This window comes from Phoenix dactylifera, chromosome 4, assembly GCF_009389715.1.
Source record: "Phoenix dactylifera cultivar Barhee BC4 chromosome 4, palm_55x_up_171113_PBpolish2nd_filt_p, whole genome shotgun sequence".
Classification (NCBI taxonomy): domain Eukaryota; kingdom Viridiplantae; phylum Streptophyta; class Magnoliopsida; order Arecales; family Arecaceae; genus Phoenix; species Phoenix dactylifera.
Window position 1 is genome coordinate 573,314 of NC_052395.1, and position 72,089 is coordinate 645,402.

A 72,089-nucleotide genomic window follows, 5' to 3' on the forward strand; every position below is an offset into this window, starting at 1 on the left:
TTGGGTTGTTCTTCAGTCATCTTGATAGGTGAAGCAGATCCTAGGGTTTTATAAGTGCGGATTTTAGCTCGAAGGGTCCTAATAGAACGCTCTATTTCAGAATCAAAAGGTACTAATTCAGGAGATCTGGAACGACACCCTAGCATACACTAATGCTTTTCTAATCAGTCAAGTGCGGTCAAGCATGCATTAAAAGAAAAAGACTTCAAATCCTTATGTTTGCCCTAATATCACTAGACAGCTCCTAACTGGTTTGAAGAGGGCACCTAAGCCTCCAATCCGGTCTAATGAACTGAGTTGACCAGGTAAGCTCCCAGGTAAGTGGGGGGGTCACAATGCGTTGCAAAAGTCCCACTTAAAAACCACTTGCCTCGAACAGATGAACTGTCTCCCTTGGGACAAAGCTTGCCTAGACATCAACTGAGCCACAGAGCGAAATTGGTGCAACTTTCGGTGATCTTCATCCTATTGAGCTCGAATGTCCCTAGGGCCAATGTTTAATTGATTTTAATTAATGTGATAGCTATGTGAGAATTGATTCACCTAATTTGGGCAAGAATCTGGTGATGAAATCCAGTTATTATCTTGTTGGGGTGATTGCCCTTACTATGTGCGGATTAATTGGTGTATGTGTATCAAGCATGCATTCACACTTTTGCTGAATTTAAAATCAAACAATCACCACACAAGGAAATTTAAATAAGAAAGGTTTAGATGTTACCAAAGGGAATTTCCCCAGCAATTTTTTTTTATTTTAAAGCAAACCTCTACAGCCTCCCTTTTCCAGCAGTTCTCTTTTTGATTGTCCCAGATACTTTCTTTGATTCCTGATCAAATCATACAAAAAGAAAAACCCAAAAATTAGTAAGAGAGAGAAAAGGGATAAGTACAGTAACAAAAATAGAAAATATTTTTATTATTATTTTTTTTGATATATATATTATTATTATTATTTTATTTTTATATATATATTTTTTTAAAAAAAATTTTATGAAAAGAAAAACAATTATGCTAGCAATCCCCGGCAACGGCGCCAAAAATTGATAGTCAACTTTAAATACCACGCAATAGCACGTATCTGGTAGAATAGTGATTACGGGTATCGATCCACAGGGATTGGGACATAGTTGTTTTTCTTTTTTTAAAAAAATAAAATATTTAAAAAGAAAGAGTTGGTGAAGAAAATTAAACTAAGGAATTTTAATAAAGCAAAATGCAATTAAAAGGATATCAGTTTGGGAAAAACCTAGGGCAAGGAATTCACCACTAACATCGAGACAAGGGTTATTTATATTTTAATTTATTCTTGGATAAACATGCTAGTTGGCTACAAGCCTCATAAGCATTTAAATAGAAATTCACAAAAGTAATTTAGGCATAATCCATCTTTAGCTAGCATGAAATGTCTACCCTAATCTAAAGTGGCAGCACATCGCATCTTCCTTAAGCATGGACTATCTTATATTTACTTAGTGATCATGAAGAACAATTGTATAAACATCATATTTAAAATTACAGAATTCAAATATGGAATTAAAGAAATATTCATTAAGATCAAAGAAGTTTATACAATTCCAAGAACATAAATCAAAAATACAAAACCCTTGGCCCTTTGTTAGGGCTGCATCCGGCCCTAGAGAGAAGATCAGCCTTCCATGGAGTCGTGGGCGACAGCAGCAGCGATGTAGAAGGCCTTCATCACGACTGGGTTCTTCCTCTTTTCTCCTGCCGGCTTCCTCTCCCACCTGAGCTTCATTATTTTCTTCTTTGGGAAATCATTCCCAAAATACCCAAAACTACTCTCTCACCCTTCCCTTTCTCTTATTTTTTTAATTCTTCCGTGGGACTTGCCTCCAAGAGATGGGAATGCCTTCTCTGTTTCACGGTTGACCCTTTTATAGGCTGCGCCCTTCCTTCTCCTCTTCTTCGTTTCCCGTCGAGATAAGAACCGAAGCTGGATGAAGTTGAGATTTGTTGGCTGTGGAGGACTCCGGACGTTGGGATAAGGGTGCAAGGAGGTTCGAATGGATCTTGAGTTCGGTAGGATATCTTGCGGAAGATGGATGGAGTTCATCCGGAATGACGCAGGAAACAGGGGATTCGGAAGAAGATTGATGTTGTTGAAGCTTGGAATGGCTGAGAAGAAATCCGGATTGGGATGAAGGTGACGTGGAAGATGAACTCGGAATGGATGTGCATGACTGGGAAGAGATCTTCGGGTGATGAGAGGATGAACTCTGTTTGGATCCCGTGAATGCAGGGGAGTTCGGAAGGAGTTGGATTTGGTTGAGGACATGATACGACGGGATGAGAACTGGCTTGGTTCTGTTCGTGGGAGGTAGGGAGTTAATCCGAATGCTGAGATTTGTTGATGAATGCTGAACGGAATGAAGGGTTCTGTTTTGAGGCAGGGAGAAATGCTTGTAATCCGAGATGCAGGGAAGTTTGGTTTGTTTGATTGGTTTTGTTCATGGGACACGTGGGTGGCTGAAGTTATCGTGAACGCTGGAGAATGGGAAGACGTTGGAACTGCTGGGATACGAATGAATCTGTGAAGAAGAACGGTTGGGATGCTGGGTTTATTCGTGGGAGAATGGGATGAACTCGATTGAAACCGGAGGAAGAGGATGAAGATGCTGTTCACGGTTGGGAACGGCTGTGAAGTGATTTGGATGAAGACGTGCGAAACAGAGGAGCTGTTTGGGTGCCGTGATGCTCGGGAGAATAGCTGAGACGTTGTTAAGAGCTGATCCGAAAGATGCTGGGATGAGGATGCACGCGGAGATGGTTGAGAAGATCCCGGCTGTTCCGGAGCAATGGAAGACCGTGGACGTTGGGAGGATCTCATGCGAACGATGGCTGGGAGCTTATCCATCGAGAAAAATCGGAAGGAGTTTGATCTTATCGCGGAAGAAGAAGAGATTCGCGGAATGGCTTGCTTGAGGTTGTTCTAGAGGTAGATTCTGGTTTTCATCCGCACGAAACAGGGGATTTGATATGGATGTTTGGATATCAGCTGATAATAGGGAAGATGAAACCAAACAGCGGAGAAGAGGTGCGAAGTAGTTGCTTCAACGAGGTGGAGATGAAGATGTTGAGGAGATCTGGGCGTGGGAGAATCAACGTGGAGGGGATCTAGCGGGAGAAGATGTGCTTGGTTTTGTTGTGGAAACAGGGGAGTTGGGATGTCGGGTTGTGACAGTTGCGGCTCTAATCCGGAATAAGGCAAACTGAAAATGAATTCAGGCATGAGGGAGGATGTGTGAATTGGAGGAGATAGGTTGAGCTTTGGGATCCGTGCGATGATAGATGGTACGCTTTGAGATCTATGAGACAAATGATCGAATGGATCATATTATTTTTAATGTTAAACAGGAGAATTGGAATGGAAAAAATTTAGGTGAATGTGTGAAGAGTCAGGAATTAATGGGAAGCACTGGGCTTTGGAAAAGAGTTCTTGGAGCCGATTCTGGAGGTTGAGGTAGTGTCCATTTAGGCTTTACCTAATTGAGCTCGACTCGACCTGCATGCATTAAGCTTAATCAATAATCAACTCAAACTTGAATTACCTTGGATAATTTATTAAAATGCAATCATGAAGGTAATACAATTTTCAGTTAAATTTACAAAATATGTGAATTAAAATAATGGTAAGTGCTATAAATAAGATATTAATTTATGAATTATTTAGCACTTATCAGTAGGGCACCCTCTCCCGAGGACCCGACGAGCCCGGAAGACTGGGCTCTGCTGGCCTTGGCGGAGGCGGCCCCGTGGCTCCTTGGCTATTCCCCGGCTCGGGACTGGGGAACTGGGGTCGGACAGGCGGCCAGTCTGATTGCCGCAAAATTGGAGCGGGGCGCGCAAGTGCCAAATCCGCCGTAGAACCTATTCCTCCCTGGTTGGTGCTCGGGGCTTCTTGCAGACCAGGAACTTGTGAAATTGGCGCCGGGCACGGGAGCGCCACCGTAGCTCCACCAGAGCTCGCGCCCCTAGAACCTGGGCCCTCCCCCCGACCAGCCTCTGAGTGCTCGGTACTAGGAGCTGTTAGATGTATGCCCTAGAAGCCAATTTGGCTGACACATTGTTGATTCTAGAGACATAATTTTGTACTTGACTGTTTATTATTGAATAAATAAAAGGCATCTTTTCATTCATATTATTTATGTGTCTATGAATCGTCCAAGGAATTAATAAGATGATGATACATATTCTCAAGAGTTGAGAATTTGAGCCATGTATCATTGGTGATTAATTTCTAAATGATCCTGATCAATGGATCATCACGAGGACGGTGATCGATCCGATCAGTGCACAGATCACTTTCCTTCTGGATGGACGAGACTTGAGTCCACAGTGTAGGGACACTGAAGTGATAGTGCAGGTGCTTGTTAGAGAACAAGGGTACTGAGCGTGACCAAGACAAGAAGTCACTTGGATGTCTATCCACTCGTCAGTGACTTGCTTGATGTTGCAGTAGTGTGACTGGTCCTTTGACCTGCGGTGCTTCGGCTACTCACAGTGAGGTTATTGTAGTTTGACTGCACACATACATGGTCTCTAGCCATATGGATCCATGCAGTGTAGATTGGCTGCAGTAAGTTCACTGTAGGAGTAGGGTATGCACCTATAAGGAATCTATCGACCTTGATAGAAGAGGAGTGATCCTATGTGATTTGTTAGACTGAGTTCTAAGACCTTGGCCAGGGCAGTAATATAAAGTGGAAAAAGAGTTTTCCACTATCGAACTCAAGTCGAATAAATCTTGACATATGACAGACGATGGGGTTTGACGAGTTGTCCATGACCTCCGTCCTGTAGGGATCCACGATAGTAGGACTGTATCACATGATAACTGCACCTAGAGGTTCATCATTCCATTCTGCTGGGTAGCCACTACATGCTGCTAGGTGTCACTGGTGGATGGTGAGACTCACAGGGATTATCTCGATGATCGATAAACCCTAATGAGTTGAGTTGGAATCGTTCCAACCCATTGAAAGGAGTTTTCAATGATATTGTGATAGAGATCGCAATATATCTCACTACCAGTCAGAGTAGAACCTATGGGGTCACACACACTAGAAGTATTGACCGATCCGATGGTTGAAAAGTGATTATGAATCACAAGTAATCAATTCGATTGATAAGAAGCTGAAGAAGGAACAAAGGGAATTAATTAATTGGACTTAAACACAAATCCTACTTCGGGTAGGATTCCTAGAGTCCTAATTGGATTAGGACTGGGAATCCTAGTTGGAGTAGGACTGGGATTTCTACTTGGAATAGGATTCCTACAATCCTAATGAGATTAGAAATTTTGAATTAAAATCGGATTCCTACTTGGAGTAGAATTTCTAGAGTCCTAATCGGATTAGGACTTCAGATTCAAATAGAGTCCTAATTGGATTAGGACTAAAATTAAATATGTTCTAATTTGGATTAGGATTCCTTAAGTCCCAATTAATTATTAATCTAATGAATCAACATGACTCCTAATTGGATTAGGATTGAAGAGTTCAATTGAGTCATGGTTCATTCAAGTCCTAATTGGATTAGGACTAGTATAGATTAAACCCGATTGATTCATGATTTGGTTAATCCTAATTAGATTAGGACTAAACCATGAGAAGGGCACCTAATCCTCTTTGGAAGAGGATTGGGTTAACCAAGTAAGAGGGGCATAAGCCCCTCTCATCCTTGATTAGGTGCGGCATGAAGAGAGGGGGCCGGCGCCCCCTCTTGGAAAGTATTCAAGGGCTCCTAACTTGTAGGAGCCCTTCATCCTTATTAAAGGAGGACTAGGGCCGGCGCCCTAGTTGAAGCTTTTCTCCTCCTCCAAGCCGTGGCCATCCATCTCCTCCCTTGGTTCAGCCGCAAGCAAGGGAAGAAGCTCTCCAAGTGTTGGCGGCCTCCTCCCCTTCCCTTCCTTCATCCAACGCAAGGAAGAAAAGAAGGCTGCGTGGGGATTCTTCTTCTTCCTCTTCTTCATCCTTCTTCTTCCTCCTCTCAAGCACAATCAAGGGTTGATTGAAAGAGAGGAGATCAGCCATCAAAAAAAGTCTTTGCAAGGGAGCTAGCACCCCGGGAAGACAGGAAAGCTTTGATCGGTCCTCTGCTTCGTGTGGATACCGTAGAGGCCGGACGTTTGAACGGCTTCAAATGAACCTTCATCCTAAAACCACGATCATCAGTTTGCGGTGATCATCTACCCGCGCAAGGTGAAGATCTGATCTTCGTAATGGTTTTAAAAGTTTTAATTCTTACCTAATTACGAAAGGTCTCGAAACAACGTTCATGCGATGAACGTTGATCCCGCACATGCCCCCTTTCCGCTGCCATCTGATTTTTGTTTTTGAAATATCAGCGGCATGGGCGGGTTCCCAACAGGAGCGCCCTTCTCGGCGACCACGGCAGCCGAGACCTTCGCCTTCTTCTTTGGCTCAGGTGGTTCTCCCGCAAGCTCGACCGCCCTCTTCTGGAAACGGGCGTACAGGACCTCACTCTTGGTCACCATCTTCGCGATATCTGCAAGGACGAGCAGGATTAGAACACAGAATGATCAACAGAAAAGAGAAGGGGACTTTCTATCATTATCCTTACCCTGAGGACGCGCCGAGCTCAGGCCAACATTCACTAAAGCGTCCTCGCTTATGAGGCCCCTTAGCAGAATACCGTCCCCCGAGGCTGCGAACGGCGTCAAGGATCCCCTGCTCGCGCGTAGAAAGCTTGGGGACTTTGTTGGCGGTCCTGAGTCGGCTCGGCCTCTACCTAGGGTCAAACCCCCATGTCCGCTCGGAGCCCAGAAAGAAGAATTTCTTCTTCCAGTCATGAATGGACGATGGGGCGCCCTGGAAGAGTGGCCGACCCGTCCGAAGGGCGACGTAGAGCCACTCTCCGTCTTCCGGGTTCGACTTCAACATAAAAAGTCGCCGGAAAACATTCACAGAAGTCGGAATCCCGTACGCCAAACACAGCGACAGAAAACTGACGATCGTCCTCCAGGCATTCGGAGCAAGCTGCGCCGGGACCAACTGGTACTCCGTAAGCAACTCGTTCACGAACCCGTGAAAGGGAAACCGTAGGCCGGCCCAGAGTGCCTCCAGGTACACTCCGATCCGGCCTACCGGGGGATTCGTTACTCGATCCCCCAATCTGGCGGGCTCCAAACGGAACCCTCGTCGAGGAAAAAACCACTCCTCGACCATCTCGACCTCCAACTCACTCATGGTGGACTCGACGTCTCTCGGACCGGGACCCATTAAAAAAAAAGAGAGAAGGATCCGGGTGGATAAAGAAAAGAGAGACCTGTGAAGTTCGCCGGAGATCGGTAACTTCGAACTGAAAAGAAACTGAAGGTAAAAGACAATAAGAAGGTAGCTGGAGGCCGGGTGGGGGTTTATATAGATCCCTCCAATGGCCCAGATCAGCGGGGCAAAATGCTGTTCCCCGTTCAGATCACGACACGTTGGCTCGAGAGTCGGAGCGCCGCATTTAATTCAGGCTGACGCTTCGAACACAGAAGCGCCTCGTCGGATCGTGCGGCCCTATCATGAGCCCACGACGCGAGGACGCTTCGAGAAAGTCACCCTAATAATGAAACGTTTCGGAAAAGAAGAGACGCCGCCCATTAAAAGCGCCTCGAAGCGCGCGATAATTCAAAATTTCCCTAACCCCTGGTAGCACAACTAAAACTACTTCCCGCGCTCGAGCTGGTGGTCAGCTTGAGCTAGGAAGTCGGGGGGTAGTGTTGGAGGAAAACTCAAGTCCCGCCAGCCCGGAGGCGCTCGACCAGAAAGGAGCGCCGACCAGGAAGGCGCCCGACCAGGAACGCGCCGACCTCACAATGCTCGAATTGGAGGCACCCCACTGGGCAACTGGCTTAGCTCGGCACCCGACCAGGTGCCGAGCCCTAAAAGTGCCTTGTCCAAATATTCGACCCCAGCCTAATCCCTTAGAGAGAATCTGACAACTGGATACCCAACTCCACCATACTCTGCTACCGTCGTCAATCCATTAAGGCACGTGACCTCCGCCGGCCTTTGGCACGCCCTATCATTAATGCGTGCGACCCCTGCGGGCCTCCAATGCACTCAACTATTAATGAACACGGCTCAAGATGATCTCCGGATCACTAGACCATCAAAGCGTATGGCTCGCCCTGATCACCGGTTCACTCAATAATTAATGCACTTGTTGTCTACGAACCCCAGGCCCGCCACGGCCGGCGGTTCAACCACTCCAACAGGTCCGATCAACCATGACAATTCGCTGACTCTGGTTTGATCCGGTCTTATTCTCCACAACGTCATTAATGAGCATGATCATGCCCAATTATCACGAAAAAGACAATTTGCCCTGTCACCTCTCAGGTAACATAATATCCTTCTATAAAAGGGAACCTGGGGGAAAAAAGAAAGGGGACAGACACACAAAAACAAACATTCTCCTCTTTTACTCTACTCATATACTAGCCCCCCCTCTGACTTAAGCTTCGGAGGGCCGGCGCCGGAGATCTCGGCCACCGGCTTCTTGCAGGACTCTCCAGGAGGACGCCACCAATTGACGCGCCGCCACCTACCTTTCCAGCAGCGGAGCTCCTCCCCTCTCAGCCGACGGTCGCCCCCGGGTCCAATTTCCAGCAACACACCAGAATAGAGATATAGTACTCTCAGTTCTTTTCTTTCCCCAAACTGCTCACCATTTGAACAATCTCTGTTAGATTTTTGAAAAGAAGACAAAACGTTTGATTTTGAATACTACTGATTGTTAGAAAGTAAAGAAACCAGCCACTTGGCCACCATTTTTTTTTTTATATAGCTTTGACTTACTTTTAGATCTCCATCTGGTTCGTCAGGTGATCAAAATGGGTGGGTAAATTGTTCATTTAAGGAGACAGAAATCAGAATTCTAACCTTGTGGAGCGACATGGCCCCTCACCAAGCCCCTAATATGGTCCCCTTGTTATGTCCAACATCAAATGTGTAATTGGTGATGGTACATCCACTACCGTTCCATATGATCCTCGGCTTTCAACAACTGCTATTAGACAGTCTCTGCATGTAAGTTTTCGAGAATTGGAAGACTCATGGATTTAGAAGCTAAATATAATGGCTGGCTTCAGGCTGCACCCCTCAGTAGCATGGCTATATTATGTTCCAGATTGAGGCGTGATATCTAATAACCATACTGAACATAGCGTGCACTCATAGGTAAGCAAAGTTAATGAAGATGCATCCAAGAATATCCTGGTTTTGGTGGAAAGAAGCTGGGTTCTGTTGGAATTTCAATGAATTTTGAAAAGTTTTAAAGAGGTGTAAATTAAAAGATTTGTAACCCCCAAATTTGTAAAAGAGTTGTTGCAACCTTTAAGTATTTCAATTCCATTTGGAAGTTTCAAAACTTCCCATTATCTCTCATTATGGCCTTAATGAGGCCATAAGTATTCAACCGTTATGGTTGAATTGCAAAAGGCCTATAAAGGAGCCATTCCTTGCATCTAACAACATATATACAATACAAAACCCTTCTTCTTCCTCTCATTGTTTCTCTCTACCACCATTCTCTCTTTTACAATTTTCTATATTATTGGGCAACCGATATAGACTTGGTAATCTGCCTACTACAGACGTGCACTGTAGATTAGGCCCGCTGTGAGCCGTTTGGGTTGTATCTTGGAGCCGTCGCTGACCGCCAATACCTGCACGTGGGGAGGCAACAACGGTTTTAGGACAGTGCGTCTTTTGGCGTGCCTCTCACACCTCACAGGCCAGATATTTTCTTACCACTATTTTATTATAATTGTTAGATTTTCTTTTTATGTGATTTAAATATTTTACAAAGCATCTTGATAGATCAATATTCTAAAACCGTTGTTATATTGTTCCATCTATATGTTTATATATTCTGCAAGATGCATTGTTGAATACTGTTTTTGTTTATCTTTGATAGAAATCATTGTTGGATACACTTTAAATAATAATATATATATAGTTTAGCTTTAGATTCTCAATTTTAATATTAAACTGTTTAATTAAAAAAATAGTTTACTGTTTAATTTAAATATATATATATAATTTACTGGTTTAATCAAGAAAACAGTTTACTGTTTTAATTAAAAAACAGTTTACTGTTTAATTAAAAAAAAAAGTTTACTGTTTGACTATTTTAATAAAAAAAAGTTTACTGTTTTGATCAAGAAAACGGATTACTGTTTTAATAAAAAAAAACAGTTTACGGTTTAATAAAAAAAACAGTTTACTGCTTAATTAAAGAGAACAGTTTACTGTTTAATTAAAAAAAACAGCTTACTATTTTAATCAAATAAAAAAACAGTTTACTGTTTTAACACAAAACAGTTTACTGTTTAATCAAAAAAAAAAAACAGTTTACTGTTTAATTAAAAAAACAGTTTACTGTTTTAATTAAAAAAACAGTTTACTGTTTACTGTTTTAACAAAAAAACAGTTTACTGTTTTAACAAAAAACAGTTTACTGTTTAATCAAAAAAAAAAATTTACTGTTTTAATAAAAAAACAGTTTACTGTTTAATAAAAAAAAACAGTTTACTATTTAATCAAAGAAAACAATTTACTGTTAAAAAAAAACAGTTTACTATTTAATATAAAAAAAAGTTTACTGTTCTATTTTTTTTTAAAAAAAATAGTTTTGGTATATATAAGTATTAAATCTAATTGGTGACATTGGAGTTGTTTTTCTTTACAATTATTAGTAAAGTTATTGTTACATAGTATATTATTAAGAGATACTCTTAGGAACATCTTGTTTAAATTTATTCATTAGTGATGTTATTGTTATTATTTTTCCTCACAGTTGAATACTCTACTGCCCTTTTAAACTTTAAAAAACTTAGAGTTTAAAATTTAGAATGGCAAATATGGAAGAAGCTAATAGTATTAAGCCTGAAAAATTTAGTGGACAAAATTTTCGTAGGTGGCAAAGACAACTTAAATATTGGTTGACTGTGTTAGAACTTGTATCTGCAATAGAGGAACCACAGTCTAATCAAGAGTTACCTTCTCAAATGACTAATGAGCAAGTAGAGTATCACTGCTATAATAGAATACTTAGTGCTTTGTCTGACCACCTTTATGATGTGTATCATGCCACTACCTCAAGTGCAAAAGAACTTTGGGATGCTTTAGAGGCTGAATATGGGATGATAGATGCTGGCATTGATCGGTTTACTGTCTCAAATTTTAATAGTTATAAAATGGTAGACAATAAACTAGTGGGAGATCAAGTTCATGAGTATCAAGAACTTCTGAGAGGAGTTGAGAAAAAGGGAACCAAATTTAGTGAAGATTTTAAAGTCTCCTGTCTTATAGATAAGCTACCATCATCTTGGAATGATTTTGCTAGGACCCTTAGGCATAAACAAGGAGAGTTAACCTTAACCCAAGTCATAAACTCTCTTAGAGTTGAGGAAAAACATAGAGCCAATACTAAGAAAGAGGATGAAAAGACTCCTAAGGTGAACCTAGTTGAAAATAATACTAAGAATTTTTACAAAAGAAATAATTTCCAACATAGGGGTAAGAACTTCAAGAAAAATAATAGGTTCCACAATCGTTCTAACCAAAACCAAAACTTCCAATACCATAATAATAATAATAATAATAATAAAACATTCAAGGGCAAAGGAAGTGAAAAAAGGCTATGCTTTGTTTGTGGGAGAACTAATCACATGGCGAAAGATTGCTTCCTCAAGAAGACTGAGGAGTATAAGCCCAAGCCCAAGTCAAATCACTATCAAAGAGATCCAAAGGCCCAAGTCTATATGTTGATGGATCAAGAGAATTCAGCCGAGCCATCCTTTAGGTATAACTTTAGTTCTTCTTCTATTAATTTTACTTATGGAAATAAAGATTGGTGGTTAGATTCTGGAGCTAATGTATATATTTGTTTTGATCATGGTTATTTTAAAACTTAACAGAAATCAAGTGGAGGAAGTGTAACATTAGGTAATGACTCTGTTGCACGTGTGTTTGGAGTTGGAGACATAGATTTGAAGATGACATCTGGAAAGATCTTAACTTTGAAAGGAGTGCGACATGTTCCAGAAATCAGAAGAAATTTAGTTAGTGGGTCATCCTTAGTCCAACAAGGATACAAGGTTGTTATGGAATCCAATAAAGTTGTAATTTCAAAAAATAATGTATTTGTTGGAAAGGATTTATTAGTGAGGGGTTGTTTAAATTAAATATACTTTCAGAAGTTAAAGTTATCTCTTCAAGTGTTTTCAATGTTGAATCTTCTAATGTATGGCATGAACGATTGGGACATGTACACTTAAAGAAAATTAAAAGAATGATGGATCTAGACTTAGTCCCTAAGTCCAATCTAAACTTCAAACATAAATGTGAAGTGTGTGTACAAGCCAAACAACCTAAAAGGCCTTACAAGTCTGTAGAAAGAAACACTCAACTCTTAGAGCTTATACATAGTGATGTATGTGATTCGAACAGACCACCTACTAGAGCAGGAAATAAGTATTTTGTGACTTTTATAGACGATTGTTCGAAATTCTGCTATGTGTACTTAATAAAAACTAAAGATGAGGTGTTTAATAAATTCAAGATTTATAAGACCGAAGTAGAGAATCAATTAGAAAGAAAGATTAAGAAACTCAGATCCGACAGAGGAGGTGAGTATACCCTTACTAATTTTAGCATCTTCTGTGAGGAATATGGAATAGTACATGAAATAACTCCGCCATACTCTCCTCAATCTAATGGAGTTGCTGAAAGAAAGAATAGAACTTTAATGGATATGGTTAATGCGATGTTGATAAGTTCTGGACTACCTGAGAATTTGTGGGGAGAAGCAATTCTTACTGCATGTTTCATATTGAATAGAGTAACTGTGAAAGATAATGATAAGACCCCTTACGAAATTTGGAAGAAAAGAACACCTAATCTTAAAATCTTGAAAGTGTGGGGGTGTTTAGCAAAGTAGCAATCCCTGAGCCTAAGCGAAAGAAGATAGGGCCTAAAACTATAGATGCTGTCTTTATAGGGTATGCTCAAAATAGTAGTGCCAATAGATTCTTAGTTATAAACTCTGAGATTAGTGAAATTTCAAATAACACAGTTATAGAATCTAGAGATGCTACCTATTTTGAAGATATATTTCCTTATAAAAATAAAATTTCACACCAAGTAATAGATAAATCATCTACTAATGATAAACCTTCCACTAGTACAAGTGCATCTAAGGAACCAGAAACACAATTAGAGTTAAGAAGGAGTAAAAGGTCTAGAATAGAGAAAAATTTTGGAGACGAATTTTATACCTTTTTAACAGAAGGAGATCCTACTACCTATAAGGAAGCTATGTCTTCTTTAGATGCTCCATTTTGGAAGGAAGCTATACAAAGTGAGATAGAGTCTATTATTCAAAATAACACTTGGGAGTTAACTAATTTACCTCCTGGAAATAAAGCTATTGGGTGTAAATGGGTGTTCAAAAAGAAGATAAAACCTGATGGAACCATAGACAAGTACAAAGCTAGACTAGTAGCTAAAGGTTTTACACAAAAGGAAGGAATAGATTACTTTGATACATATTCACCTGTATCTAGGATAACTACGATTAGAATTTTAGTTGCTTTAGCATCAGTGCATAATCTAGTGATTTATCAAATGGATATTAAGACTGCCTTTCTAAATGGAGACATAAATGAAGAGATATATATGGAGCAACCTGAAGGTATTGTAGTTAAAGGTCAAGAACATAAGGTCTGTAAGTTAGTTAAATCCTTGTATGGTTTAAAACAAGCTCCTAAGCAATGGCATGAGAAGTTCGATAAAGTGATCTTAGAATATGACTTTAAGATTAATGAATATGATAAGTGTGTGTATTACAAAGAGAGTAATGGAGAACATGTGATCTTATGTCTTTATGTTGATGATATATTAATATTTGGGACAAATTTGGAGATAGTAAATGATGTTAAGTCTTATCTTTCTAGAAAGTTTGACATGAAGGATTTAGGAGAAGTCTATGTAATTTTAGGAATGAAGTTAGAAAGAACACCTAATGGAATTACTCTTAATCAAACCAGTACAATAGAAAGGATGTTAAAAAAGTTTAATTATTTTGATTGTAAATCTATATCAATACCATATGATCTAAATGTGCATTTGAAGAAAAATAATGGTGAACCAGTATCTCAACTGAAGTACTCACAAATGATTGGATCATTGTTATACATAGCAAATAAAACTAGGCCTGATATAGCATATGCTGTTGGGAGACTTAGTAGATATACTCATAATCCTAGCAAGGATCATTGGGTTGCTTTAGAGAGAGTCTTTAAATATCTTAGAGGAACCTTGGAATACTCATTGTGTTATAAGGGATTTCCGAATGTAGTTGAAGGGTATAGTGATGCGAATTGGATAACAGACAATATGGATGTAAAGTCCACTTCAGGGTACGTATTTCTTTTGGGTGGAGCAGCAATATCTTGGGGATCTAAGAAACAAACTATTATCTCTCGCAGTACTATGGAGTCAGAACTTATAGCTTTAGATACAACTTGCTCTGAGGCTGAGTGGATTAAGAACTTGATGCTTGACATGCCTTTAGTTAATAAACCCATACCTGCCATTTCCATACATTGTGATAGTAAGGCAGTAATAGAGTTAGTAAGGCAAGCACATACCAATAAAAAAATGAATAGGCATTTGCAAGTGAGGTATAAATCAGTTAAAAGCCTATTGAATAAGAATATTGTGTCTTTGGAATTTGTAAAGTCTGAGAAAAATATAGCTGATCAGCTGACCAAAGCTCTTTCTAAGAGAGCTGTCATTGACTTGTCGAGGGGGATGGGCTTAAGCCCATAAGGGAGTCACCTAGGGAGGTAACCCAACCTTTGTGATTGGAGATCCCATGAAGAAGGTTCAATGGGTAGAAACAATCCATATTGCGTGACTCATTTCAGCACTACTTTTAAGGAGAGAGTCTCCTGCTCATCCCTATGGCAATAGTGCTTTGATATGTGACATTAAGGAAGGGTATTACCCTGAATGAGCCCGAGGCAGGCATACTTCTGCAGGATACAGGTCACATGTATTCTTGGAGGACTCACCTAAATGAGAGTTGTCGTGAGGCCGCGACTGTGAGAATTGGGCTGTTCTCTAATAACTCTCATGAGAATCAAGATTCAGCGCATGGCCATAAATAGCGCTAACCCGCACCAAGTCTATATCAATACTATGTGTGTGGCATGTTAAAATCTGGTCCAAAGGGTCTAGTTCAAGACTTAGTTCACTATGATCCTTCAGGTTAGAACTGTCAACACTAAGTGGAGGTTCAAGTCCGGAAGACACCTGCACCCATTGCATAGTATAAAGTTGCCCAAATTTCTATATATATATATATATATATATATATATATATATATATATATATATATATATATATATATGTCGATGATTTTATAAAGTTTTGAAACTTGTGGGGGACTGTTGGAATTTCAATGAATTTTGAAAAGTTTTAAAGAGGTGTAAATTAAAAGATTTGTAACCCCCAAATTTGTAAAAGAGTTGTTGCAACCTTTAAGTATTTCAATTCCATTTGGAAGTTTCAAAACTTCCCATTATCTCTCATTATGGCCTTAATGAGGCCATAAGTATTCAACCGTTATGGTTGAATTGCGAAAGGCCTATAAAGGAGCCATTCCTTGCATCTAACAACATATATACAATACAAAACCCTTCTTCTTCCTCTCATTGTTTCTCTCTACCACCATTCTCTCTTTTACAATTTTCTATATTATTGGGCAACCGATATAGACTAGGTAATCTGCCTACTACAGACGTGCACTGTAGATTAGGCCCGCTGTGAGCCGTTTGGGTTGTATCTTGGAGCCGTCGCTGACCGCCAATACCTGCACGTGGGGAGGCAACAACGATTTTAGGACAGTGCGTCTTTTGGCGTGCCTCTCACACCTCACAGGCCAGATATTTTCTTACCACTATTTTATTATAATTGTTAGATTTTCTTTTTATGTGATTTAAATATTTTACAAAGCATCTTGATAGATCAACAGGTTCAACATCCTTAACTAAGGATATGTCCTCGATGCGGAATCGATTACCATTGGATTACAATGACTTTATTCAAGGGCTCAGGAATATGTCCATGCATTCTAGGATGGCTTCTCATCTAAGATCATGTTGTTATGTTGGTTATTATATTTGGATGGCAAGCAATCAAAGAAGTTTAATTTGGGGGTCGCCAGCAGCTTCCTCTCCAAGTATAAACTATAGGGCTCGTTTGGTTCGCGGGAAGCATTTTCCTTCCTAGGAATATGATTCCTGGGAAACAAATTCCTAGGAAGAGGATGCCTAGGAAAGTACTTTTGGCATGTTTGGTTGACCATGGGAAAGTGACAAATTTCCAAAATGCTTATGTTTGGTTGGCCATCCACTTTCCTAGGAAAGTTATATATAATTCCTATTATGCCTTTAATAAAAATTAGGTTTTTAATGCCTCTTTAATGCTTCTTTAATGCTGAAGGGACTTTTTGGTAAAAAGTAAAAATGGAGTGATTCTCGCCTCATGGGAAAGTAACTTTCCCATGTTTCTCATGGGAAAGACTTTCCCATGAAATGTGGGAATCACATTCCCATGGGAATACAACTTTCCCTTCTCTCTCCTTTGAAAACTCCAACCAAACAAGAGGCATCTCATTACTTTCCCGTTGACCACACTTTCCCCCCTTCTTTTCCCGTGAACCAAACGAGCCCATAAAGAAAAGCAGAATAACTTGCTAAGGAATACTTATGAATCCTCCTTAGCATGAGCCAGGAAAGTGGTAGATGGCTGTGCATCCATTGGTTTGGACCCTATAAGACATGCCAGACCTGCCTTCTTGTTTCCATTAACGTATTTCACACAACAATGGATCAGGTAGTGGTAATATTGGAGCACTACATCTTCAACATAATATGTCAAAACTTTTAAACAGTTAAGGAACATTGTCACAAAAATTTTGGAGGTTCATACATCATGCCTTTTTCAAAATTAAAAGTGGCTAAACCTTATGGGATGTATGACCGTCTGCACGTTCATATTACTGGGTCGGAGAGTGACAGGTTCACTTCACCTAGAAGCCCTCACCTCCTGAATTTCTAAAATGTAAAAAATTATATGGAGCTATTAAAGGTAATGGAACCTTAAGAGGGGCAATGTATCTTATCCGTGGTCATGCTGATAGGCTAGTTGCTGCGAGGGGTCTTTTCCTTTTTCTTCTTCTTCTTCGTGTTTTTTTTTTCTTTTTTCGATGATAAGGAAGATAATAACCACCCAACCTTTATCAAATTATAGAGAAAATAATACAACTTACTGGCACAATCTAAGACCTGACCTAGAAAGACAAGCCGAAATGTATTCTTTTATGTTCGTTAGTCCTGTATAAATACTCAAGCTTTGGCGAATAATTGATGTGGAACTAAACATGCACATGCACGGATCCTTACAACTTTTTTTATTTAAGTTCTGACGTCCTTGTCGAGTTAAGAATTTGAATCCATTCAAATCTAATCACAAACATCATAATTGACTCGTGATTAATCTCTATGTGTTCATACTGCAGTATTTTTTTAGTCCACATAGACTATTGACAAGTTCCGTTTCGATACTATTTGTCAGGATCTAAAATTCTATTTAACAAATTAGCCAAAAAAAATATTTTTTTAGTTTGTTAATCTTATACAAGTACTCATAATTTTTGCATGAGTTATGTTGTGACAGCAGTCCGGACCACAAACATGCAGTACCCCCGACCCATGAGTGCACTCCAAAGTCCCGTTGGTTTCCCATTGACCCATGAGTGTACACAAAAATCCCGTTGGTTACTTTCAAAATTCCATGATTCGCAGTGCTTTGTCCTATCAACCACAAATATCTATCCATTCACCAATCTATCCTTATTCTGTTCTGTAACCTTTTTTAAATTTTTTTTGAGATAAGTATTCTATTCGGACCTCGACAATCTTATCTTAAACGTGGTCCTTTCCTGAGCTTCTCTCCTTCTGATGAAGTATTTGCAAGTGGCAGTGTTAATGGGAATAATACACAAACCAAGAGAGGATGTCGCCGCTTTCCATTATGGAATTACTCACTTGAAGAAAGAGCCAAAAAAAATAAGCAAAATCAGATTAAGTAACTTGAAATTAACAATAAGGGGAAGGAGCATGCATAGCATGTCCTTTGTTACCCAATTATCATTTCAAAAAACTCTTAACAAGCTCAAAAAACCAGATCTTCAAAGATGCATCCAAGGATGAAATAATTGTGCTCAGCTTCAATTCACAAAGACCATGAATATTAATCCGAGTTTTGAAGTCAAGAAAAACAACTAAGACATGCTTGCCATAGATGAAGGTGACAAAGTCAACTCAGGAACTTACCTAAAATAGCTAGTCGGAAAGTATTATTTGGTTTCTTGATTCTTTATAAACATCCAAGAACTATCTAACGAATAACTGATATAGGACAAAACACGCGTCCGCATGGATTCTCACAAAAATAAACTGAGAATTATCTAAATACAGATATATAATTGTCATCAATATACCGGTTAGACTTTGTTCCATTAAAATGAAAGTCCACCAAGGTATAGATGCAAAACATGCAAGCCGCAAAGTTTACAATTTGCATGACTAAATGGCAAACCCAAACATCAGTGATTTGCTAATGCATCGCCACTCAAAGGGATGAATCTAAGTTCTGCCATTCAAGGAAAGGAAAAAAGATATAACAAGTGTAGATTATCACACAACCATCACATCTAACGCTGTTCTCGTCCATCCAGATGTACCATCACATGTAACGCTGTCCAATCTGCTAACTGAGGCACAAGATTACCTTGCTGCTTAAGATACTGAGAGGAAATGGCAAAAAGAAAAAAGAAAAAAAATCACTTCACCCTGGAACATTTCAGAACCAACCTTTCAGATGAGAAGGTCGATTCAAGCACATCACACATCCTATTCAGCATAATGTGGTTAGCTCTTCCTCTAAATGGGACTAGACCATGAATGCCATCAATTGAGACATCTTGGCAGCCTTTTAGCCTAATCTAGCTTGAATCAGTATCTTGGCCGGAACTTTCTAAGCCCCACAAGCCACAAGTATGAAGGGTTCGTTTGGTTCGCGGGGAAAAAAAAAAAAAAAGGAGAAAAAGTGTGGTCAATGAAAAAAATAAATAGATGCCTCTTATTTGGTTGGAGTTTTCAAAGAAGAGAGACGGAAAAGTTGTATTCTCGTGGGAATATAATTTTCACGTTTCATGGAAAAGTCTTTCACATGAGAAATATAAAAAAGTTACTTTTCAATAATCGAAATATTTTTATTTTTTTTCAAAAATGCCCTTCAGCTATCAAATCAACGATTCTTATTTGATCCAAAGCATTAAAGACTTAGTTTTTATTAAGGGTTGATGCAGGACGGAGGTAGGGAAGAAGAGGAAGAGGAGAAGAGGAGAAGAGGAAGAAGAAAGAACATTAATGTTCATTCATCGTTCCTTAACTCTAAACAAATGCATGCCTCATACATATACAGGGCCACAAAATAACAAATAGGTCCCTACAAAGAAAACAATTCGGAAAAGGTCCTTAAATGGCAATATGTAAATTAATCCTACCCACATAAAATAAAAATAACATAAATCAATCCAGCCACAACGAAAGTGGCTGGACCGTCCTCCTACGACGACCGTGATCCCGTAAAATAATCAGTCCAATACTCGTATCCGCATCAACTCTCCCCAGGTAAGAAGAAGTCAACCTCAATGAATGACTCTGGTAGTACTCCAAGAGATCTGGTTCAATGCGCTGAAACTCCTCACGTGTAATCCATGTAGCATCAGACTCCTGGCGTCCTCGCCAGCGAACCAAGAAACGCTGAACACTCCCATCACTGGTAGAAATAGTCTGCTAATCTAAATGGCATCAATATGTTCTTTTTGTACTGGTGGTGAGGGTAGATGGTTGGAGATGGTATGGAATCAAGAATAGGAGTATCATCAAGCTCAAGGGATGGCTCAGTGAAAGGGTCAGTAGGAATGGACGGGGGACCCTTGTAAGCAACCAAATCCTCAATATTAAAAGTGGAGCTAATACCAAAATCAGAGGGAAGATCAAGAACATAGGCATTAGTGCCCACTCGTTGCAATATCCGAAAGGGCTCAAGCACTACGAGCCTGCAATTTCTTGACTGTTCCACATGGAAACCGCTCAGGCCGAATACGTATCATAACATAATCCCAGTTTGAAATTGTTTATCTCGCTTATGAGAATCAGCCTATAGCTTATATTGAGCATTACTCATATGAATGCGCTTGCTAATTTTCTGATGCCAGAGTATGAATGTGTTGTGCAAATGCATGTGCAGACTCAGAAATGCGAATATGTGGGGATATAGGTAGGAGATCTACAGGTTTGCGAGCTTATAACCATGGACGACCTCAAATGGACTCATCCTGATAGATCTATTGACTAACGAATTATATGTAAATTGGGCGACAGGCAGAATAGAATCCCAGTTACGATTGTGTTCCCCTACTAGACTTCGCAAAAGGTTACCTAGACTATGGTCGACAACTTTGGTTTGGCCATCGGTTTGAGGATGATAAGCAGTGGAGAATTTAAGTTTGGTGCCAACCAGATGCCACAAGGTTTTCCAAAAATAGCTCATGAAGCAGACATCCCTATCGGATACAATGGTTTTTGGTAAACCGTATAACTTAATAATCTCATCAAAGAAAATCTTGGCTACTCGAGAGGCATCAAGAAGTTTTGGAACAAGGGAGGAAGTGGGCCATTTTAGAAAATCGATCCACAACCACAAAAATAGAAATCATGTATCCGAAAGGTATGAGGAAGGCCGAGTACGAAGTCGATACTAACGTCAAGCCAAGGACGATCTGGGAACAGGTAAGGGGGTGTACAGGCCAGTTTTTATTTTTTGTGCTTAGCTAGTTGGCACGTGCGACACTATCCCACAATTTTAACAATGTCCCATTCTAAACTTGGCCAAAAAAATTGACAATCAACTTATTCTATGGTCTTATCATGCCCAAAATGTCCAGCGAGACCACCGGCATGCACTTCCCATATCAAGAAATCGTGTACGAAAGTTCGCGGAATACAAAGCTTAGAACAAGTACCCATCTTGAAGATAAACACCATCAATCAAAGGTCCTTGTCCATCAGCAAGGGCATTGTAGAGTTGACCAAAAATCAGGGTAGGACAAGTAATCGTGCTTAAGTCTGTCAAAACTAGTGATGGAAACAGACATAGCGGACAACAGAGTTACTCCTCGACTTAGCGCATCAGCAGCTTTGTTTGCTGCACCTGACATATGCTTAAGGACAAAAGTGTAATCCTAGAGGAATTGAACCCACTTAGCAAGTCGATGATTAAGTTTTTTCTGGAAATTAAGAAAACGAAGTGCCTTATGGTCAGAATTGAGAACAAATTCATTTGGAAGGAAGACAATCTCGCCAATACCGTAGGGCCTAGACTATTACATAAAATTCTTTGTCATAGATGGAATATCTCTGTCTAGCCTCATTCAGCTTTTCACTAAAATATGCTATAGGATGATGTTCTTGACTAAGCACACCACCTATACCTAAGCCAGATACATCACATTCGACCTCAAAAACTTTCGTAAAATCAGGGAGTCGCATAACTAGTGCTTCCGTCATTCTTTTCTTAATGTCACTAAATGCTTTAGCAGCAGTGCGTGTCCACTGAAAGTCACCTTATTTAAGGCAATCTGTGATAGGTGACATAAGTGTACTGAACCCCTTTATGAAACGACGGTAAAATATGGCCAGGCCGTGAAAACTACGGATGTCAGTAAAATTCTTAGGTTTAGGCCATTCAACAATTGCAGTGATTTTCACAGGATTAGCAGATAAGCCCTCAGAGGAGACTACATGCCCTAAGAAGTTTACGTGAGGAGAAAAAAAATGAACACTTCTTAAGGTTAGCATAAAGTCTCTTGTTGCGTAAAGTCGTACAAACTTGCCTTAAATGAATTAAATGTTGCCCCTTAGATTGGCTATAAATAAGGATATCATCCAAGTACACAACTAAAAATTTACCCATGAAAGGTCGTAGTACTTGAGTCATCACTCGCATAAAGGATACTAGGAGCGTTTGAGAGGCCAAAAGGCATTACCAGCCATTCATAGAGGCTATCTTTTGTCTTAGAGGCTGTCTTCCATTCATCTCCTGGACGAATCCGGATTTGATGGTAGCCACTTTTAAGTCAATCTTGGAGCAAATCGTGGCACCTTGCCATCATATCCAACATGTCGTCGAGCCGAGGAATAGAAAAACGGTACTTGACCGTGATTCTGTTAATGGCACCGAACTGTCTACACACATTCTCCAAGTTCCGTCTTTTTTGGAGTAAGAAAGGGCAGGTACGGCACAAAAACTTGGACTCTCCCGAATAAATTCCTTTTGTAGGAGCTCTCTAATTTGCCTTAGAGCTTTGCATGCTCAGAAGGGTTCATCCGATAATGGGGCAAGTTAGGAAGAGTAGCTTCCGGGATTAGATCATGGGCGTGCTGAAATATCACGCAAAGGGGCAAATGATCCGGACGATCCTCAGGTAAAACTTCTTTGAACTCCTCAAGGATAGCAAGGGCTTCAGCCGGGTAATGTGCCTTTGAAGATGTGGGTGAAGTTCTTTAACTAGCAGGGCAAAACACCCGGAGAGTCATTAAATACGTTCCTTTCAAATTCCGTGGGGCTAAGAATATGGAGTTCCTTCCCCTTTGATTTACTCTTGTTCGTACTCTTATCTAGTGTTTTGGGCCCGTAAAGGATTAAGCTTAATCTTTTTTGCCCTGAGAATACAAAAGAGCAAGAGTTAGTTCGACCGTAGATGGTGAACATCGAGGTCGAACAACCAAAGGTCCTTCCCTAATATTAGATGACCTACATCCATTGGAAGTATGTCACATCCAGACAGTGTCTTTATAAGAAAGGATTTAAATGGGTACAAGACACCTTTTCTTAATGTGACATGGATGACGTGTCGATCTAGGAGACCTTATATGGTTGAGTTGGGACAACAGGAGTTAGACCCAAGCGGAGACAATGCTGGAAGATATCGCATTAATGCAGCTCCGCTATCTATTGATAACTTTAACAATCTTTTCTTGCACTTAATGTAAGTGTGAAAATTGAGGTTCGTCTCCAGTCATCAGTCTCCTTAGGCTGGGTAATTGCACACCTTACTACACTCATAGTGGGGGTTGGTCAGATTCCGTGGGCAATTATCTGGGGAGTAGTTCGGATACAGCCTAAAGTGTGTGATTCTTTTTCAGATTCGTCTCCGACATCTTGAATATCCTCATAAACTAGGCGTCATAATTTTGTTCCCTCCAAAATATCTTATGTCATACCTCCCTGGTTCTTGTGTATCAATAACAAGGGTCTGATTTACACATTGGGAGGCAACATGACCAAAGCCCTGGCATTTAAAACACTGAATTTTTGAGTTTGTCTTTGAAGGTTCACCTAAAACTCCTTTGCCTTTAATATCTCGATTTTGGATAGGTGTAGAAGAAAAGGGTTTAGGTGGGACAGAACCGATTGGGGGTCTGGGTCCAGATGGTTGGGCATTAGTGGGAACCCGCCTGGTGTCAGGGCACCTAGAAAACATGGATTTGGAGAATTGCTCATAGTTTTGCACAATGTATAGGCTTGGTCTAAGGTGGCCACTTCACAAAGGATAAGTTCTTTCCTAAGCTCATCATTTAGGCCCCGTCGAAAACCGGCTCAGGAGCATACGTTCATCTTCAGCTACATTACTTCGCATCATAAATTAGTCAATTGAGCGATGTAATCCGTAGCTGTGCGGCTACCTTGTCTTAAATTGTTCCATCGATCTAGGAGGTCAGCTTGATAGCTTAATGGAAGGTATTTTTCTTTTAATTTTCTTTCATTTCGACCCCAATCTGTAATAGCAGGTTGATATCTCCAGCTAACAGTTGTTCAGTATTTTGCCAAAACAGTTTAGCTCGACCAAAAAGTTTCATTCCTAGCGAATCGGACTTTTTTTCTCCTCAGACAGATAGTACCCACTCAAAAAAATAGTCCATTTCGTGTAAACGCAATCTAAGAAGACTTTCGAATCAAGACGACCGTCAAAAGTGGGGAGCTTCAACCCTAATGCCTCGCATTACATCTTCATCAGGTCACGGGTCTCTGGGTTCTACATTATGTCGGTAACCTTCTATCAAACATTAGGAAAGGGACCCAGGTCCTCTAGGGGCGAGGGTAAGCATGAATGGTGTCCTGGAACAGACCTATTATCAAAGTTTGTCTGCCCAAATGGAGTCTTGTTGTTTTAGGATTTGTTCTATGGATGTCGTCCCTTCAAGACCGGTAAATAGGGGGTACTAGCTTTCTTGGGATTCAATAACCTTCTGAAGTGAAGCCTCAATTGAATCGAGTCGGGCAGTAACCTGGGTGGGACATTGTGGTTATGGTCATGAATTTCGGCATTGTTTGTTTGGACTTTGGGCATTGGTGTCGTGGATTAGCTTTTAATAGAGCTTCGATTTTGGAATCCATATCTAGGTGGGACTCCAGAATGAGACTGTACCCTACGTAGATGCATAAATTGAATGATTGATAATGTATGTTCCTACCAATTAGAAATGTTCTTAAGTAGACTAAATGCATGAAAATTGTCAAAAAGGTAGTATTTTTCTTCTTCTTCATTGTGTGCTGAATACAATCATATATAGATACAGAGCAAAGGAACCTATTCTAAGCCTATACATATCTTGCGGGCAAAAAAATAAGGACATCCCTTGAAGTATGGGGATTTACCATAAACAGATTTCTATACTTATCTCATTAAACAGCTTCACGCCCCAACACTCCCCCTCAAGTTGGTGCATAGATATCTCTTATGGCCCAACTTGTCAAGTGAGTTGTTAGAAGTTCCTAGCAGACATTGCTTTTTGTGAGTACATCAGCCAAACTAGTGCTTACTGATTTAACAAATGGAAGCTGAATAATCTTTCTTCTAGGTTCTGTTTGATGAAATTCCGATCCACTCAACGTGCCTTAGTGCGATCATGTTTGAACCAGATTGTGGGAGATAGCAATAGCCGCCTTGTTATCACAAAACAAGTTCATTTCGGAACTAGGAGCAAACACCGATCTCAGCTAGCAGCTTTTTCAAGCCAAAGGAGCTCACATATTCCCTTGACCATTCCCCGAAATTCAGCTTCAGCACTAGACAAGGAAATTACCTTTTGTTTCTTGCTCCTCCATGTAACCAGGTTGCCTCCCACAAAAGTAAAGTACCCAGCAGTAGATTTCCTGTCCGTTGATGTTCCCTACCCAGTCCGCATCTGTTGTAGCCAGCAACCTTCAAATGACCATTCTTTGAGAACATAAGCCTTTTCCAGGAGAGGACTTCAAATAACGAAGGATTCACATTACGGCGATCCATATGGTCTTTCAACTCGGGCAGTGCATGAACTGACTCACTACACTCACAGCATAAGCAATATCTGGCCGAGTAATGAGATAAATAGATGAGTTTACCCCACTAGCCGTTGATACCCTCTGTTTGTTCCGCTGGTATTTTGAATCTACATATTCCTCCAAGTTCTAGATTTTGGACAATGGAATATCAGCAGGCTTACACTCTAGTAATCCTAACCTCTGCCAGCAAGTCTAGTATAATTTCCTTTGGGAAAGAAATATGCCTTGTCTTGACCTTGCCACTTCAATGCCCAAAAAATATTTAAGACCTCCTAAGTTCTTCATCTCAAACTCAGTTGACAATTGCTCTTGAAGCCTGGATATTTCTTCTACATCAATCTCCTGTAATTATCATGTCGTCTACATAGACTATCGAGGGCTGTTATTTTTCCCAATCGATGTTTTAGGAAGAGGGGTGTGATCAGAATTGCTTTGTTGAAAACCCATATTTCCTCATTGCCACACTCACCTGCCAAACATGCTCGAGGTGATTGCTTTAGTCCATACAATGCTCGTTGTAACCTACATGCCGATCTTTGCCTCTGATGTAGCAGTATAGCCTGGTGGAATATCCATGTAAGTCTCCTCTTAAGATCCACCATGGAGGAAGGCATTTTTTACGTCAAGTTGGTGCAATGGCCAATCTAAGTTTGTTGCAAGAGATAACAAAACCTAACAGTTTTTAGTTTGGCTACAGGTGAGAAAATTTCCTGATAATCTATACCATTTTCTGTGTATAACCCTTTGGCTACCAACTCCGCTTGTATCGATCAATCACCCATCTGCTTTATATTAATGGAGAAAATCCACTTGCACCCTACTGTCTTCCTCCTTCAGCAGCAACACACTCAAAAACCATGTGTTACTTTTTCTGCAACGCCTCCAATTCTTCTTTTATAGCTTGAGCCCATTCGGATCCGATAAAGCTTCTTCAATACTACTCGGAATCTGACTGAAGGAGAGTGTATGTGAAAAAACCTTGAGAGGTTCTGATAATTTTGAGTAGACACATAATTGGCTATTGGATACTTGGATCGCCGTTCTTCTATGTCTAGGGAGTATCGAGTTGGAGGCTTGCCTCGATGTGTCTGAAAGGTAGAACATAACCCGCAGATGTATCTATAGCATTAGTTTGTAAAGGTGTGGTAGGAGAGCTTACCTCAGGAATATTCTCAGCAGGAGGGTCGTCGGGTACTAAAGAGTGAGGGGATTCATCAGATTCTGCATCTTCCAATGATTCAGGCACTGGTTCAGGTTCAGATCTAGGTACATGTTCAACCATGTCGTTGTCATCATTTGAATGTGCTGGATTTTCACCAATGTCTAACACTTCAACATTAGACCAATTCCGTTCTTCACTATAGATCTCCCCCTGAAGAGGGGAATTGGATACCGGTGAAGGGAAAAAATTTTAGATTCTAGGAAGGTGACATCCATGGTAATGTAGGTTCTTTAGCAATGGGATCGTAGCATCTATATCCCTTTTTGTGTACTCCATACCCCAAGAATAAACACCGGACAGCACATGGGTCCAACTTAGTTCGTTGATTTTATGGAGGTGAACAAAAGCAACACAACCAAAAATTCGGGGAGGAATCATCAAAACAGTAGGTAAGGAGACATATCAGAAAGCACCTATAATGGAGTCTGAAATGTAAGGCTTTGGTGGGCATACGGTTCAGTAGATACACGGTTGTGGCAACAGCATCATTCCAGTATCTATTTGGCACATGTGCGTTGATCAATAGAACACGGGCAGTTTCTAAGATATGCCTATTCTTCCTTTCAGCAGTACCATTCTGTTGTGGGGTTTGTGAACATGAGGTTTCATGGAGAATACCATGGCAGTTGAAGTATGTCTGGAATGGTTATTAACATATTCCCTTCCATTGTCAGAATGAAGGATCTTAATTTTTGCAGAAAATTGTGTCTGAACCATGGTATGAAATGATTGAAAATAGCAAATACTTCATCTTGTGTTTTAGGAAGGTAAAGCCATGTCATTCGTATGCAAATCATCAACAAAAATTACAAACCAACGATGACCGAAAGATGTCGTTACTTGGGGAAGGTCCCCAAACATCGGAATGTATTAAATCAAAAGGAATCATACTTTTATTCATGCTCATGGGATAAGAAGCCCTATGACTTTTGGCTAAAGATACAAGTATCACATTTAAAATCTACGTGTGTTACATTGGAAAATAACCCAGGGTAGTAAGTTGCTTCAAAATACCCCAAATGATGGATGCCCAAGTCGATGATGCCATAACCAAATCTATCTCTCCTTGTTACCAACCATGTGGTGCATGTGATTTGCTCGTCCCGAACTGAAGTCATCCACGTAGTATAACCCCCCCCCCCCCCCCCCCCCCCCCCCTTCCCCTAGTACACGCCCCAATTATCTCCTTGGTGAGAAGATCCTGAAGAAGGAAAAAAGTAGAATACATCAATACCACACAATTAAAGATCTGAAGTAACTTGACTTACAGACATCAGTCTATTTGAAAGAGAGGGTACAAGTAATGTATTAGATAATGAAAGGGAAGGAGATAAAGTCACTGTTCCAGCCCCTGTAACTGAATAAGTGACCCCATTGGCATTTGCAACACAGCTCCGTCTCGGCTGAGTTGTATTAGAGAAATCCTTGGAATCAAATGTCATATGGTCTGTAGCCCCAGAGTCGAGAATCCAGTCCTCATCATCATTGTGAGTAGAGATATAAAATGCCTTACTCAAAGTACCTGGATCATGTGAAGATTCGGCTTGAGGGATGAGGGGATAACGAAGTATCGTAGGTAACCACAGCAGCTCTCCCAGTGTGGTCATCATTAGCAATGGTTTCCCATTTTTTTTCGTGCTTTGAAGGTCATTCCACCAATCTGGATATCCATGTAGTTTGAAGCAGGTGTCACGGGTGTGGTTGGAGTTGCCGCAATGGGTACACTTCATGCCGTCAGATGGTGGTTTTGTTTTGGATGAGGAGTTGGATTTCCCGCTGCTCAGGGAAAGAGCTCCTAGTTTCGGTGGCATCTGGTGATGGCTTCCCTTGATCCCTTTGGAAGCCATAACTGCTTCCTGGAGTAGTATCTGCACCCGAGATCATCACGGTCTGCCTGACCTCTTCCCTACGGACAAATGCATAAGCCTGTTCCAGTGTAGGGAGTGGTTTAATTTGGAGCACATTCACTCCGAGTTTTATCCAATCTGTCATCTAGTCCATCAAGGAAGTATAAACTCGATCTTCCTGTAGAATGGAGTTGTATTTCTGTATGTCAATAGCACACTCCATGGGATTAGGACGACGAAAATTGATTTCTCACCACAACCCTTGAAGGTTGTTGTTAGAGGTGGGCAACGGGCCGTGCCGGGCCGGCCCGGCCCAGGCCCCCCGGGCCCAAAGACTAAACGGGCCGTGCCTGGCACGGCCCGTCCAGCACGGAAGGCCAGCCCGGCCCGGCCCCAGGCCCCTCTATTGGTGGCCGGGCCGGGCACGGCACGCCACGGGCCGTGCCAGGCACGGCCCGTAACGGGCGCAAACGGGCCGTGCCAGGCACGGCCCGCAAACGTCCTCCAAAACGGGCCGTGCCTGGCACGGCCCGTAACGGCTCCAGACGGGCCGTGCCAGGCACGGCCCGTCTGGAGAGGGGGGAGGAAATAGCCGTTTCCAACGGCTATTTTTCGTGAAAATGACCCTTTTACCCCTCCCAACAGTCCAATAACGGCTGAATTGAGGGGTATTTTGGGAAAAAAAAAATTTTGGGCTTCTATAAATAGCCCATTCCTCCCTCATTCTCACCACACCAAACCTCTCATTCTCTCCTTCTCTACTGCTATTATTTCTCTCTTCTCAAGTGCTCTTCTAGCAATTTAATTTTTAGTTTGTTCAAGTGCTACACAAGAGGAGGTTCCTGTTGAGAAGAGGAAGGTCGCTTCTGTTGAGAGCACAAGAGGAAGCTCGGAATCTCGGCTCTGCCTCTGCCCTCCGACCCTCTACTCAATTCCTCCTTGCGGTTAGTTTTTATTTTTTGAATTAAATCATAGATATGTCATCTTTTGAGGAAAGTCAGTTTTGGCATTCCTGTTTCTGAGGGAGAAGAAACTAATCCCCAACCCCTGTTCCTAGTTCCTCTAGAACTGGTGAACCGAGTGAAGGTCAAACCTCTTCTCGTAAGAGGACTAGTACTGTATGGAATGAATTTGATAGAGTTATGGTTGAGAGAGTCTGGAAAGCTAAATGGTAAAAAATGTGCCAAACTTTATAGTTGTAGTAGTAGTGGGGAACAGGGCATTTAAAAAGACATCAAGAGAGTCATAGGATGCATGATTCTCATGCTCAAACTCAAAGTACCCTTAATATACAAGGGGGATTACTTGTAGGTAATTTTGCATATAATCATGAAAATCAAAGAAAAGCACTTGTAAAATGGGATAGTTAAGGATGAATTACCTTTAGTTTATGTGAATCTTTTAATTTTGAAGAATATGTTCAATTAAACCTACAACCTGCTTACAAAAGAACTAGTAGGCGTACATTTAGAAGAGTAGCTATGACCAATTTTTTAGCAATGAAACAAAATTTAATTGAAAACACTTTCTACTTTAAATGTAAAAATTTCATTAACTTCTGATATTTGTTCAGCATCTGTAGGTAGTAATTGTTTTATTGCCATTACTGCGCATTATATTGATAATGATTGGCAATTAAATAAACGTATTCTTTCTTTTCGTGCTTTTGATTTTTCACATTCTGGGCAACAAATTTCAAATATAATTTATCAAACTGCATGTTCATATAATATTAATGATAAAATTATGTCTATTACTTTTGATAATGCATCTAATAATAATTCTGCTGTTGTATTATTAAAAGACTCATTGCATCCCATATTAGATGGAAATTTACTGCATATTAGATGTGCATGTCATATCTTAAATCTTTCTGTTCAAACTGGCATGGGCATGATTCAAGATGTGATTTCAAAAATTAGAAATGCAGTTTCTTTTATTCATGCTTCTAGATCAAGACTTCAAGAATTTAAGGAATTATGCATAAATCATGGTAAACGTTTTAAAAAATTTAAACTTGATGTAATTACTCGTTGGAACTCCACATATAGCATGATACATGATGCATACCCATATAAAAATTTATTAAGTGCATATATTAATGATCGTGGATTAGGATTTACATTGACTGAAACTGATTGGAATAAAGGAAAAATTTTGGAAGATTTTTTGCTTAGTTTTTATAATGCTACCAATGTTCTTTCTGGTATTTATTACCCTACTTCATGTTCATTTTTACAACAAGCATATATAATTAGTCAAAAATTTGCAGAACATAGATATGATGATGTTTTAATGCCTATTATTGACCTAATGGAATCTAAATGGAATGAGTATTGGGACAGGATATGTCCTATGCCATAACTTAGCTGCTGTATTTGATCCTAGAGTTAAATTAAATGGCGTGCTAATTTTACTTGATGCATACTCTGAAAATATGAATCAAGATGCTGAATCTGCTAAAGATGAGGTAAAAAAACTTCTTTATGATATTTATGCTATATATGATGAAAAATTCGTGGATCTAGAACACAAATACAAACCTCTATTTCTCCTTCTAGTAGTTCTCGTTCGTCATCTATTTTTTCATTCATTGCACAGAGAAGACACACACATGCTTCAAGTTCCTCTTCATCTTCTTCATCTTTAAGTAGTGAACTAGAATTTTATTTACGAAATGATCTTCATTCTGCATATGATGAAAATCAAATAGAGAATCTAGATGTATTATCTTGGTGGAAGAGTGTTAGAAATCAATATCCTGTTATGTCTGCAATTGCACGCGATATTTTAGCTGTGCCGATGTCCACGGTAGCATCGGAATCCGCTTTTAGTGCAGGTCGGCGTGTTCTTGACGAAAAGAGAAGTAGGATGACGGGCGAAACGGTGGAGATGCTTCTCTGCTTCAAGGATTGGCTGGATGCTGAGGCAAGACTTCAAGATAAAGGTGGACATAATACAACATTCTCTGATGATGATGATACAAACACTACTGAAGACTGAAGACTGAAGAGTGAATACTGATTCACTGAATCACTGATGATTAGTAAGATTTTCTTAATTTTTTATAATTGTACATTTTTATTGTATTCTGGAGGTCAAACCAAGGTCCAAACCTCGGCCCTTTCTTAGTTTCTTATTGTATTCTAGAGGTCAGACCAAGGTCCAAACCTCCCTTCATGTACCATTTTGATTTAAATTAATAAACTGGTAGGGGTCTATGCCAAACCCCCCACCATTAAGGTGGCTTTATATTCATAAATCATTAAATTCTTAAGTGTTCAATATTTATTAATTTATTAAAAAAATTTATGAAGCATTAATTTTTATCGGGCCGAGCCGGGCCCAGGCCCGGACCGTGCCAGGCCCGCGTGCCAGCCCGGCCCAGGCCCTTATGGGCCGTGCCGTGCTTGGCCCGCGGGCCTAGACCGGGCCGTGCCGGCCCAGGCCCGAAGCGGGCCGTGCCAGGCACGGCCCGCTGGCCAGGACCCTCTAGCCCAGCACGGCCCTCTCTGGCACGGCCCGGCACTGTAGCTGGCGGGCCGTGCCAGGCACGGCCCGCTTCGTGCCGTGCCGTGCCGGGCCGTGGGCGGCCCGGCCCAGTGCCCATCTCTAGTTGTTGTGGTATTTTTCAATGGATCCACCCGCCTGCTTCATACGAGTAACACGACGTCGGAGATCATAGACTTGAGACGTGTCTGTCCCATCAAAATAAGTTTGTAGCAGCAGAATCCCAAACCTGTTTTGCAGGTGGGAATCGGATAAAATTGGCAATCAAGGAAGGGTCCATCGAATTGATCAACCATCCCTTGACAATGGCGTTTTCGGTGCGCCATCTCCTGAATAAAGGATCGGTTTCTGGAGGCTGAGGAGAATCTCCATTGATATATCCCAGCTGGTCCTTTGCCAGAGATATACATCTCGACAACCTGGGACCATAAGGCATAGTTGGATCCTTCCAACTTGATACCGATCGGAGTAGTTGAAGAATCGGCAAGCAGAGGTTGAGGGGAGGTCTGGGCTCTAGTCAAGACCTCCGTCATTCTTGTAGTCAGATTGTTAAGGGATGGAATCGGTCTGGGAATTGGTTTGAGGAATGAGAGGTTGTGTTAGGTCTCTAGATTCCGCCATGGAGTCTATCGGGTCTGGTTTTTTTTTCTGGTCACACAGTGGTTTGAGCAGAGGTCCTAGGGACGTGCTCTGATACCATGTCAAAAGGTAGTATTTTTCTTCTTCTTCATTGTGTGCTGAATACAATCATATATAGATACAGAGCAAAGGAACCTATTCTAGCCTATACATATCTTGCGGCAAAAAATAAGGACATCCCTTGAAGTATGGGATTTACATAAACAGATTTCTATACTTATCTCATTTAGATAGCTCACGCCAACAAAATAATTCGAAATTGCAAAGTATATGCCCAATATAATCTAAAACTATTCTCTAGCAAATAAATATTGCAAACTGAAAATTACTATGAAGTCGCAGGCCAACAAGTAGTGCAGTCAAGTAGTACTAAGTTCTCGGACTATGCACGGTGTCACGGAGCCACGTAGGTCTTCCAGATATGATCTAGCTCTACAGTTAATATTAAAGAAGTGCCACTACTAGGGTTTCTGTTTGTCTTGTGAACGTGTGTGGTCGCGTATATTTTGGATTTGTAGAACGTATTACCACGCACAAATTAAGAAAATTAATGCCAAATTAAATGAACAAATTGAATCTGCAGGAAAGGAGAAAATAGAGCTGACCTGGTCTGGAGAGAGACTTCTGCACGCGGAAGATGATCAGGCTGAAACACGACTGGGAGGGTGGTCTACGGTGTCATAGGGACGTCACTATGACAGCTTCCTTGGAGGTGGTCGGAGCAGCTGATGGCCGGCTGCGGTTGGAACGGTTTGTGGTGGGGGCTATCAGAGATGACAGTGGTGGCGCGGCAGCCGACGGCGGCAATTACAAGCGGCGGCACGGCGGCGACTAGCAGCGGCGGCGACGGCAAGGAAGAGCGGGGGCGGCGGTGCGGCACAGTGGTGCAGTTAGCAGACGTGGCAGCGGCGGTGGGGAACGAGCGGGGGCGCTGATAGCAGTGGAAGGTAGGGGATTGGCGGTGGTGGGAGGGGCGTGGTAAGTGGTGGGGACACGGAAGGGCCGGCGAGTGTCCGACGGGAGTAGCAACAACTGCGGCAGAGGGGAGAGGCGGGCGGCGCGGTGGTACGAAGGAAAAAAAAAAAAGAAAAATCTGGTGGTGGTGGAAGGAAGTGGTAACGGCCGAGCGGGGACGGCGTGGGATGGCGGAAGCGGTGATCGGAGATACCGAAGAAGAGAGGTAGTCGGGGAAATAAGGAAGGAAAAGAAGGAAATCTTCCGCACGTGCGTGACTTACGCGTCACGTGCGGCAATTTCAAATTTTGATTTTTTTTTTAAATAACTCAAGTGGAGTCGGGGTTATCGGGTTAATAGACCCAACCCACTAAGACAGTCTGATCCGCAAGAATTTTTTTTTTTTTTTTTGAATTAGTTCGGGCTAATGGATGATGGCTAACGGGTTTAGACCTTACCCGCACTGTAGACCATCTTCCCCCTTCGACGATTCCGACGGCTCACGCCTGATTTCGCGGCGGTGGTTGCGGGGAGGCGTTGTGCCGGCGTCGAGTGGGGCGGCGGTGTCCTTCTCCTGGATCCGGCCACGGATGGTGGCAGCAAGATGCGGCCGAAGCTTCCAGGGAGGCACGGTGGTGTCCAATGGCGAATCGGCGGCGCAGCGAAACAGCGGCGGTGGTTGGTGCTTGCACAGTGACGGCTGGAGGAGAAAACGACGAGGAGGCCGGCTTATTTGCCTCCCGGGCCGCTGTGGGGGTACCCGGCGATGGGGTTTTCCTTCTCTGTGTGAGATCCGAGAGAGAGGGAAGGGAGACAGCGGTGGAGGCAGCGGCGGTGGGGAATAAAGGCGGCGACAGTGTCTTGCGAAGGAGACCGGTGGACTGGCACTGCGGTAGGAAGCGACCGACGGGAGGGCTTTGCCCCTTTTTCTTCACGGGGGGTGACATGATGGAGAGGGAAGAGAACAAAGAAGAAAGGGAACGACCCTTCTTCTTCGGAATGCATGCCATGCAACGATCTTTCGTGCGTTCTGGCATTTGCGGTGCAAATACTCCAGCAAAATGCAGATGAGGAAAAGGCTGAAAAGGAATCGGCGGGGGTCCGTTCATAAACTGAATCCCTTGACTTCAGCTACAGAGGCAAAGTCGGGCCTGCTCTGATACCAAAGCTGATGCAGGACGGAGGTAGGAAAGAAGAGGCAGATGGAAAGAGGAGAAGAGGAGAAGAGAGAAGAGGAAGAAGAAAGAAGATTAATGTTCATTCATCGTTCCTTAACTCTAAGCAAATGCATGCCCCATACATATACAGGGCCACAAAATAACAAATAGGTCCCTATGAAGAAAACAATTCGGAAAAGGTCCTTAAATGGCAATATGCAAATTAATCCTACCCACATAAAATAAAAATAACATAAATCAATCCAGCCACAACGAAAGTGGCTGGACCGTCCTTCTGCGACGACCGTGATCCTGCAAAATAATCAGTCCAGTACTCGTGTCCGCACCAAGGATATAATAAGAATTACACATAACTTTCTTAGGAAAGTGGATGGTCAACCAAATATAAGCACTCTAAAAATCTGTCACTTTTTCATGGTCCACCAAACATGCCAAAAATAATTTTTCAGGCATCCTTTTCTCAGGAATCTGCTTCTCAGAAATGATATTCTTATGAAAAAAAATGCTTTTCATGAACCAAACGAGTCCGAAGTATATTTCCAACCAACGTCCAGTGGGGAAAATGAGCGGTCCTAATTACTCCACTCAGTATTCATGCAGCACAACTACCAGAGAATCCAAGTACATTACCAGAGAATCCAGTTCGTTTCTAAATGGGAGCAAAGCAACCTTACGAAGTGCTTGCTTCCTTGCATGGGCCTTCTCTTTCGAGCAAAGTGCGCATCGCATTGCAGCCACATTGGTTGAATGATAAGAATACCATTTCAATCATATTGGCTGGAAAAGGAGCATACACACTCCCAATCAACACAACATACTCCCCATCATCATGCAACGAACCATGTTCACTACATACGTTGCAACGCCGATCAGACCGTTTCACCGGAGGCAGCTGGTGCAACTTTCATGCAACCATTCCGTGTCGAATCTAATCCAGTTTTGGATGATAAGTACATTACTAAAGAATGTTCCAAAAGCAACCAAATTGACCATAGTTAGCGATTTGCGCAAGGAGAATCAAAGGTAAAAATAGATAGGATCATATTCTTTCAAATCTATTTTTTATCCAAAATCATTCGAATGTGAATAAAAATTAGAACATCTGAATAATATTCATATTCGTAACCATATCCATAAAAAAAAATAGATATAGATATACGAATATGGATATAGATAGGCAACTATCTTATCCTTATCCGAATAACCGATTTTATTTGTAATGATATTCAATTATATATAGCATTTGTAAACTTTTAAGAAAAATATATATCCAAAATAATATATTACTTATTTGATTTTACCATCCATTCAATAATATTTTTAATTATAATAATTATAAAATTTAATTATCTGATTTATATTTATATTTATATCCATACTTTCATTATTTAATTTATATCAATATCCGTTTGAAATAAATATAAATATATATTTTACATCCGGTTAATATTAATTTTTGTATCTGCATTTATCAAATAAAATAAATATAAATATAGATAATATTAGTATCTAATCAGATTTTAACTTAAGAGAATATTAGAAACAGGAAGATTTAGATAACCAGTAAGAAGATTAAATTATTTGCTAACTCTTTTCCTCCACCCCAAGGAAAGGTCCCGGAAAGTTTAATTAGAGGACAGATTTTTTTTTTTTTTTTCCGCTGAAAACGGGCATTGCCGTTCAAAACCTTTAAAAAACCTGCCCCCCAAACCGAAATCCCCCTCCTTCCACGGTTCGGGGAATTCCGATTGCCTTATTGCCAAGATCAAATTTTTACCCTTCTTCTCTCCTGGAGATGGAGGAGAAAGCTGCCAGATCGACGGCGGAGATCGGGTTCGTGATCGAGGTGGACGCGGCGGCGGCGATGATGAAGGAATGGGGGGTCGCCACCGCGCCGGAGCTGCTGGTGGCGCTGGTCCCATCCGCCCTGAGGATGGCTCGGCCGCCCATCTCGAACTTCCCCGTGGGGGCCGTCGGACTGGGGGAGAGCGGCCGGATTTACGTCGGGGTGAACATGGAGTTCCCCGGGCTGCCGCTCCACCACTCCATCCACGCCGAGCAGTTCCTGGTCACCAACGCCGCCGTCCACGGCGAGACCGGGATCCGGTGCATCGCCGTCTCCTCCGCCCCATGCGGCCACTGCCGCCAGTTCCTCCAGGAGCTCCGCCGGGCGGCGGATATCCAGATCCTCGTCACGTCCGACGGCCCTGGTTCCGCCTTCCTCCCCCTCTCCTCCTTCCTCCCCCGCCCCTTCGGCCCCCCCGATCTCCTCCACAAGGACCATCCCCTCCTTCTCGAGCCCCACGACAACAAGATCGCCCTTCTAGACGACGACGAGGATGCCAAGGCCCCCGCCGGCGGGGGGATCTGTAACGGGATCGGGGGAGATTTGGAGGAGCGGCTGAGGGCGGCGGCGGAGGGAGCGGCGAGGGCGTCGCACGCGCCCTACAGCAAGTGCCCGGCGGGGTTCGCGGTGGCGGACGGGGAGGGGAGGGTGTACGCGGGGTCGTACGAGGAGTCGGCGGCGTACAACCCGAGCCTGGGGCCGGTACAGGCGGCGGCGGTGGCGTACGTGGCGGCGGGCTGCGGCGGTGGGGGAGCAGGGAAGGGGTACGGGTTCGTGGCGGCGGCGCTGGCGGAGGCGGAGGGGGTGCCGGTGTCGCACGAAGCGACGGCAAGGGTCTTCCTGGCGGTGGTGGCGCCGCGGGCCCACCTCAAGGTCTACCGGTTCCACTCCTCCGCCGCCACCTAGACAGCGGTTACTCGACGCCGGGTCCGTTTCCCTCCGGAGAAACGGACGGAAAATGGACAGCTGTGATCAACTGAATTATAATCAAGCGGTTCCAGATGTTCCGCTGTTCCATCGATATCAATAAAATCTGGGCTTAATCTCTCTCTATCTCTTAACCAAACAAAAAAAGTCTCTATCACTATTACATGCCACAATATTCCTTAATTAAGATGGATTAGCAGAGTAACTATTTCCTGCTTTTGGGAGCATTACTGTTTATATTTTTGTCCGCTTACAGCCTATCACGAATATAAAAAATGTTCCAATGGCTGACATGGTTAGGTAAGAATATATCTACATCTGTGGATTGAAATCTAATTTATTAACAAAACTAATGTGAAGACTGAGATAATGACAATTATTCATAGATGTACACAGTTCAAGTGGGAACCTATTTTATTAGTCAGTTAAAAATATAAGATGTTTGGTGTCCATATTTAGAAGAGCGGTGACAAAGAGTTGCATGATTTTTCTTTTAGATGGAGGATCATTACATGGCAAAAATAATGATTAAGATGTTTGGATCTTTGAATGCCGATTGGTGAAATGCGGATTATATAAGAACGCAACCAAGCCACTGAGTTACTAGTAGGCAGATTCCACCAAATTCGTTTGGCTTTATAGATTATGCACCGGTGTTGGTATTGAAAGGTACCTTAAGATCAGCTTAAGACATCATAGGTGAGAAAAATTTGTCCAATAACCTTTAATGATACTCGCATATCTCTATGATAGTCTTTTACTTCATCAAAGGAGCATGCGAAATGCGCCGATCTAAAGCTCCGTAAAAAAATATAAAATAATACTGTGAAAAGAGAGATGATGTACCTTTTATGGGGCAGAAATCTTGGTTGGGATGCTGCTTTGAATGATATCATTTTCCAATGTGATATCCTTATTTTTCGGTTAATGCACGTGGAATGTGTGAAATAAATGGGATATTGGTGCATGTAGTTCACGGCCATGGAGCCGATCTCTTCCATCAGTTAGAGAGATACAATCGTTAGAGATTCAAGATTTTTGGTTGGACTGATTCAAATGATTGAAAGAGGAAAGACCGATTCATAGAGATTAGACGACTGTCTTACCAGATGAGCTTCTTTGCTCGATTTGTCTAAAGCATTTGACTTCACCATGTGCATTACGATGTGCCAAAATTTTGATAGGGTTGTGATCAAAGTGCATGAAAGCTCGCCGCACCCGTCTCTGGTACTTTTTTTTTTTTTTTGTTAAAGTAGATGTATCATACAATACGTGTACGAATACATCCAATAAAGTCAGAATAAATGATCTAACCCGAAAGAAATGGGACATAAGATAAATTGATGACAGTAAGGAAGTTTGGCTTGTCCTGAAGGTGGTATTGCGTTTTAAATAGCACAAGAACACTTATAACATCTCTCTAAGTTGGTTTTTCCCTATTAATTTATTTGACTGATCACTTGCATCCTTTTCCATCTAATTCACCAAATCTGGCCTGTCCTTTTGCCATCTAACTAAATTGGTCAGCTATGTGATTTTTTATGGCTCCATCAGTTTCAATTTTTCAGTTTGAGTCAAAACCAACTACGGCACAGACCAAGGTTTCCTGTTCATATAACCATGCAAATATATATAATTTCCATGTTGGATGCTGAAGCCTACCAAAGCTTGGTTGCCAGCTAGATTGTATGCTCTTGTATCCATCCTAAAGTTTCTTTTCTGCCCCCCTCTAAAGCATCATGATATCAATAAAATTTGGCCTCATCCGGCCCAAAAATGTGCATTGAGATGGGTAGGGCTTAAGGTTTAAAATTCCGGCTGGTTTCCCACCTAGTTCAGCTAGAGCTGTTAACGAGCCAAGTCGAGCCCGAGCCTGGGAGAGCTCGGCTCGGCTAGTTTCACAGAAGCTCGGGCTCGGGCTCGGTAACGAGCTCTATATTGGGCTCGAGCTCGGGCTTGCTTGGCAAAGCAAAGGCTCGGGCTTGAGCTCGTAAAGCTCGTTTCAATTACGAGCTCCAGAATGAGCACAAGCTCGGGCTCGTAATCGGGCTCGAGCTCGATAACAAGCTATTTTTCTCTATATAGTTAGATTTTTATGAATTATGATGCTGAAATAAGATTTTTCAGTGGGAGACTAGAGCTCGTTTGGGCTCGTGAGCTGCTCGGGCTCGGGCTCGGGTGTAAACGAGCCTTATATTGGGCTCGGGCTCGGGCTCGTTTGACTAACGAGCTGAGCCCGAGCCGAGGCCGAGCAGCTCGGCCTCATTAACAGTCCTAAGTTCAGCTCATTCACAATCCTCTCTAAAGTGGGCAATGCTGGAAAAGTAGAAAAAAAAAGTTCAAGTCAGTGTGGTTTAGGCATATTTGGCTATGATTTCATGCGTTACTAGTGTCATTTAGTACAGTAAATATTGGTCCATTTGTAACATAGCTGTGTGATTTTTTTGTCCAGAAAAAAAAAACCCATGGCTGTCTGATTTGACCCTAACCTTCGGTTTATCCGACACAATTTGTAATAATTTCTTGTAACTTGGGTATTTGATGGAATTTGTCGTAAAGAATACATATGAGAATCAAGGTTTTCATCTCATCTAAGATCTCAATTTGCTTGGCTTCCCTCCAATATAATTGATTTATATTCAGCTCTTAATATTTTGGTTCATACAATCGATAATCGTTACTGCCTCAAATAGATTTTAAATTACTCAACGCGGGTTCCATGTGAGATTCTTTGATAATTTTTTCTGTGCAATTATATATATTTTATTTACTAATTTTTATAGATGTATTTAAAACTTAATTGATTTAATTTATCTATTTTATTATTTATTTTAAAAAGAGATCTTGCGTGAATACTTTTCTAAATATCGAATTTTGTATGAATACCCTTTCAAAATTACTATTTGTATGTATACCCTCGTAAAACATTTGTTTTGCTATTCAATAATTTTTTATTTTTGTTTTTGCATATGTACCCATATCATCTAACGTCGTTAAAAAATTAATAATTTCAAATTAAAATGACTAAAATATCTTTACTAAGTAGATATGCAAAAGAAATATTTATAAAGCGATCGTGATAGAGAATTAAAAAAATTCAAAATTTTATTTTATTTTTAATTAAAATAAATATAGTTTTATTAATGGTATTAGAAGAATCATTATATTAGAAGTATTTGTATAAAAAAAATGTTTTATGAGAAGGCAGAAATAAATATAAATTTTAAAAAGATATCCGTATAATTTTAAATTTTTAGATATCCATGTTCATGCATAAAAAAAATAAAAAAAAAAAAAAAATCCTAACGGTCGGACCTCAATACTCTTTTACCGTTTTTTTTTTTTTTTTTTTGTGAAAACGGCATTTCAAATAGCTCTAACTTGCCTCATCTCGACGCCACCAAGCGCTCTTGCGACGAGGGGAATGCCACGCCGCTCTCCAACTCACACTTGCTATATCTATATCCATATCTATGTATATCATGGCTGCCGCCTCTCCGACGGAGCTCCCGTCCCCGCCCTCTTGATGGCCTCCGCCGTTCCTGCGCCGCTCCTCTCCGGCCATAGAGTGAGAGGGACGCTCGTCCAACGCCTCCTCCGCCGTCCTCTCCCTCCCACCTCCGCCCTAAGAGCAGCCGGCCGTAGGGCTTCTTGGAGAGCTCCTCCTCGCCGCCTCTTCCTCGGCCTCGGCGCCGTCTTCCTCGACCAGTTCGCCCGGATGGCCTCCGGCAGCGGCGGTCACTCTTTCACCGCAACGGCGCGGCCCGAACGGGGAGTCTCTCCCGTCGAACAGGTTGCCTTCAACATTCTTTCTTTCTTCCTTTCTTCCTTTCTTCTTTGTGAAATATTTTGCTCGGGTTTTTCAATTGGCCAATTCTTGGACCCTAGGGTTTATTTGCTTCCTTTTGCCTTGTTTAGGTACTGAAGAACGTGGAGTGGCCGGAGAAGTTTCCGTTCAAGGACGAGGATTTCGCCCGCTTCGACGAGTACTCACCCCTACCCATCTTCTGGTTTGATGTTGCTTCACTTCTTGATTTCTTTGGGTTTTCTTTCTGATCTTTTAGATGATCTCCGTGACGCCATTGCCTTGCCATTATTGTAATTCAAGTATTCGAACAAGAAATGCTTAAGCTTTGCGCTTACGTCCTGCGTGTAATGCTGTCTTGGAAGCTGCCGTTCCATGAGATTGAATGGGAATTTATTGGCAAAAACCTATTATTTACCCTTTAGCTTCTATCTATCATGTTTCTTTCCTAGTTTCTCAAAGTATGGTTTTAGTATTTTTTTAAAAAGGATATCTTTTTCTATTCCTGATGTCTTCCAAATTTCTGGAAGCAACAAATTTTGGTATTCATCTTTAGTCAAAGATTTGTTGGAAATTTGTTAAAAAAAACCCCGTCATGTGTATTTTAGCTTCTATATTTTTGTGTTCTTTCTCCTTTCCTGAGAATCGTCTTTTTGTGTTTGGATGTTTGGGAGTTCAATTTTCCTCTTATAAGTCAGCTGAAAGGAATCATATCTTTTTCCGCTTTAACAATTAGAATGTGGACTTCGGAAAAATAACCAAAACCTATATTTCTATCTCATGGAAATTATAGGGTTTTAATTTGAAGGTGATCTTTTTAGGTTTAGATGTTTGGATATATTCTTCATGGTTTCTTTTTCCACTTTTATGCCTTTTTATGTAAATCAGCAAAATTCTAATGTTTTTAATTTTGATTGTTTTTTCTGTATTTATTTTACACTTTGCCATTTTGTCACTGTAGTTAATGCATGCCGGACTATAGCCATAATGGTGTCTTCTTTGACTTCTTTGTAGCATATTAGTTTTCTAGACTTTAACAACTAGAAAGTGCAGGGTGCTTAGTTTTGTTATATTGATCCATACCAATATATTGTACTATACCGGCAAGGTATTGGGCACAAAATCTGGGTTCGGTTTGGTATATGAGTCGAACCGGTCCGTACTGGTTTGAATTGAGTGGAACCATACCGTATTATCTGGTACTGTCCAAAACTGAGGTTTGGTTCAATACATGAGTCGAGGTTGGTCCGTACTAGTTCGAGCCAAGCAAAACAGTCCGGTACCATCCCGTATTACCTAAAATCAGGGTGCATACTATGCCACTGTATTGACTTGTACTGGCTGATTTTGGATGGTACCATGATAAAAAGTGAGAAAAAAAGATTAGAAGTTATCTCGGCATGGAGATACATATTGTATCAGTACGATACATGGTACTGAGATTGCAGATCTTGGTAGGGAGTCCTTTTTCTTGAAGTTTTATGTCATCTAGAGTGTTAGTAGATAACCTATTTTTCCCCTTTGTTGGAGAAAAAGCCTTTCCCATATTTCTAGATAAGATCCTTAAAGATGTTGAACGCCATCGAAACTACCTGCTGTAATTTTGGTTACCTTTTCAAACTATAGGGAGGTGCTTACCTTTTCAACTTTGTTCTATCCTATCTAGCAATTCATATATGATTAGTTTCCTGTCAGCATTGTTAAACTCATTTCACCATATGTCCCAGTCAATTATTGCATCCACCATTAGTTGTGAAGCTCCTCATTTTTTAATAACTTTCTTTCCTTAGTTTGCATCTCTTCTTTTCCATATTTTTTATATTCAATTTTGACAAATTCAAGCCCTTTTTCACATTAACACTTATTTATTGTGTAACTGATGCTGTAGCTTAAGCCTAAGGTTTGGGAATAAACCTTCTTTCTGATTGTCCATGACTTTTGGCAGATCCCCAGATTCCTTATTCTACTCAGAACCTCGTTTTGTTACGCATATTGACGATCCAGCAATTCATGCTCTTACCAATTATTATTCAAAAGTTTTTCCTCCAAGTAATTCTCCGGGTGTGTGCCTGCTAGATTTATGTAGCAGCTGGGTAAGCTATTGTTCTTTCTTTTGTGCTGTAATTGTTTTCTTACTTTTATTATCTGTTTTCTTTCTATTCTAACTCATGTGTTCTTTTGTTATACATGCAGGTTAGCCATTACCCAGCAGGATACAGACAGGATAGGATTGTAGGGATGGGTATGAATGAAGAAGAACTGAAGCAAAATCCAGTATTATATTGTCTTTTGTATTATTTATTATAGATGTTCTTGACTGCTTAATGAATCTTGGGATGCGGAAAAACATCAGCAGTTCAACATAACTTTAAACCCATATGGCTATATTGAACCCTTAGCACTAAAGGTTCCCAAAGGATTTGGTTAGAAATGGAACCTAGCAATATGCATGTTATAGTAGGGTTTTTTTAGCTATAGAATCTCAAATTTTCTGTCCTATGAGCCAGATGAAATAGAACTCCATAATTGATAGTAGGGCAGTAACTTCACAAAAAATCATCTGTTCACATGTCAATGCCATTCCCTGCCTTGATGCTTATTTTTTCCCTGAGCCTGCTTGTAACTCTAAAAGAAAATATAAATTACATTTTCTTATTCTTAGATCTTTAATTTCATTTCATAAAACAATCAGACACATTATTTTACCACACAATATTAGATTGTATTAGTTACGAGCCCCATGATCCATTATATGTAATTCATGGTGTGTTACTCAGTGATCAGATAACCTTGTCTGAAATTTAGTTTGATGATATCAGTTCAGAAAAACTCTGGACTAGAACAAATCTAATTGCTTAATCATTTGTTTGAAGGGGTTAAGGTACGTGGGAACTAAAGCATGCATGAGTTATGGTCTATGAGTATTGTTATTGTTCTCTTCTCATGGCCTTGTACAAAGGAATCATGATGCTAGGATTTCACAAAATGCTCATGTTTTGCACGTCTTTTTTTTTTTGGAATGTTGGAGCCTAAGTAGAGGATGAACAAGTAGGTCGCAGAGTTCTAGAAATCGAATTACTAATTGAGTGATGCTGCAATTTTTTTCAGATAAGACAGAATCTTGAAGTTTCTTATGTCATATTAGATGAATTCTCCATGAAGTCCTGGGCTTTATTATTATTATTTTTATCTTTTTTAACATAAAGAGAAAAAAACTGCTGACAATTAACATGAGAGGCAATATTATGGAAATGGTATCTATGCTAGAACTGCTTAGCTTTACTTGGAAGGTCTATATTTGCTTATGGTGCTACTATTAAGAGGTCAAATATGCCCCTTCTTTGACATGTTTCTAAGTACTTTTTTTTTTAAAAAAAATGTTTTATGACACCATCTGCCATGCTTTAAAAAAATAGCCATTAAAGTATTCCAAGAGGTTCAATGGATCTGTTGTAAATCAACTTGCTTTCTTTAGATAGGTTTGGACAAGATTTGAGAGCAAAATCCGCCACGTCTAGGACTTGATCGCAAAACGTAACTTTCGAAATCTATAACTTTCTCATACTATGCCCATTTTCAATGTTCCAAGTGCCAAAATAAAGCTCTTACCAAGTACTACAAGCATGCGATGTAGAGTTTCGATGAGGTTTGGGGCCCAAAAGGGGTTGGTCAAATCAAGACTTTTCTTTTCGGATAATGCTTTTTGACTAGGTGTATCTTCTAATCAAGAAGGAGTCAAGAAAGGACAAAAGGCAAAGTTAATGTAGGAGCTAAGGCCAAACTCTCGGACGAGTTTCCCTGTTATGTACTTTCCTTACTATTTTAGAAAACTTTAATCTCTCTTAATAAGAAGAGGAATCTGATCAGGAGTTGGAGATGTGGAACTCACTAGTATAATAGAGGCATTGTAAATTAGTTTTACCATTGATTACTGAAAGTACAATGGGCAACAAATCCTACTTCCAGAATTTCTTTTATTTTTTTTAATTTTTGATGAGAGGCCTGAGTTGAGCAGATTGAGGAATTGCTCCACTCTCTTCAATCAAATCATAAAGAGAGATGATTACATTCATTTATAGGTGTGTTATTGATAGGGGAAGAAAAAGGAGCACAAGAAGAAGGATGGGCAGTGGCAATTTATAGTCACACATGTTCATAATTACATGATATGGTAGATAGACTTTATAAACGACCATGTTGGTATCATGCAACCCATAGTTAGGATTGGGCGGGGGCACACTTGTTGTCATTCTAGAATCAAGTAATTGCTTTGACCCTTGTTTAACCTGTGTAAAATTTTAATGAAGATGCATGTCTTGGATCTAGCCTACATTGGTTATTATATAACTCAATCAAGTCATCTCTAGATTAGCCATCCCTATGGAAGGATTATGGTATGTCAAGAGAGAAAGAAGGGGAAGAGAAAATGGTGAGTTGTGTGAAGATTGAGAAGTTTGGTGATGGTGTAATGATTAGATATGTTGGAACTTTGGCTTGTTTGGAATTTGGGAAAATGAAGGAATGTTGTGTGAGAAGAGTTAATGAATTGAAATTTGGAGAACAAAGAAAGTAATATTTCACTGATAGATGTGGAAGAGACTCAAGGTTTTATAGGATTTTAGGGGCTCTAGGGTGGAGGTGAAATGCATGGTAATGGTGGTGTATGTTAGATGGAAAAAGTAATAGTCAAGGTGGCTTCAAAACTAATTAAAAGTTCAAGTGCTTAAATATTTCTAATGCATAAAGTCCTACCTTTTTCTAATGATAGAAAATATCCATCTAGCTTGCAAAATTGTAAGGTGACCATCAACTCCAAGCCCATAGGGAGTATATTAGATTCAAGTCTTGAAAGACCTATTGGCTAAGTGAATGTAACCCACTTATAGGACAAGTTTCTCTTTTCTATTTTCTTCTTTGCTTGTCGCAAGGGCATGCTGTCTATATAGGTTTTTTACACATTATGAAATGTAGTTGTCTGATATTAATAGAAGTTAGTTATTTTCATGATTTGCACATTGGATTTCACTATAAAAAGTTGATATTTGTTTGTCTGTGTCCAAGTTTATTTTATATCAAGAAATATGTCCTTTATGGTGTATTATCTCTTTCTACAAATTATAAGGATGCATGTTGTTAGTTGGTTTAATTAATTCTCCATTTGATTCTAAAAATCAACTTATTTTTTTTCAGGTTTTGACAGAGTATATTGTACAAGACCTAAATGTGAACCCCAAACTTCCTTTTGATGATAATACTTTTGATGTCATAACCAATGTGGTATGTTGTTCATCTCTATTTCTCGTATTCTCTCTAATTGTTTTTGAATTAAAGTTGTCTTCATGAGTGTCTTATTGTCCTCTGGCTTTTGTTCTGTTATTTGCATTTCATATTATCATTTTCTTTGCTTGTTAAGTTTCTTAAAAGGGTTTGACTTTTCATTTCTTTTCTTTTCTTCTTTTTTTTATTTTTGTTGGGGGGCAGGGATTACTGGCATCTATTGGTCAATGCCATGACCTCAAAAACTATCAGTAGAATATGAATAATATATATATATATATATATATATATATATATATATATATAGATAGATAGAGAGAGAGAGAGAGAGAGAGAGAGAGAGAGAGAGAGAGAGAGGCTAGGATGTACTCAAGTGCTTTTGAACCCAAATGCTTCCTATTGGAAACAATGATGCATCTTTCAAAATGAAAATCGATACTATTGATCATGATCTATTATGTATAAAATGCCTATGGACATAGATCATGTTTAATGGTGTTAATTTCATTTTGAAAAGTCCATCATTGATTTCCACTAGGAAGTATTTGGGGCCAAATGCATCGAGTGCACCCTAGTCTCTCTCTCTCTCTCTCTCTCTCTCTCTCTCTCTCTATATATATATATATATATATATATATATATATATTCAGAATATTGTTGTGTCCTATAGAAGTAAGATGGCTCTATCTTCACTTGATGCAGCAAATGATCTGTCTTGGGAAAAAAATACCTTATAGTGCAAAATGAGCCATATTAGAGTCAATCTTGTATAATTGAAGATGAGAAAGAAAAAACATTCTCCAGACCTGGTATATTTAGCACACAAAAGCCAACTAGTAATCCTGTCAGTTATCTGCTTAAGTCTCACTCATCAACTTTACTTCTTAGATACATTTATTCTTTGGATAATTTTGTATTTTAACTTGATATTTGGATCTGAACATCTGTCTCTGATTGCTTCTGTAGGTTAGCGTTGATTACATGACCAAACCTATTGAAGTTTTTAAGGAGATGCAGCGGATTCTCAAACCTGGAGGTTTGGCTATAATGAGGTGATATACTTGTTGTTTTCTTTGTTTCCTTGTCTTCTTGGTCATCATTTTTTAGCTATCAAAACTTTTCCCTGATCTGGGAATGAAATTTTCTCATGAATCATCAAAGGCACAGGTGTTTTTTCTTTACTGAACTTAGTTTCGTCTCATGTTTGGTAACTAGCATGGCAAACCCATTGAGGCTCGAAGCATTATACATATTATATAAATATAAAATATGTATATATGTTGGAGATGGATCTCCTTTTTTTTCTCAATATATCAATCAATTATTATGCTTAACTAAGTCATTTACATATTAAATTATAAAGGAATCTCGTTAGATAAATTTGATGAGTTGCTCCATTGTGTTAGTCTGCACTCTAGTCTTGTAAAATGCATGTATGGATTTTTGAAATTTTCTTGATGCAATCAGATATTTTTCGCTTTATGTCTTATGTTCTATGAACTCAATTTTAGATCTGATTCAAGTTTTTACTAATGCTTTTACATTCTCAAACATGTTGGGCCTATTCTGTTCTTGTGAAATGTAGTAGGCTGGTCTATACCTAGAGCTGATCAAAACCCGTGCCGGGCCGGGCTCGGGTTGGGCTCTACAGCAGAAATTAGACTTGATGGCTATGCCCAGGTCCGGCCCGACCCGACTGTCGGGCTTAAATTTTTGTCCAGGTCCGATCTGACTTTATAAATCTGGTCCCAGGTCCGATCCGACAGGCCTGATTTTTTCTTTGTTTGAAATCTGGAAATGGGCCATAATGGCCCAATAGCTTAATGGGCTTTTTAAAACTGGATGTATTTTTCTACCTTTATTTTGTTTCTCCAATGGTTAATTGGGTTCAACACATGACTTGTGGGTCGGGCCTGGCCATTTTTAAAAGTCTTCAGGCTCGGCCCAAATTTTGATCGGGCCGCTTTTTCTGCCTAGGCCTGACCCATGGGCCTTTTTTTTAATGCCCAAGCCCGAAAAATTTCTGGCCGGATTGGGCGGGCTAGAAGGCCCATGCCAGAAGGCCTGTGATCAGCTCTATCTACACCTGAAGGGATATTTAAGCATACATATGAGGAATTTTAAAATAAATAATAGTAGACGATGGTCAAGGGTGGTGTTAAAGATTTGTTTTTTTGACCTGTGATCCGGTGACATTTTTGTTTATATCATGATGCTTATACTAAGTAGCCTGAAACAGGTGCTGGTGCAGGGAAGCACATCAAGGTTTAAAAGTTAAGAGGGTGGAAGTGTCTAGGAAGCATCTATACAAATTTATATATTTAAATTTTAATATTCATTATTGTAATTGTAGCCTTTTCATTTGCATATTTAGAATGTTCCTTGCCACTCCTCTCTCTTGCGCACCCCCCCCCCCAACCCCTATACACACCTAAACCGACTCACCCACTTGAGAAAAGTTGGCCCAAGACTTTAAGAGCTAAGTCCCTCCCATTCCTCTCTCTCTCTCTCTCTCTCTCTCTCTCTTCCCCTCACTCTTCCGACTCTCTCCCCCTCACTCTTCTCTTTATTTTCTCCCAACTCTCAAGAACCACGCACCAAGGTTCGCACTCTTCGTACTTGACGCTGTAACGGTGCCATCTTGGTATAGTATCAATATGTCCGGTATAGGGGTCAATGTGGCATATCGATACTTGGTTCACTATCCTAACGTCTAAAGATTTGGTATCGGTGCGGTATGATATGCCTGGTACACATTGGTATGGGATGGTACGGTATACCATGCATGTACTTCCCATTCCTTTCTCTCTCTTCTCCCAAGAGCCAAAGCCCTCCACTCCCTCTCTTCTCTCTCTCTCTCTCACCCCTCCCCCCCAACCTAAACCCACTAATTGTCCTGAGGATTGCCTAAGACCAAGTCCCTCCCTTCCAACACCTCTCTATCTCCCACTCTCTGCGTGCCCCAACATGTCATTCTTCCCCTTCACCTCTTCTTCCTCCTCCTCTTCATCTTCACCATCCCACCAGCTCTTTCGTTGGTGCTGGTATTGCATGGGAATCAAATTTCGAAAACCCAAGCATAGGTCCTCTCTCTTTCTTTCTCTTGCTCTCTTTCTTGGCATGCTCCATCATGCCGTTCTCCTCCCCCTCCCTCCTCTTTTTCCTCCTCAATTCCCTTCCTCAACTCTGCTACCCTACCGCTGCCTCCGTTGGTGTTGGCATTGGCGCTGCCTGCAAACCAGACTCCAGAGACCCAAGCAGGAATTATGGCCTTGATTGCCTTCTGCCTTCCCCTAGGATCCTCTGGGTGTAGCATCCTTTGCTACCATACCCTTGCTAGACCTTGGCTCCACCACCCCGCTACCTGAGCCTGTCCGATCCCAACTCCAATTGCCTCCGATCGTGTCAGCTTATGTCTTTCGTGCTCTGCTCCATCCGCATCTTCAGATCAGTAGACTCTCTCTGCCCCCCACCCTCCTCTTTGTGATTTTGCTCCTCCACTTGTGATTGGGATGGTACTCTCGACTTGTGATTCTAGATTGTCCACCTTTCAATACCTATGCAAATATGCTTTTGAAGCACAGAGCCACAATTCCAAGTCATGTGAGGTAGGTATATGAGGCAATTCCAGCTCCTAAGGTCTTATATATGCAGTGTAGTGCGTGCATGTGTGTTGCTGCTGTGCAAGCTTTCATTAGATAAGGTAAGCTAACTTTACCTTAAGACTACATAAATCTAAAATATCCTGAGTGATTGGGATAAATTAGTCAAAGAAACATATTTGGATTTGCTATAGTGCTTAAGTACTCACACACCATGGCGACCATGCTAGTGATGCTAATCTTGATTTCTTTGCATTCAAAGACATCTATGATCTAACTTCTTAAACAAACATTTTACGTTAGTAGGTGACTTGTTCCCCTTACTTTTTTTTATCTTATCTGATAAGAAATGTTAGTCAAACACTAAATCCATCAATTTGGTGAAAATTGCATATATGCTGCAAGAAGTGTATAGAGATATCTGTAACACATACCTTTACATGTAAATGAATATAGTTATGTACCTCCAGATTCTGGTATATAATCTTAACCATTGTGGTTGATGCCTAACATCCATATTGCTATGTGACACTCTGCTGGTTTAGATGATATAATAAGTTTTCAAGGAAGTCTATGCCAAGAAACTCTTTCCCATTTGAGGAGATAAGGAATCTTGTGAGTCTTGGCAGCCTGTTTTCACCCGTGTAGGACAGACGATAAGATGCCTGACTGACAAGTTGCATGGCAAGCTCTATTTGCTGGAAGTTTCTTATTAACATTGCTTTGCACCTTGCGACTTTCAAATCTTCCAGTTGACCATAAAGTTACTGTTCGACATTCACCTTAAAAACCTCTCAAGGTTTAAATTGTCATCAATTTAAACTTTTGGTTGAGATCATATCCATAGAGTTTCGCTAATATGAAATAAATATAGAGATTGTGCTGGCCCATGATGTTCTAACATCCTACCAATCATATTTATAGCCAAGCCCTTTTTTAATTGTTTAAATATGACCTTTTTTAAAGCATACAATAACTAACCGTCTCTATTGTGGTTCCCAAATAGTTTCTCGAATCGTTGCTTTTGGACAAAAGCCATCTCTATTTGGACATCAACTGGTGATGTTGACCATGCTTGGATTGTTGGGTCCTATTTTCATTATGCTGGAGGTTTTGAACCATCTACGGTATGTGTTCATTGTATATTTTTAATTAAATTATCGTATCTTTTGATATTATATATCTGATAATTTTGTTGTAACTGAATACTCTTGTAATCTTTCCTATTTTGTTTTGAGGATTGTCTTGGTATATTTTGTGTAGTTGTTAAGCAATGAATAAATTTATTGGATTATTTGAATGAATGAGGTGGATTAGAGTGTTTAGACTAGGCGCATTCATGCCTTGATAACTTTGCAGTTTGTTTATGGCAGCCAAATATATTTTTAGTGATCAGCAGAAGCTTGCTCAGAAAGACTGATGAATAAAACCTGGAATAATGTGTTGGAAAGGATAGTATATTTTAAGAATCAGAAGGAAGCAATTCTAGCTGGTTTGCTGATGTAAGATAATATGTTAAGACTGCTGGTTATCTTCTTTATCTGATCTGATATCGATTTTAGGTTTTAGAAGTAAATGACAAAATGGAGGCAGACTAATATGAAGAAGAGATTAAGGTTTAGTATCATGTTGCATAGAAATTTGAAACTAGTGAAGAAATGTAATTTGGAATACATCATTGATATTATAGGAAGGTGGATTGTAGAAAGAAGAAAGGAGAGGATAGGAACCAAAAATTACTTGACTATGTTAGATAATTATGGAGAATTTAATCCATACATCTTTATGTTCAAATTGTAGGTTATGCTTAGCATGTTACCCTGCATTTTTTCATATCTAAAGACATCATAAGCGATGCCAGTTTTCCTGTCTTTCTGAATATAGCTTAATCAACTAATACATTCCTGTTCAATCTGAAACTCAGTTATCTCATTAAATTTCCGTGGTACCTTGCTCGGGGGTGCCATTGGGTTGAGTTGGGTCTGGGTTTGGGGAGGATTAGATAGGGGATTAAGATCGAGTAGGGTTTGGGGCTGGGTTGGATTGCTGCATCAGGTCTAGTTTTTAGTAGTTCTAAAGTGGGCACAGGCAAAGGTGCGAGCATGTAGAAGCAGCAAGGTTAAAAAATTTGGAAGCTGGAAGCACCTGAGAAGCTTGCATACAGATAATATATGTATAATATATATATGTTGAATATTATATAATATATAACTTTTTGAGGGAAAAAATCATGCTAAACAATGGGATTTGAACCCTTGCACCTGGGTTCTCTTGTCTTCCCCCTAACCACTCCAGCAACCAATAATTTCGTTTACGGTGCAAATTTGCCACCACTTCTTGGGGTTTGGCACCCCTCCCTATTTTTCCCCAACAAATTTAGTTGAGTAGGGTTTGTCTAAGGTGAGGATTTATAAGTGGTGACACATATATATGATCCCTCTGATGGTCCATGTTGGTCTTCTAGTAAGAGCAGATATATATTGCAATAATCAAGTTCTTTGTGAGTTTGGTCGTGTAGGATTCTTTGGTCTTATTGGGGGACAAAAATTGGTCGCTACTCGGAGGAGTCCGGTAGGGAGTACTGAAATGTAATCTGAAGGTGAGATTTGGGGGCAATCATTCTGCACAAAGTTTCTGTGATCCTTCTGGATGGTTTGTTTCAGAACAAAAGTTTGCTGTCACCATTCGTCAATGGAGCTGTTCATGGACTTCTTATGAGATGGTTGCTTAGGAACTTTTGATCCTATCAGGGTTCTAATAAATGAACAATTGATATTGTCCATCACTAATGAGTCCATAACAGTTAGTCTATAAATGGGATTTGAAGGTGAGATAGCAATTCTTGTGTCATCTTGGGGTATGTATGCTCAGAAGTTTGGTGCAATTGTTTGTGCTGAACCTACTATGGTTGGTGACAGTTGCTTGATAGGTTCACTTCACGTGATTGACCAGTATTTGATGTAACTCGAGATGTTGTTTTCATGCTGTATGATTGTAATTATTGCATGAAATTGTCCTAGAAATTTGTAATCGAGTCACCTATCATCTTATTGGCAATTGTTCTTCCTTGCAGGCTGTTGACATATCTCCCAACCCTGGGCGTTCGGATCCCATGTATGCTGTGTATTCTAGAAAGCTAGAAACTGCATAAAGACCTATATTTTACTCTAAGTTCAGGGAAAGAAGAGCTTGGAATCTACCAAAAAAAAAAATCGAAAGAAGAGCTTAAAAGGTATAAAATTCTAAGGTTTCTTTGATGTGATTTTCACGTAAAAATGTCCTTTTTGTATGATATTTAGTTTTCTGATTTATGTAATTAACATTTTCCTATTGATATTTTTTTTTTTTAAAGTGAATCTCTCTTTATTTCTCACTTCTCTTCTATCGTCGAGTCCTCAAGTCGATTTTACGGCCCATGCCCCATCTGTACCTAATATCCAGGGTGCACTTTGGTGAGACTTTTTAGGCCTCCACCATGCTTTGCTTTGGCAGGTGTTGAGGAGTAATAGTCTCATATCGGATAGATTAACGACTCTAATGGTGCTTATATATTTTTGGATCCATTCATCTAATTTTTTTAAAAAGGTAGATATTCAATCAAACATAAGCTACTCTAGAAAGTACTATTTTTTCATGATCAACCAAACATGCTAAAATCATTTTTTCAGGCATCATATTTTCAAAAATCATCTCTCACAAAAAAATGTTCTCATGAGGAAATTTTTTTTGCGCGAACCAAATAAGTTCTTAGCATATTTTTGTGAGGTATTCATTAGTGCAGATCAGTATCACTTTAGCTCGTCCGGTTAAGTCGCTTTTCTTGAATGCGATGTTACATGAAAGTAGGTGAGATAGCTTGCATGAAGCAATATTTATCAAGTCGCAGTCCTGGCATTTGAAAGAGAGCATGGCCCATTTCAAACAACAAGAAAATCTTGAGGCCTAAGGGCGCAACCCTTTTCTCTTGCAGCCCTATTCTCCAACTACGTCTATTATTTCTTCATTCATTTAACAGATGGGGGGACATCATTTATCGAGGTGACATGAGTGGTTTGCTGATGGATCAGCCTGAAAATTGAGGTAGATGTGTGCCTCACCTATATTTCCATTCAGAAGTCAGAACAGATTCAATTCAGTGATCTTGTCTTAAAGTTGTTCATTTAATTTTCGGACCAGCAAATCTACTATGTTTCCAACTTTCAAGAATAAAATAGGACACCTTTTTAACTGGATGGTGTATCCAATCAAGAGCAGTATTTGTTGCCTGTCCACAATCCTTATCACTTCTTTTCTGGCTCGAGATTTCTCAAAATATGGGCGGCGTTCATCGCTTGAAAAGAAGATACTTTGGCATCCAAATGGGTCCTTGCTTGCAATAATAGTACATGATTTTGACGTCACTTCGATATTTTGGTGGACAGCTGATGGTGAGATGAACTGGAATCTCAGAAAATCAACATTTCGGAATATTGGCCGGTGCTAGAAAACTCACATTAGCTGTTTCTTTAAGTGTGTAAGATTTTGATTTTGATGTTGACTTGTTAAAATCAATTTAAGATTGTAAAAAAGAAAGATAGGAAGATCTCAATGATATCCTGTTTAGGGTAACAGCTGATATCTCGAACATATGATCCTGTTTGCCGAGATAATAAAATTTCAATTAAATTATAAATTTATTTTGAAGTCTGTGTTTGTTATATTTACATCCAATAGTTTATAAAATATACACTTACATTCCATTAAATTAACGGCATTAGTGAAACTATTTTTGTGTTAGAAATTAGATGCATATTTTTTTTTATATTCTTAGGTAGTTGTTATATCGCTTAAGCTTATTTTTGTTATTTTTTGAATTTTTTCTGATGCGGCATTTGGATCCCATTTAATGTTAATGATTTGACTAACGTTCTGTTAAATTATGAGTTAAAGTATTGAATAAAAATAAATTGTATGGGGATAAGTGCAAATTTTTCAAATTATTGAATATAAATATAATTTATATTTAATTTTTTAAAAAAATAAAATTTACTCAATAATTTATTCTATTGCTGCGTCCCTAATATCAGCAGAGATAAAAATCTTGCTCCAGTCCTCCATGACACCAGTTTGTCCCTGTTTGGAAGTTGAGGAAGCCAACGTCTTGTGAGTGAAAAAAAAAATAATGCCACCAAGGTGGTAGCCTAGTGGTACTGGGCAGCAATTCTAACCACAAGGTCTCAAGTTCGAATAGCTGCGGCGACGATTAAATTGTGGACCGGAGCTCACTACTTTGGCCACTGCTTGGACTTGTGGTGTAGGACCGCTCTTGAACCGCTAGTAGCCGGGGTGGTGCCGGGTGTGACGTACTCACACGTGGGACTCGAGCCAGAGCTCAGAGGAGTAGCTGAGCCGGGCCCACGGGTGGGGAGGGTATGAGTAAAACCGGTCGGGGTGCCCAACACACGGCCATTTCTGCCCGCATCGAACATTCTCCTGGCGGGACGGGGGCCCAGTGGGGGCTGCTACGCGGGGGTGGGCTTGTCCCTTCCTCCCCCCTACCCCTTTTTTTTTTTTTAGCAAAAAAAAAAAATAATAATAAAATTCAAAGGGAGATACTTGTTATTTCACGGAGACAAGCCTACCCTAAGAAATCTAGCCCTCGGAACCCTGACTTAGTTCCACGCGTCATCTCACCTCGTGGTACATGGACCCCCGCGATTTCAGAGATTCGCCAGCTTGGAAGATGCATGCAGTCCCTTTCGCACGCGCTCACACGTGCACGCAGGTGTCACACGACAATGCCTGATATAAACTAATCATAATTTGGGGACCCCTCACAATATGCCATCTATAGTTTACAAGCTTTTAAATACCCATAGTTATTTAACCATCATCATATTATCATAGTATAATATTGTACACTTTTGTTCATGTTTCCCTCGTAACCATATATATATATATATATATATATATATATATATATATATATATGTTGTGGGAGGATCCGAATTTAGTCCCATATCGACCGTTCAGCGGAAAGGTCTGTGCCTTATAATGGGAAGGCCAAATCATTCCTCACGAAGCGCCTTTTGAAGGGCAAAATCGTGAGGGCATCCCCCCGTCAGCGCTGGATGCGCGGGCTGAAAATGTCTCCCCCCATAGCGCTGGACGTGCGGGCTGAAGCGCCCAAAGAGGACAATACTTCGTGGGGGACGCAGTCTCTTTTTCTGCTCGCCTTGGTTGGGACTATGCTGTTGCGTGGGCCCAAAAAATTCCACAACAGATGGCGCGCCAGGTAGGGGTACCCTCCCCCCACCCCCCCTCCCTCTCAGGCCCGGGGGACTGTATTGTGGGAGGGCCCGAATTTAGTCACATATCGACCGTTCAGCGGAAAGATCTTTGCCTTATAATGGGGAGGCCAAAACTTTTCCTCACGAGGCGCCTTTTGAAGGGCAAAATCGTGAGGGTATCCTCCGTCAGCGCTGGACGCGCGGGCCGGAAATGGCTCCCCCCGTAGCGCTGGATGCGCGAGCCGGAGCGCCCAAAGCGGACAATATCTCGTGAGGGACGCAGTCTCTTTCTCTACTCGACTCGGTTGGAACTATGCTGTTGCGTGGGCCCAAAAAACCTCGCAACAATATATATATATATATATATATATATATATATATATATATATATATATATATATATATATATATATATATATATATATATATATATATATATATATATATATATATATTTGTACTCTCATATTATCCTTTGCTTGACAGCAGATGTAACGGTTGCAAGCAGATTGGGTTGGATCATGCACTTTTTTTTAAGATGGTATTGAGTTCAATATTACTTTGCTGACATAGAGATTCTTTGAATGAAATTAGATTTATAATTATCAAAAATGTAAGCCATAAGAATATTGTAAATCAAATATTTAACTATATCTTAAACATATTATACTGAAAAATAACAATTGACGGCATCTAGTCATTATCAACAATCTATCTAATCTACTTGAAATAAGTTATATATAAATATTTTTTATGTATGCTTAATCCAAAATAACTTGCTTTATGATTGGATGGTTCCAGATTGGAAAGGGATTGATTCAATCCTTACAACCTCCCCGGCCATTATATTTATTTTATTACTAAACAACAATTGTCGTGGGGCTCCGTCTTTTGCGGGTTCGCATGTTCTTGAAAATTTTGCCATGGACGTAACCAACCAGAGGAGCCGAAGGCAGAAAAGGTTGGTGCAATGATAAGGTCTGCATGAGAAAAAAATCAGAGGAACACGTGATTACTTGGGCTATGATCCCTACAAAGATACTTACGCATCTAACATCGGAGAGGACTTTGTGATCACACTCCCACTTGTGACAAAAAAAAAAAAAAAGAGAGAGGGAGAGGGAGAAGTCCATCCCATCCCTCTCAATTACATCAATGCACTCAATTCACAGCCAGTGCTCCAACTATTCTCAAATTATATCTATTCTACACCAGCAGTCCTTGACCCCATTTGGCAGAGCTTTCGGAAGTAGAACTTTTATAAAAAAACTATTTGCTGTTTAGTAACTACATTTCTAAAATGTTGTGGGATTTTAATATGTATTTGTTAAACAAACTGAGAAAAGTACTTTTAGTATGACAAAATGATCATGAAAGACATTGCATAGTATTATACAACATAGTATAATAAAATATAATATGTATTAATACATAAATATATAATATAGTAATATAATATTGTATACAATAGCATAATAATATAATATAATTTGCTATTATATAACATAATATATTAATGTATTAACATATAATGTAATATAATATTATATTTATAATATAATATCCTAATAAAGATATAAAATATTATAATTATTATCATTATATATTATTATTATTATTTTGTATAATTATTATATTTTATTATGGGTATTTTTATCCAAAAAAAATTATAACTCAAAACAGTTTTCCAACGGGACCTAAAATTGCTTCTTTTTTCTTTTTGTTGGAGCCCTACAATAGCTCTGCTAAACGGGCCTCTAATACTTGCATGTTTCACTCCTGATAAACTCCTTATATTTCTCACTTCTAATACTTGCAAAATCAATCTATGCATTAATCGATCTTGTTAGGTGTTCATACACTAAACAAAAGGCATGGAAACACTTTATTAATTTTGATGGTCGCTAATGCTGCATCTCATAAAAATGAGAGCATATTGATATAAACTCCTTCACATATGTGTACTTTTGATCTTGAGCACTTGTATACTTGCTGAAAAGAACTGATTGCTTGTATGTGTGCAATTTAGTCGATATAAATAATATCTGAGAGGCCTATGATATCTAGATCCATCGATCTTTCTTTTAGTTTCATCATGAAAGCATACTACCGGGATTATAATTTGAGCAACACAATCTGTACATTGGCGACTCAGACATTTTTTTTCCCTTGTGACTGATCAGGGTCCAGCTCCATCATGTATGTATCGAAAGAGACAATGTCAGCAAAGTCGTGAATTTTTGCATCATGTAACATCGACTTCAAAATAACCCGAAGATCTTGACATGATTATATTGTTCATGAGGCTTGTGACAGTTGCCCCCCATTATATGAGGGTGTGTGATTCTTCACTCAACTATACTGCTATAACTGTGTTCTGCATCTGCTAGAAGTAAAGCCTTAGTTGAAATGATCTGTTGTATTCTGTATTTGGTAAGTAGCCTAATTAATGCACAAATTTCTACAAGCAAACACACCTTCAGAAGGCACGAAGAAAATCTTCTCGGGGTGCAGTTCATGTTCAAGATCATCTATCAAGAAATAATTGTTAGATGAATTGTTGCAAGACAATATTCTATGCTGAGAACCCTGATGCTTCTCTATTTAGAGCCCTGCAGCCCGCTGTCAAGTTCCCTAGAAACTCGTCTTATTCTTTTGTATCTCCACATGGTAATTGGCTTCTTTTTGATCATTAGAATGTATCCATGAATCATAGTAAATTGCAAAAGAAAAAGGAGTTCATTTGTCTTGCATTTTGTTTAAAATTTATTTCCTTATTTCCAGTGATTAGGATGAAACCTGTATATTTAAATGCTATAGAACATGTTGCTTGGATTTCTGTTCATGTACATTGATGGGTGACTTTCAAACTGGGCATGATAGCATGACTAACGGGCATAAACAACGATCCATGTGCAATAATTGAGGTTGGGGGTGAAAAGATAGAAATCGGAAGTGCAGAACTTGGATATATATATAATGGTACTTTGGAAGTGTCAGTAAGCAGTCTTTTATAAGGACACAAGAAAATATTGCTGATTTAAGGTCCAAACAACTTGACAAGATGCAGTCAATATTAATGGACATCTGATAAACCTTTCTTTTCTCAAGGAAAAAGAAAAGGTGCAGTTATTGGTTGTATTTGTGAAGGACAAGGATGATTAATCTCTTACTCGATTGCGTTTAGATTAATCGCATTGGTTTCATGTAGCTAAGCTTCAATTTGGAGTCCTTTTACCTTCAATTTTTATGTCAACTAGCATCTTTTTCTTATTTCAAATTAACTAAATTGTGATTGAAGGAGGTTTCGGTCCATATATAGGTCAATTTCTTACTTGGCGAACAAATCTATGGTGCATGGCCATGCATCAGATTTTTATGCAGGTATGTACGTCTCTCTGCATGCATGAATCTCAAGGCAAGTCTCGACATGGTAGAATCCTTGAACCATTGCTTATGGAGGCAAGTCTCAATGAGCCAACGTTCATCAAAGCAAGTCTTAGGTGCGTGGCATGTACTAGATTTCCTTCTACGGTCGGTCGGTCGGCGACATGAAATTTTAATATGCAGGCATTTCTCCATACATGTGCATATTTACATTTGAATATTGCATATTTTCTATTTCCATGCACTGGTCTTCATATGCCATTCACTGCATGCCCACTCGCAATTCTCATACAGAAATCTCCATGCACATGCATTCACATGAATGTACCAAGTCACAAGTCATGTGTGTCTCTGTTCTAAGCCTACTTCTTCTTCACATGCTGCACTGCACTGATTAAACTGACAATCCCATTACTTAACATTCATAAAATCCAATCCTTGTATTAGGTCTCCAACATCATTCAAAAGCAGTCAGTGGCTATTATCCAAAACTCACCGGGTTGAAAGCATCGATATAGTCCAAGAATATACAAACATACATACATATCTCTCTCTCTCTCTCTATATATATATATACACATATACATACATACATACATATATATATATATATATATATATAATGTGCATGTGCATGCCTATGCACGCGCTTATGTTGAAGGTAATTTATATAAGGTGTAGGTATCAAGGATATATATGTAGTAGGGTGCCTCTGATAGGCTGGGGGTCATTATCTCTCCTATGGGAAGATCCAAATATAAAAGGGAACTGATACCCTTGATCTTATTTTAAAATATTTTTATGTTCTTTTTTCAGAGATACCATTAATTGCTTGACCCTTGGGTCTTCCATGTTGATGACTCCTTGCCATGGGTTGGTGCAACAACTACCCATCAGCTGGGAATTACGTCCCTTCAAAGCACATGCAATGGCATGCATCACGTTATGATCTCTATTTGTTTAGTTGCCCCCACGAGATATGGCTTTATGTACATAGTTCCATGTGCAAGTTCGTTTCTGCTACAGTACTATGGCGAACGAGAAGCCTACGCATTACTTTCATACACCTTAAAACTCCATAGGCCACGAAAACAGTGCAATATTTATAAACATGCATTTCTCTGATCGTAATCTTGTCGAAAGGTGGTTTATTGCCCAAAAAATCTACTGTTAAATTTATAATTCGGATAAATGGTCGGCGTAGATCGATAGACTAGATCTTCCGATATTTCTTATGCTCTTGTTAAATAGATAAGCATTAATAAGAAGAGAGATGGGTCATCATCATTCTAAATCAATCAACATCTGCCACAGACCTGATCTGTAACAAAATTCTAAACAATTTAAGATGGAAGCAAATGAGAACTGTTTGCATCTGTGGGACCGACGATCGAACTATAGTCAAATGGAAGCTTATGCATATTGCAGTACAGCAGAAACTTAATAAGGGCCCGTTTGTCACTGTTGTTGCTTTTGTGTTTTGTTTCTGTGCAAATCAGTGAAGATATGGATGACAGTGTTTGCATGAAACTTATGATTCCTTACTTTTATTTTCACTATGTTCTGCGAGCTGGCAATATCTTTGCTTCCAAAAAATCTGAAAATTTTATGAATAATTTGAAAAATATTAGAAGTTTGATTATACATGTTGTTGAGTTTAGTTCATTTTTTATTTTAGATTTTGAAAAATAAAAGAAGCATATATACCAAACTGGCTTTAGATTTCAGCCAATAGATCTAAAGTATACTTGTAAATGATTCACATTTCAGTATTTCAAAGTGGCAGATTAGGCTGTCAATTTTATTACTAAATCTATTGAAGTAAAATTTGAAAATATTCTAATGATGCATGTAAGTATTATAGAAGTCATGTCTAATTACTTAACTATACCTATTAGTTAAGTAGTTTTCTTTAACTCTCTCTCTCTCCCTCTATCATGCAACTTTTTCTATTTTCATTTCTAAAGTTACAATCATAAGCTAGAAACAAAATAGTAGTATGCATCAACATACACATCAAAATTTTAGCTGTATGACACTCGTCGCTGAATTTTAAGCTCTTGCTTTAGTCTAGAACTAAAATCGTGCCGAGGGGAACAACAAACCTTATCATGTTTGCGGTCCCCTGCCTCTTTTAGTTTCAACATAATGCATGCAAGGTCCAAGTGAGCAAAACCTACCACTGCCTACCTCATTGACCAGAAATTTAGACATTCCATCCATTCCAATTATTTTTTATACACTAACTCAAATAAATTAGCACATAAGTAAGGTTTGTTTTGACTATTGATTTATGTCATGTCTTTCTTTCTCTAAGGGAAGATCGCACCTCTTGTTTCTTCTAGATCAACTTTGACGATAACATATATTGAATGGAAATATAGTGAAAGAAGGAATCACCTCCCTGCAGCGGCTTTTTTTTTCTTTTGTCCTTTCCCATAAAAATAGTGGCAAATTGTAACAAAATAAATAAATAAATAAAATAATAGTAGTTATATACATTGTTCAATCTGAAAGTAGAATTAGTAATTAGTCATTTTAACAAAAAAAAGAATCGATGACTTCATGTAATAACAAGCTATTTTCACGATCAATTTCCACACTTGGATTGAAAATATTATTTGTTAAGATTAACAATCAAAATATATACAAAACAACGATTATTACTATCTAAAGGCTCATTATGAATGCATATGTTTAATAACACAACAAAGGCCTTATAAAAAGGACCTAAATATTTGTGGAATGGTAGTACCCAATGATGTAGGTTCCATGCATGCCTGCATATACCTGCGTAGCTAAATAAAAACATAATGATCATTAAAAGAATATTCACCACCAATACATTAATGCTAATTTGCTGAATAAAATGGTGTTGCTTGCTCCACAGCATAATATTTCTTGGTTGGATTTTTTTTTTTTTTTGCAATGGTCATTGTTTACAAAGTATCTTTTGCTGAAATAAATAAATAAATAAATCAGGCTTTTGGTTTCCATGGTCAACAAAGGGAGCAAACCTGGATCTCGGACTCTGACACCAACCCAACGTCACGACAGCGAAGACAGCAGCCCACAAGATCTCACCCGTCCAAGCCCAATCCGGACGGCGCCCACAAGGCCCATCCTGCTTTGGGACCACACCAACCCATTCGTCACTACCGCCTGAAACCGTATTATATCCAAACAAAATAACGTAACCGCCCTGCTCTATCTCACCTCACATGAGAAATCTCTTCTTTTTTCCTTCTGTTTGTCTTATTTTTCTCCTGTCACCTCTCCCACATTGCACAGGATCTCTGCTTCTCCTCTGTGCCTTTTGACATTAAAAAATAAAAGAAAGGGCGATTCCTTTGCCTCTTTATATTCCCCTTTGCTCTTTCATTTCTTGGTCTAGTTCTCCATTGCTTCCACTACTGTACTGGACTTCATAAGACAGCACAATGGTCCTCCTAACAACTAGCTCTATATCAACCTTCCTCATAGTTTTGTTCATCACAAGCAGCCTAGTGCCCACAGTTGGTCCCTCCCACCGGCCATGGCCTGAGGAGCTGCCGGAAGAGCTCCAAGCCCTCGGCATAGGCCCCAGGACACGTATCGACCACCATGCCACCACCCGGGCCTCCACCGACTTCGGCCGTCTCACGCAGGCCCTCCCGGCCGCCGTGCTCTATCCTTCATCGGTCCATGACATTATGACGCTCGTCCGATTCTCCTACTCTTCTCCCAAACCTTTCACCATCGCCCCTCGAGGCCATGGCCACTCGGTTAGAGGGCAGGCGCTGGCTCCCCATGGAGTGGTCATCGAGATGACGTCCATGAGGAGAGGCGGCGGCGGCGACGGCGACGGCGAGCCACGGATTCGTGTTTCGCCGGCGGGATCCGTCTCGGGCTATGTGGATGCCGGCGGCGAGCAGTTCTGGATCGATGTGCTGCGGGAGACGCTGAAATATGGCCTTGCGCCGATGTCGTGGACCGATTACTTGTATCTGACCGTCGGCGGCACGCTTTCTAATGCCGGGGTCAGCGGCCAAGCCTTCCTGCATGGCCCCCAGATCTCTAACGTCTATGAATTGGATGTCATCACCGGTATGAATTATCTCCGTCTGATGGCATAATTTTTCGTAACTTTTATCTGACAGCATAATTTTTCCAATTTTCTGAAGCATCAGAAACAAGAGAACACATCAGCAACTGTATCTACTACAATCATAGGAACATGAAAGTCCAATGATGCAACATCCATATGGTGTATAAGATTAAATCAACTTTTGTACCTTAGTTTTGTAATATAGTGATAGCATAAGCTGCATCTATACTGATATATCCAAATCCTTTGAATGATAGATAAGATTGATCTGGATAGTTTACCACGCATTTTGGCATGACACGTTAACTGTGCTGGTTGCACCAAACTCAAAGCATTGACATAGTTTTTCATGTCGCGTCGTGGGATCGTTAAATCTCTTGTTGTGACGTAGGGAAGGGAGAGATGGTGACGTGCTCGGAGGACCACGAGCCGGACCTATTCTTTGCGGTTCTAGGAGGCTTGGGTCAGTTCGGAATCATCACCCGTGCTCGCATCGCCTTGGAGCCGGCACCACAAATGGTAATTAACCAAGGAATTAAAGCTTTGCTTTGATCGATATTTCAACATCAATATATAGATGCTTATGTGGCATGTAATATGATCATGTAGGTGAGATGGGTGCGATTGATCTACACGAACTTCGAGGCATTTGCGAGGGACCAGGAGAAATTGATATCTTTGGATGATGGAAATAAGGGGTTTAACTATGTGGAAGGTTCTATTCTCATGGACCATCATGTAGGTAATAATTGGAGATCTTCCTTTTTCTCGGAAAGGGACCTGGAGAGAATAAGCAGCCTAGCAGCACAGTATGGTGCTGTCTATTGCTTGGAGGGAGCCAGGTATTATGACAAGGCCATGGTTCATATGGTTGATCAGGTAAGAGTTCCCGCACCCACCACCCCAACTTAAGCTAGCTTGGACGCATGCTGATGTCTACGTGGGGAACCATGTTGTTTTACTACAACGTTCACTGTGATCATAGGGTCCATCTTTTCTTGATTCTCCTACAAAGATCTCCCATAAAATTCTTTTGTTTCTGCTAGGAATGACATATGGTACGTACATAGCTCCCCGACCCTGTTGTCCAAACACGGTTGGTGGTCCATAGCTATATGGTCCTGCAGGGTCACATAGCCCATGCAATTATTATTTGCATAAGATTAACATGTCCTCAAAAAAAACATGGTTCAAGTTTCTTTGCTTTATTATGTCATTATCATTGTTATTATTATTGCTAACACTAATGTTTACATTATATTTTTAAACAAAAAAAACGGATTGCTTTACTTTTGAAAAAAAAAAAAAAAAAAAGGAGTCCTGCTCAATTAGTACATGGCCGCATGCAGCTCGGTCCCAAGTCCTACAGCTAGGGAGTAGTGTGGGGGTGCACCTACAAGTCCCAGACAGCCCACAAAATATCCCTCAACCACGTTATATCCCGTCCTTTACTTGTGCTTTGTCTGAACTATTGCAAACCACTAGCCGTTGTGCCACCTGCATCATAAAGTGCTCGAACCACCTCAGTTGGAATCCAATGCACCATCTCAAATACCTTCCTTGGTATCAAATTGCCACGTCAAACAAATGGGTTACTAGATATCTCATATCTTGATTTGAGTCTTCCCTCAACCAATATGAATCTTTGATGACTTGGTTAGCCCTTAAAACTCGTGCTTGATTTCTGTCGGCATGCGAATTCATTATAACACTTTGGGCCATTGGCAGGAACTCGAGTGGTTGCTTGAAGGTTTGAGCTTCATGCCAGGATTTGCATTTACGAACGACGTCACCTACATTCGTTTCCTCAACAGGGTGCGTGATGGAGAGCTGAAGCTTCGCTCCCAGGGGCTCTGGAATGTCCCCCATCCATGGCTCAACATCTTTGTTCCTAGGTCTAGGATCATCGATTTCGATCGAGGAGTCTTCAAGTCCATCCTTAGGCATGACAACTCGACGGGTCCAATTCTGATTTACCCCATGGACAGAAACAAGTATGCATGCAGTTGCATGCAGCTCATCATTTATAGATTTTTATCATGAAGTATGAGTGATAGAATGGATTTGATGCAGGTGGGATCGGAGGATGTCGGCTGTGATTCCTGATGAAGAGATCTTCTATTCTATTGGGCTGTTGCGGTCCGGGGTGCATGCATGGGAGCGGTTGGAGAATCAAAACAAGGAGATACTTCATTTCTGCAATCAGGCTGGAATCAGTCATAAGCAGTATTTACCCCATTATACAACTCAGGCTGATTGGATGGAACATTTTGGCTCAAAATGGGAGACAATTGTGGAGAGGAAAAGGAGGTATGATCCGAAATCCCTGTTGTCGCCTGGGCAGCAGATATTTACTTCCTCAATGGCTGCTCACAACTCCTCTTCCAAATTCTAGCAGACCTTGACCATGTGTTTTGGAAATAGAGAGCTTCATCAAGGAAGCTAATAGTGCTCAACATGAAAAAACTTTGATGTACAGTTTAGAGGAAAGAAAAAAAAAAGAGGGGGGGGGTGTGGGGGGGGGGGGGTGTGAAGAGGAGATTCTAAAGCACTCTTTGTTAGGTTTCTATGGTACTTTATCCATGTATATTTTTTTTTTCAGAGTACTAGTTACATGAGCAAGTACAAGGAGAGGGAAGAGGATAACATTAAATGGAGGATGGGTATTCACCCTGAAAAAAGAATGGAGAATGGTTATAATGTTTTTGGTATTCGTTGCGTCGGGTGCTCTATCATGTCCCTTGGATGATGGCACTTAAGAGCTAGTGATGATGCCAGCTGATACTGAATGACATGTCCTGCGAAGGATAAGGTAATGACATGGATGAAATGACATATAACTTCATTCATGTTCCCTTCTCGCCCATGGTCAATCTACTTGCTTCTCAGTTATGGAGTCTGTCATGAACTCATGATATTGGATTGTGCTTGTGGACTGTGAATAGCAGGTGAAGGGTTAGGTCTATCAGGGTACACCATGGTAAGTGCCAAGAGACCTATTGGATGTCCATCCTGCCAGGATCTGAAGTGAATTAAGAATTCTAGTGCTACGCTTTCTTATAATGACAAACTAAAACAATCATAAATAAATCGAAAATCAACAGGAATGATGTGCAAAAAATAATATTTTCAGTATAAAAGGCATGCTCTGATTAGATCCGCAGGTAAGTCTTTATCACCACACTAAGAAACTATTCCACTTAGCTCTCATCCTTTGACCTCAGATGACAACACTGACTCCATGCTCATCTGTAGTCATAATTTCTTCATGTAGATCATTTCTGAACTTTTGTTCCACATGTAGCATCTGGATTTTCCACCAAGTCAATGGTGAGCTCAGGATTAGGGACATGTAACTCTATATTTTAAATTCATGGCCCTCTTAGCCTGATGAAATTTGGATTTGATTAAGATGGCTATCCAAGATAAGTTTATTGTAATGAAGGAAGTTTCTAAGACTGGCAGATGATCGGTGTCCTACAGGATTCTCAGTCAATCTTTAAGTTTCAATAGTGGTACTATCATGTATTAAAGAGGTAATTTTTCCTTGCAAGATGATAATTAAGTCATATGAACTACAATATTTTCCCCGTGGTGAAATTGGTGTAGAAACATAGAGAGTCCACTTGTTGTATGGTACTTGGTTTGCAATAGTAGACCTATAAGATTTTCCATTCCGATTTTAGTTGGTTTGATATCAAACCATAGTTTTATGAAAACCCGTGTGGACATGTATTTAGTCCCACATCGGTTATGCATTGGGTAGATCTTGGGTACTTATATAGGATCAAGGAACCAAAATAATACCTTTGGGCTAGCCATTTTGGGTAAAATCCTGGGTTGTCACAAGTTTGTTCAAGTCTGAGAGTTCTTACGAAGAAGTTTCTCCAAAACTGGTTGGGCCTCAATATACATGAAGCTATTAGCTACTAAAAATCATTTCAGTGGCTTCTGATCAGTGAAAAATACTTCTCAATACCGATATCAAGATACCTCGAGGTCCTCTAGAAAAAGGTTATAACACTCAGATTCTAGGGCAAATCCTTGTCCTCTACTTTCTTCAGGCCTCCCACAAAGTTATGCAGTTGGCGGAAGGTGAGTACCGAAGGTATTCAAAACAATGACACTTGATTGGGCAAATGCTTTATAAACTATCTAAAAATGTAATTGTGGCGTCGGTCTATATCAAGCTTAAAGGAAGTCACAGAACATGTAAGTTCACATTATCCTTCACATCATGTTTGCAGTGATTCTTGGCATGGTGTGTAGTAATTTATTGAAATTGTTCTGACAAGTTCTGATTCCAAATTTCTTCAAGCTTCTGATTTGCCCGCATGTTGTTTCCCAAACTGCACAATTATCCATTATCTGTCTTGAAGGTTTGCATGTTAGAATAATTTCAAAATATGGGCGGAAGGACGCCGTCGCCCAAAGGAGCACCCCATGGCCGGCTGCCATGGGGGTTCCACAGCTAGGACACCGCGGACTTATGTTTGGCCTCCCTGGGATGTGGACGCCGTGGTCCTACGGTTGGGATGTCGCGGTTCCGCAGCTGGCCTCCCGGTCCCGTGGCCGAGAGCTGCATTTCGCGGTCCGAGAGCCGCAGTCCCGCGGCTGGCGGGGCTGCTTCCGGCCACCGCATGGCTGTCGTGCGCCTCGTGGCCCGCAAGAACCCGAGGAGGGTCGCCGACCACTTGCAGTGGCCGGCGTAGTGGCGGCCATGGGTGGCAGCCACGGACTGCCACCATGGGGCAGCCCTGGGTTGCCTCCTAAAACAAAAAAAAGAGGAAGAAATAGTGGCGGCGGCTAGAGAAAGAAGATAAATAAATAAATAAATAAAATGAGGGTTTTTCCTCTTGATTGGGCTTGGACTTGTAAAGCCCAATCCGAATGGGTCCATGGTTGCAGGTTGGGCCCTTTTATTTTGCCGGCCCATGTTTATTTTATTTGCATTGCATCTAAATGGACCAGAATAGATTTTAGGCCTGGGGCTAAGAGTTAGTAACCCATTTAATTGTTATTTAAATATTAAATATTTTGAATTAAGGCTCTCATGCATATTAATTACTGAGGTGTTAAATTAATGTGGTGTTAAATTTTGGACATATCTTGCTGCTATATGCCTTGAATTTTGTGATTAATATCTCTGTTTGATCAATCACATGTGATTTTGATTATGATTGTAGTATGTTTGACAGTTATGATTTTGTCACATAACCATTATTTTTGTGATTGAAATTTGTTGGGCATAAAAACTATTCTTATTTTTTTATTAAGAGAATATTTTGAAATTGAAGTAGGTGGTAGCCGCCAAAGTGGCACACTCACTGATATTTATCTGATTTTCTCAAAAAAAAGGATAGCATTGCATTTTTTCAGATCATTGCATGCAATATCTTACCCGAAGGTGTTATTGTAGATGATGATTTGGAAAAATGACATTGAGTGATTAATGGGATTGCATTAGCCTAGAATCATCCTTCTGCACCAAGGTGATGGTGTTTCGAAAGTTGATGTGATTTTGTTAATTGGCTTTATAATATGTCTTAAGAGTATCTTATACCATGTTGTATTGTCAGTCCAAAGGTGACTCTACAATGATGCACCAAGGCTCTTATTGTAATTAGACTTATATGTTTTTCAAGTTTGGTTGCGGACTATCTAATTAATAACCTAAGTTAATTATATAGATATGTTATCATCTATTGATTGCATGCATCACATTTGGATGATATTAAATAAAATATGTTGTTTCCGCAATTTTGAATGCCTCTTTTATTTCAAGCCAATTATCTGTTATTGAAACCTTGACCGGAAATAATTATGTGAGATGGAAATGAGACATAGAAATAGCACTGAGTCTCTTGGGTTTAGATTCTGCTTTGGAGGAGGAGCCTTCAAAACCAATAGATAAGAGCACCGTCGAATACAAGGCTAAGTATGTCAAGTGGGAAAGAGCTAACAGGCTATGTTTGAAGATTATCAAGTGTTCTATATCTGATTTTATTATGGGTGCTATACCGGACCATGACAATGCTAAGAATTTTTTGGATGCGATAGGATAGAGATTTGTTGAGTCAGATAAGGCTGAAACTGGGGACCTAATGGATAAATTTATGAATATAAAATATGATGGTACTTGTGGAGTTAGGGAGTACATTATGAAAATGCTGCACATAAGTTCTAAATTGGAAGCCCTAAAGTTTCCATTGCAGAGCCTGTTCTTATCTACCATGCTCTTAATAGCCTTTCCAACCAGTTCAACCAGCTTAAGGTTGCTTATAATGTTCAACATGACCAATGAGATTTGAATAATTTGATTGTTGTGTGTGCCCAAGAGGAGTATAGAATGCATCGTTAGACTGTTGAAACTGTGCAACTGACCTATCATCCTTCTCAGAGCAAGAGGTCTTCTCATAATCATAAGGCTAAGTTCCATAAGAGCAACAAGCCTCACTACAATCAGTAGAATAGAGGGTCTTATGGACAGACTTCTGGTGGTCCTAAAGGAATTATGAAGAAAAATGACAAATATAAGTTCTGCAAAAAGAAAAGTCATTGGCAGCAGGATTGCCTTAAGTTTAAGGCTTGGTTAGAGAAGAAGAAGACTTTGGCAGGTATCTCCTTAGCCTTGGTTTGTTTTGAGTCTTATTTGGTAGATGTATTTTTGAATTCTTGGTGGATAGACTCTGGTGCAAGTATTCATATTACTAATTTCTTGTAGGATTTCGTAAGGAGATGGAGGCCAAGTGAGAATGAAGTGAACTTGTGCGCTGGAAATGGAGTTCAAGTTAAAGTTGAGTTTATAGGAGCAATAGAGTTATCCTTAAAATCTGGTTTTTCTCTTGTTTTGGAAAATATATTTTTTGAACCAACGATGAGACAGAAGTTAATTTCTGTATCAAAACTTGATCAGTCCAGATTTTTTTTTTAAATTTAGTAATGGAATGATTGAATTATTTTATGATTTTTGTATGGTTGGAAATGACATTTTGTGTGATGGTTTGTATAGACTGAATTTGGCTCTAGGTGGTGAAGTTTCTTGTGTCACTAAAGTTGGAAAGAAAAATGGCCTTAATTCGTGAATCATTCTCTATGTTGTGGCATAAACATTTAGGGCACATTTTAAGGAAGCGAATGGAGAGATTGATGAAAGCTGAGATTCTATCCTCTCTGAATTTTTCAGACTTTGACACTTGCACAGATTGCATGAGGAAAAAGCTGACTAAAACTACAATGAAGGGATCCACTAGAAACGATGGTCTTTTGGATCTAATTCACACCGATATTAGTGGACTGTTACCTTCTACTATATTTGGAAATAAATACTTCATAATCTTCATTAATGATTTCTCACGTTATGGTTATGTTTACACAATTAATGATAAATTCTTCGCTTTTGAGAAATTCAAGAGATTTAAAATGGAAGTAGAAAAGCAACGTGGGAAGAGTATGAAAATAGTGAGATCTGACCGTAGTGGTGAATACTATGGTAAGTATGACGAGTTCGGTTAGAACATGGGTGATTTTGCAAGATTTTTACAAGAATGTGGGATAGTTCCTCAATATAAAATGCCAGAAACACTTGAGCAAAATGGTGTTTCTGAAAGGCGTAATTGGACTCTGAAGGATATGGTTAGGAGTATGATGAGTAGAACAAATTTGCCAGAATTCTTATGGGGTGAAGTATTGAAATCTGCCATATATATTCTGAATAGGGTTCCTAGTAAAGCTATTGAGAAAACTCCTTTAGAATTGTGGACAGGTCTTAAATCCAGTTTAGCCCATTTTAGAGTTTGGGGTTGCCCAGCTAAGGTTAGGATTTATAATCCTTCTGAAAAAAATTTAGACCCTTAATTCGCACCTGATTTTTTCATTGGGTATCCAAATAGATCAAAGGGCTATAAGTTCTATTGTCCTAATCATGGCACCAGAATTGTTGAGTCCATTACGGTAAAGTTTCTGAAGAATGATAT

The 72,089-nt window shown here is 40.0% G+C and overlaps 3 protein-coding genes across 5 annotated transcripts; all 3 read left to right on the forward strand.

Moving 5' to 3' along the window:
- Positions 1 to 36,542: 36,542 nt before the first annotated feature.
- On the forward strand, positions 36,543 to 37,812 carry LOC103712832 (cytidine deaminase 1-like). The gene has a single exon (XM_008799472.4). The coding sequence runs from the start codon at positions 36,709 to 36,711 to the stop codon at positions 37,663 to 37,665; it is 957 nt and encodes a 318-aa protein (XP_008797694.1). The 5' UTR covers positions 36,543 to 36,708; the 3' UTR covers positions 37,666 to 37,812.
- A 3,274-nt stretch (positions 37,813 to 41,086) lies between these two features.
- LOC103712833 lies at positions 41,087 to 54,618 on the forward strand. 3 transcript variants are annotated; one of them, XR_005511314.1, is made up of 9 exons: positions 41,087 to 41,479; positions 41,605 to 41,672; positions 43,437 to 43,584; positions 43,685 to 43,765; positions 46,682 to 46,768; positions 47,735 to 47,820; positions 51,377 to 51,497; positions 53,444 to 53,602; positions 54,217 to 54,618. XR_005511314.1 is itself a non-coding variant. In XM_039125242.1 (8 exons), exons 1-8 carry the CDS (start codon positions 41,111 to 41,113, stop codon positions 53,519 to 53,521), a joined length of 1,038 nt encoding a protein of 345 aa, XP_038981170.1. In that variant the 5' UTR covers positions 41,087 to 41,110; the 3' UTR covers positions 53,522 to 53,743. The 3 variants fall into 3 exon arrangements, 1 of the variants encoding a protein (XP_038981170.1); XR_005511315.1 differs by having other exon boundaries at positions 54,386 to 54,618; XM_039125242.1 differs by lacking the exon at positions 54,217 to 54,618 and having other exon boundaries at positions 53,444 to 53,743.
- Positions 54,619 to 63,462: 8,844 nt separating this feature from the next.
- Positions 63,463 to 66,611, forward strand: LOC103712865 (cytokinin dehydrogenase 6-like). Its single transcript, XM_026806837.2, has 5 exons — positions 63,463 to 64,112; positions 64,505 to 64,632; positions 64,723 to 64,992; positions 65,842 to 66,107; positions 66,187 to 66,611. Exons 1-5 carry the CDS (start codon positions 63,467 to 63,469, stop codon positions 66,506 to 66,508), a joined length of 1,632 nt encoding a protein of 543 aa, XP_026662638.1. The 5' UTR covers positions 63,463 to 63,466; the 3' UTR covers positions 66,509 to 66,611.
- The last annotated feature ends 5,478 nt before the right edge of the window (positions 66,612 to 72,089 follow it).

What these genes read in the sequence shown, in the direction of transcription:
- LOC103712832 (XM_008799472.4), top strand. Translation starts at nt 36,709, where the DNA reads ATGGAGGAGAAAGCTGCCAGATCGACGGCGGAGATCGGGTTCGTGATC.
- LOC103712833 (XM_039125242.1), top strand. Translation starts at nt 41,111, where the DNA reads ATGCCACGCCGCTCTCCAACTCACACTTGCTATATCTATATCCATATC. An exon ending in GATTTCGCCCGCTTCGACGA is followed by an intron (nt 41,673 to 43,436) that starts GTACTCACCCCT and finishes GACTTTTGGCAG; the next exon opens with ATCCCCAGATTCCTTATTCT. An exon ending in GGAGGTTTGGCTATAATGAG is followed by an intron (nt 47,821 to 51,376) that starts GTGATATACTTG and finishes GTTCCCAAATAG; the next exon opens with TTTCTCGAATCGTTGCTTTT.
- LOC103712865 (XM_026806837.2), top strand. Translation starts at nt 63,467, where the DNA reads ATGGTCCTCCTAACAACTAGCTCTATATCAACCTTCCTCATAGTTTTG. An exon ending in TGAATTGGATGTCATCACCG is followed by an intron (nt 64,113 to 64,504) that starts GTATGAATTATC and finishes GTTGTGACGTAG; the next exon opens with GGAAGGGAGAGATGGTGACG. An exon ending in TGGAGCCGGCACCACAAATG is followed by an intron (nt 64,633 to 64,722) that starts GTAATTAACCAA and finishes ATGATCATGTAG; the next exon opens with GTGAGATGGGTGCGATTGAT.